The sequence below is a fragment of the Pavona decussata genome, unplaced genomic scaffold, assembly GCF_977016875.1.
Source record: "Pavona decussata unplaced genomic scaffold, jaPavDecu1.1 SCAFFOLD_138, whole genome shotgun sequence".
In the NCBI taxonomy this organism is placed as follows: domain Eukaryota; kingdom Metazoa; phylum Cnidaria; class Anthozoa; order Scleractinia; family Agariciidae; genus Pavona; species Pavona decussata.
The window spans coordinates 37,709-109,797 of NW_028145551.1; the positions used below are offsets into that span (position 1 = coordinate 37,709).

General features: G+C 37.6%; 4 protein-coding genes, 2 long non-coding RNA genes and 2 pseudogenes across 7 annotated transcripts in view; 6 read left to right on the forward strand and 2 right to left on the reverse strand.

The window, feature by feature from the left end:
• Positions 1–16,052: 16,052 nt before the first annotated feature.
• Positions 16,053–17,000, forward strand: LOC146467069 (melatonin receptor type 1A-like; annotated as a pseudogene).
• A 4,522-nt stretch (positions 17,001–21,522) lies between these two features.
• On the reverse strand, positions 21,523–24,132 carry LOC146467070 (uncharacterized). The gene is made up of 2 exons (XM_085126334.1): positions 24,002–24,132; positions 21,523–22,003 (listed from the first exon to the last, which is right to left on the reverse strand). Exons 1-2 carry the CDS (start codon positions 24,069–24,071, stop codon positions 21,639–21,641), a joined length of 435 nt encoding a protein of 144 aa, XP_084982460.1. The 5' UTR covers positions 24,072–24,132; the 3' UTR covers positions 21,523–21,638.
• Positions 24,133–38,689: 14,557 nt separating this feature from the next.
• LOC146467071 (uncharacterized) lies at positions 38,690–40,529 on the reverse strand. Its single transcript, XR_014867852.1, has 3 exons — positions 40,501–40,529; positions 39,767–40,233; positions 38,690–39,625 (listed from the first exon to the last, which is right to left on the reverse strand). It is a non-coding gene; the product is annotated as an uncharacterized LOC146467071 (long non-coding RNA).
• A 653-nt stretch (positions 40,530–41,182) lies between these two features.
• On the forward strand, positions 41,183–43,988 carry LOC146467072 (uncharacterized). 2 transcript variants are annotated; one of them, XR_014867860.1, is made up of 3 exons: positions 41,183–41,423; positions 41,941–42,689; positions 42,759–43,988. It is a non-coding gene; the product is annotated as an uncharacterized LOC146467072 (long non-coding RNA). The 2 variants fall into 2 exon arrangements; XR_014867859.1 differs by having other exon boundaries at positions 41,941–43,988.
• A 1-nt stretch (position 43,989) lies between these two features.
• On the forward strand, positions 43,990–45,932 carry LOC146467073 (uncharacterized). The gene is made up of 2 exons (XM_085126365.1): positions 43,990–44,275; positions 44,387–45,932. Exons 1-2 carry the CDS (start codon positions 44,083–44,085, stop codon positions 45,502–45,504), a joined length of 1,311 nt encoding a protein of 436 aa, XP_084982491.1. The 5' UTR covers positions 43,990–44,082; the 3' UTR covers positions 45,505–45,932.
• A 1,043-nt stretch (positions 45,933–46,975) lies between these two features.
• Positions 46,976–47,927, forward strand: LOC146467074 (melatonin receptor type 1A-like; annotated as a pseudogene).
• Positions 47,928–54,101: 6,174 nt separating this feature from the next.
• Positions 54,102–56,086, forward strand: LOC146467075 (uncharacterized). The gene is made up of 2 exons (XM_085126362.1): positions 54,102–54,225; positions 55,691–56,086. The coding sequence occupies exons 1-2, from the start codon at positions 54,156–54,158 to the stop codon at positions 56,044–56,046; spliced, it is 426 nt and encodes a 141-aa protein (XP_084982488.1). The 5' UTR covers positions 54,102–54,155; the 3' UTR covers positions 56,047–56,086.
• A 15,882-nt stretch (positions 56,087–71,968) lies between these two features.
• Positions 71,969–72,089, forward strand: part of LOC146467076 (uncharacterized) — a 9,926-nt gene continuing 9,805 nt past the window's right edge. The window contains exon 1 of the mRNA XM_085126345.1: positions 71,969–72,089. This exon is cut by the window's right edge and continues 23 nt beyond it. Coding sequence (XP_084982471.1) covers positions 72,043–72,089 — 47 coding nt within the window. The 5' untranslated portion in view covers positions 71,969–72,042.

A 72,089-nucleotide genomic window follows, 5' to 3' on the forward strand; every position in this document is an offset into this window, starting at 1 on the left:
TTTATAAGAACACGCCCGCAGACAGGCTGTTTAAACTGAAAACAAGGTATACCGTCAACTGTTTCAACTTAAACTCGATAGATTATTTGGAAAGTTTAAATTTGATTTTTAAGATGTTTGTTTATCCTGAGAAGTCCTGTGTTTTCAGGTTTCAAAACAAAGTCACCGAGTGGCTCTCAAAACAAGCGGCTAAGTTCGTAGGCGTACTGAATGTCTTGATGCAATACCGCTCAAGTTTTTGATAAAAACTCTACAAACAACACGCATTTATAGATATTTGTGTCAACTCAGAGGTGGCAGCTGGGCACTAGTTTAAACTAGCTGTATGTTGTCCATGTAAACTTGCATATTCTCTTGTTTCCGTTTCAAATGACGTTATGTAATAAATCCAGTTTTGATAACCTTTTCATGCGGCAGTGACAAAGTTGGCCCAAGAACAATTCAAGACGACTTTCTGACGCTCATTTTTGAAAAGCACAATCGAACCTGTGTTAACCTTCGTTGAATGACCAAGTGTTCGAATGACCACTGTTGACCGCTTAATACAGATTGCGTAGGGTACATCTCAAACACAATAACTTAGTGTACAGTTTACGCTCAAAAAGCGCCCACAAAATCACTTACTCGGTTAAAAAAACTTTAGCGATAAAATGATATAACAAAGGAGAAGATGGTATAGAAACGGAATAATAAAACATCAACGCCAAGATTGTATAGTCAGTATTGCAGATCATTAGAAATTCAAGTTGCCTGGCCCGCCATTTGTTACCACGTTTCAGTGCTTTCCTTTTACAAATCGATCCTTTAAAACGGATCAAGACAATAGAAATAGTTCGCGGGACTTTGACAACTGATGGCTCAATAGAGGTTGACCGTTTCAAACGATGCAGGTTGGACTATAGTTATATACAAGCTTACAGGGATTTCTTACGTAGGGTTAAGGATTATCAAAGAGACTTGCCATTCTGTCTGGTCTATAAAGAAGCTTTTTCGCCCCTTATTTGACAGGCTTCGGCCTATGCCTGACACCACGCCACCAATCTACCGAACATAATCGATCAATTAGTTTCGGGAAAAAAGCGTTGTCAGAATCAGATTGTTATTGTAGTTTTAATTTGATGTTGTAAACTTAGTTAAGTTTGACATGGTCTGCCGCATAAAGGGCGATTTTCACGGTACTACTTTGTCGCATGCGACAAACTTACGACAAGCCTACGACACGAATTGTTTCTTGTAAATCAAACCTACAACTCGCTTACGACTGTCGTGTACGTCACAAAAATGTCGTAGGATTTTAAAACATGCTTTTAAATCCTACTGACGACAATTGTAGGTATAGGCAATGTTGAATGACGAGAGTTGTGTGGGATTTTTTGCATGACGCGAGCAGCGCGCGCTCCAGAAATCGCATCCGACAGTTGTAAGCAAAAGTTTTACAGTCTAAATCGGCCTTAACGCGTAGAACGGGCGTTGTGCGTCGCTTCTCTCATGTGCCGAGCAAATTTTTCATTGCTCTGGTACGCTTGTGACTTTCCCCACGCCCAGTAGCGTGAAAAGTCATGCTAAAAGTTTTAGCCGTGAATTGCTTTGGCATAAATATGTTTAAACCCTGACACGAGATCTATGATCAGGTAAGAATTATTGGAAAATGTTATGCAAAATGGCCGATAATGCTTTATTAAGAATTGCATCTGCTGATAGTTGTTATTTTATTAGTGGATTCAAGTTTAAAACTCGTTTTAGTACAAAGAAGAAACTACGAATAACTAATTTCTGATTTAATTCTAAAGCTGAATTCTCTGGCACAGTTCTTGTCACGTCGAAATGAGAATCAAAATAATCAAAATGAAATTGTGCTATTGTGAACGACGAAATAAGAAGAGAAGACAGGAAAAGTGCTTAAGTGGAAAAAACACATATAGTGAGCGAGCAAGAAGTTCCTGCTTTACTTCCAACTACTCCAAGGCAGAATACAGGTTCTAGCTGCCTCATTTTAGTTCACACACATTCCTACATCTTTAGCATTGTGGTAGAGCTCTTATCAAACTCTTGAGCGACACAAGGAAAGCACACTTCCTACTGAGAATTTTAAATACTTTCTCTTTTTTTTTAGTAAGAACATTGTTTTTCCGGCCCAGGCTAAATATTCTTATTTTTTTCTGCCGATGTTAGACTGAAAATATTCTTGTTAATATTGTTAGATTATAGCATATCAGGATAGCCGTATGAGATTTCCGTTTTAGGATGTATTGGAAGATCTATCTGTTTGGTGCCCAGATCTGTATCGTGATACATTGTCCATGTCTTTTGGGCTATATAACAGTATGCATTACATGTACCGTTCATCGAACTGTCACTTAAGCATCGAACATTTGGCTAGTTCAGGGTTTAATCGTTTTATTGGCAAGTTTTGCCGTTTAGAGAAAGGAAGACAGTTTGGTTAAAAACACATTGCATTGTATTTAAAAAGTCTCAACACAAACAAATTATATTCTTTTCAACATCTCAGTCTCGGGTTTTTTCTAAAAATAATCTTAATATTTCGCAAATTTCAGTCTCGATATTCTTATGAAATAAATTCTTATATAAAATAAAAGAGTGTACTATAAGCCGAAAAGCCGAACACTACTCTGCATATAGCGCGGCCTATTGGGGTTTCCAGCAGAGGCACCAAACGAGAATATTTAGGCAAAACACTTAAAATGCTGTCTCTTGTGTTCCCAGACCATTTGGTGGCCTTTTATCGGTATATTTGTGTGATCTAATACACTCTGATCTACTTGAGATGAGAATTTAATTCGGAGATTGTTTTTTAGAAAAGAAACCGGATTCCCCTAACGTAACTTACAAACTGTTGTCGGCTTAACGAAAATGGTAACTGACCTTATGTCGCATTTTCATGGACAAATTTGTCACTCAGTTCCGCAAACGAAAGGAATTAGCAGACTGTTTTTGGAAAAGAAACAGGATTCCACTAATTTACGAACTGTTGTTGGCTTAACAAAAATGCTAGCTGACTTTATGTCGCATTTTAAAAGACATATTTGTCCCTCAGCTCCACAAACGAAGGCAATTTGCAGACTGTTTTTGGAAAAGAAACAGGATTCCCCCAGTTTACGAACTGTTGCTGGCTTAAAATTACCGTATACCTTTAGAGGTGTCTCGCGTCCAAGCAATGTAGCTCGAATCAATGTTTTCATTTGAAGGGGACACTTTAAGAGCTAAAACTCAGAAGGAATTTGTTCATTTGCCTTCAAATTTGGACAATAGTTGGTTTAACATATAGACAACAAAAACGTGTCTGCGACAATTTTCTTTCAAAATATTTTTTCTCCGAGAGCGATTTTTGTGCGATCACTCCACATTTTTTAAATCCTATTTCGAAAGTGTTCTGTAACTTTTTACTGCAATTGAATATGGCCAAACGCAGACACCATTTTTTAGCGCTTTAGGCCCGGAAACTGAGGAGCAAATTAAATTGGCGGAAAACAAAATTCGCCTTGAATTGTACCTTTCAAAAGGTGATTCGGACGCTTGCATTTAGAAATCGTGAAAATTTCGACAATTCATTTTATTTCAAAATTTTTGGTATAGTTTGATAGCCAGCTCAATAAGCTTTAATTTGATGTAGGGGTTAAGGTATCTACAGTTTAAACCGGACGCGCTACATTGCTTAAACGCGAGATACCTCAAAAGGTATACCGTAACCTTCACAAAAATACTAGCTGACTTTATGTCGCATTTTAAACGACATATTTGTCCCTTCGCAAACAAAAGGAGTTAGCAGAATGTTTCTGGAAAAGAAACAGGATTTATCGCATGCGACAAGCTTACGACAGGCCTACGACACGAATTGCTTGGTGTTAATTAAACCCACAACTCGCTTACGGTTACCCTATACCTCCAGAGGTGTCTAGCGTTTAAGCGATGAAGCGCGTCCAGTTTAAACTGTAGATACCTAAACCCCTATATCAAATTAAAGATGTCCTTTTGTACTTCCTTTTGATATGTCTCGTGTCCAAGCAATGTAGCGCGTCCGGTTTAAACTGCATATACTTAAACCACACATCCAATTAAGGCTTATAGAGCTGGCTATCAAGCTATACCAAAAATTTTGAAATAAAATAAAGAGTCGAAGTTTTAGCGCGATTTTCTCGAATCAATGTTTTCATTTGAAGGGGACACTTTAAAGAGCTAAAACTCAAAAGGGATTTGTCCGTTTGCCTTCAAATTTGGACAGTAGCTAGTTTAACATACAAGCAACAATAAGGCGTCTGTGAATTTTTTCTTTCCAAATATTTTTTCTCCAAGAGCGATTTTTGTACGATCACTCCAGATTTTTTTTGAAATCCTTTTTCGAAAGCGTTCTGTAACTTTTTACTACAATTGAATATGGCGAAACGCAGAAACCACTTTTTAGCGCTTTGGGCCCAGAAACTGAGGAGCAGATAAAATTTGCGAAAAACAAAATTTGCCTTGAATTGTACTCTTGAAAGGGTGATTCGGACGCTCGCATAATATGTTTAAGAGGTAGTGAAAAATTCGACAATTCATTTTATTTCAAAATTCTTGGTACAGTTTGATAGCCAGATCTATAAACTTTAAATTCATGTGGAGTTTAAATAACTACAGTTTAAACCGGATGCGCTACATCGTTTAGACGCGAGACAACTCAAAAGGTATGACGAACTCTCGTCATTTAACATTCCTTACGGTTGTCTAAAATTTAAAATCTTTTAAAATCCCACGACAATTTTGTGACGTACACGACGGTCGTAAGGTTATTCTATAACTCCAGAGGTGTCTTCAGAGGTGTCTAGCGTTTAAGCGATGAAGCGTGTCCAGTTTAAACTGTAGATACCTAAACCCCTATATCAAATTAAAGATTATAGAGCTGGCTATCAAACTCTACCAAGAAGTTTAAAATATATAGATTGTCGAATTTTTCACGACCTCAATGCGAGCGTCCAAGTCACCTTTTTAAAGCTACAAGTCAAATCAAAGCGCATTTTTTTTTCCGCTAATTTAATTTGCTCCTTTTTTTCCGGACACAAAGCGCTAAAAAAACGTGTCTGCATTTTTTCATATTCAATCGCAATATAAAGTTATAGAGCATTTTCGAAATAGGATAAAAAAAATGTGGAGTGATCGTACAAACATCCCTCTTGGAGAAAAAATATTTCAAAAGAAAAAATTCGCAGACACGTTTTTCTTGTTTATATGTTAACTAGCTGACTGTCCAAATTTGACGGCAAACGAATAAATTCCTTTTGAATTTTAGCTCTTTGAAGAGGCTCCTCCAAGTGAAAAAAAAAATTGATTCGAGAAAACAGCGCTAAAAATACGTCAATTCATTTTATTTCAAAATTTTTGGTTTGTCTGATAGCTAGCTCTATAAGCTTTAATTTGATATAAGTGTTCAGGTATCTACAGTTTAAACCGGACGCGCTACATCGCTTGGACGCGAGACACCTCTGGAGTTATAGAATAACCTTACGACTGTCGTGTTCGTCACAAAATTGTCGTGGGATTTTAAAAGATGTTTTTAAATCCTAGACAACCGTAAGCAATGTTACATGACGAGAGTTGTGTGGGAGTTTTTGCATGATGTGAGCAGCGCGCGCCTTAGAAATCGCATGCGAAAGTCGTAAGCAAAGGTCGGTACCAACTAAATCGGCCTTAACGCTTAGAACGGGGGTTGTACGTCGCTTCTCTCATGTGCCGAGCAAATTTTTTTATTGCTCTGGGACGCTTGTGACTTTCTCCAGTAGTATGAAAAGTAATGCTGAAAGTTTTAATCATGAATTGCTTTGGCAAAAATATTTTTAAACCCTGACACGAGATCTATAATCAGGTAAGAATTATTGGAAAATGTTATGCAAAATGGCCGATAAATTTTTAATAAGAATTGCATCTGCTGATAGTTATTATTTTATTAGTGGATTCAAGTTAAAAACTCGTTTTTGTATAAATAACAAAGAACGAATACCTAATTTCTAATTCTATTCTTAAGCTGTGTTCTAAACTTCTGACACAGTGCTTGTCACGTCGAAATGAAAATCAAAATAATCAAAAATGAAATTGTGCGATTGTTAACGACAAAGAAAACAGGAAAAGTGGAAAGAACACACATAGTGAGCGACAGGCAAGCAAGAAGTTCCTGTTTTACTTCCAACTACTCCAAGGCAGAATACCGGCTGTAGCTGCCTCATCTTGGTTCACAGACATTCTTACATCTTTAGCGTTTTGGTAGAGCTCTTATCAAACTCTTGAGGACACGAGGAAATTGTATAAAAGCACAGTTCCTACTCGGAATTCTAAATACACACACACTCTCTCTTTTTTAAAATAGGAATATTGTTTTTCTGGCCCAGGCTGAATATTCTTATTTTTCCGCCAACGTTTGGCTGAAAATGTTCTCGTAAATATTGTTAGATTATAACATATCAGGATGAGCGGATGAGATTTCCGTTTTAGGATGTATTGGGGTATCAATTACAAGTGCTTGGTATTCAAATCTCTATCGTGCTACATTGTTCAATTTTTTTTGGGCTGTATACCAGTACGTATTACATGTACCGTTCATCGAACTGTTACTAGCATCGAACATTTGGCTAGTGCAGGGTTTTATCGTTTTATCGGCAAGTTTTGTCGTCTAGAGAAAGGTACAATTTTATACGGTTTAGTTAAAAAAATATCGATTGTAATTACCAATTTTCAACACAAAAATTATATTCTTTTCAAGATCTTAGCGCCGGGTTTATTCTAGGAATAATCACAACATTTCGCAAATTGCAGCCTCGATGTTCTTATAAAATAAATTCTTATAAAAAATAAAAGAGTGCACCTTAAAGCCGAGAAGCCGAACACTATTCTGCATAAAGCTCGGCCTATTGGGCCTCCAGCAGAGACATCAAACGAGAATATTTAAGCAAAACATTTAAAATGTTGTCCCCTGTGTTCCCAGATCATTTGGTGGCCTTTTATATTTATATTTGTGTGATCCAATACACTCTGATCTACTTTAGATGAAAATTTACTTCGCAGATTGTTTTTTTGGAAAAGAAACCAGATTCCCCTAACTTACGAACTGTTGTCGGCTTAACGAAAATGCTAACTGACCTTATGTCGCATTTTCACCGACAAATTTGTCATTCACCTCCGCAAACGAAAAAAATTAACAGACTGTTTTTGGAAAAGAAACAGGATTCTCCTAATTTACGAACTGTCAATGGCTTAACGAAAATGCCTACTGACCTTATGTCGCATTTTCATCGACAACTGTTGTGGGCTTAACAAAAATGCTAGCTGACTTTATGTTGCATTTTAAAAGACATATTTGTCCCTCGGCTCCACAAACGAATCGAAAAGAATTAGCAGACCGTTTCTGTGAAAGAAACAGGATTCCCCTAATTTACGAACTGTCATTGGCTTAAAGTTACCGTTACGAACTGTCATTGGCTTAAAGTTACCGTATAGCTTTAGAGGTGTCTCGCGTCCAAGCAATGTAGTGCGTCCAGTTTAAACTGCACATATTTAAGCCCCTAAATGAAATTAAAGCTTATAGAGCTGGCTATCAAGCTATACCAAAAATTTTGAAATGAAATGAACTGTCGAAATTTTAGCGCTATTTTCTCGAATCAATCTTTTTCACTTGGAGGAGCCACTTTAAAGAGCTAAAACTCAAAAGAAATTTGTTGATTCGAGAAAACAGCGCTAAAAATTCGTTAATTTATTATATTTCAAAATTCTTGGTTTAATTTGATAGCCACATCTATAAGCTTTAATTAGATATAAGGCTTCAGGTATCTACAGTTAAAACCGGACGCGCTACATCGCTTGGACGCGAGACACCGCTGAAAACACCTCTGAAGGTATAGGGTAACCTTACGACTGTCGTGTACGTCCAAAATTGTCGTGGGATTTTAAAAGATGTTTTTAAATCCTACGACAACTGTAAGCAATGTTAAATGACGAGAGTAGTGTGGGAGTTTTTGCATGACGCGGGCTTCGTGAGCAAAGGTCGGTAGCAACTAAATCGGTCTTAACGCGTAGAACGCTTCTCTCGTGTGCCGAACAAATTTTTTTATTGCTCTGGGACGCTTGTGACTTTCTCAGCGCCCAGTAGTATGAAAAGTAATGCTGAAAATTTTAGCCATGAATTGCTTTGGCAAAAATATGCTTAACCCTGACACGAGATCTATAATCAGGTAAGAATTATTGGAAAATGTTGTGCAAAATGACCGACAAATTTTTATTAAGAATTGCATCTGCTGATAGTTATTATTTTATTAGTGGATTTAAGTTAAAAACTCGTTTTCGTACAAATAAGAAACAACGAATACCCAATTTCAATTTCTATTCTGAAGCTGTGTTCTAAACTTCTGACAAGTGCTTGCTACGTCGAAATGGAAATCAAAATAATCAAAATGAAGTTGTGCGATTGTTAACGACAAAGAAAACAGGAAAAGTGGAAAGAACACATATAGTGAGCAAGCAAGAAGTTCCTGTTTTACTTCTAACTACTCCAGACACAATACCGGCTGTAGCTGCCTCATCTTGGTTCACAGACATTCCTGCATCTTAAGCGTTTTGGTAGAGCTCTTATCAAACTCTTGAGGACACGAGGAAATTGTATAAAAGCACAGTTCCTACTCGGAATTCTAAATACGTACACACTCTCCCTCTTTATTTATAAGAATATTGTTTTTTCCGGCCCAGACTGAATATTCTTATTTTTTTCTGCCGATGTTAGACTGAAAATATTCTTGTCAATATTATTTGATTATAGCATATCAGGATGAGCGGATGAGATTTCCGTTTTAGGATGTATTGGGGTATCAATTACAAGTGTTTGGTGTTCAAATTTTTGGGGGCTGTATACCAGTATGTATTACATGTACCGTTCATCGAACTGTTACTAGCATCGAACATTTGGCTAGTGCAGGATTTTATCGTTTTATTGGCAAGTTTTGTCGTTTAGAGAAAGGAAGAATTTTATACGGTTTAGTTAAAAAAATGTTGCACTGTATTTACCGATTTTCAACACAAAAATTATATTCTTTTCAAGATCTTAGCCCCAGCCTCTATATTCTTATAAAATAAATTCTGATAAAATTAAAAGAGTTTACTATAAGCCGAAAAGCCGAACACTATTCTGCATAAAGCTCGGCCTATTGGGGTTTCCAGCAGAGGCGTCAAACGAGAATATTTAAGCAAAACACTTAAAATGCTGTCTCCTGTGTTCCTAGATCATTTGGTGACCTTTTATATGACAGTATATTTGTGTGATCTTATACACTCTGATCTACTTTAGACGAAAGTTTAATTCGGGGATTGTCTTTGTTTTGGAAAAGAAACCGGATTCCCCTAATTTACGAACTGTTGTCGGTTTAACCAAAACGCTAACTGACCTCATGTCGCATTTTCATCGACAAATTTGTCACTTACCTCCGCAAACGAAAGGAATTAACAAACTGTTTTTGGAAAAGAATCAGGATTCTCCTAATTTACGAACTGTCGATGGCTTAACAAAAATGCTAGCTGACTTTATGTCGCATTTTAAATGACATATTTGTCCCCCCGTAAACGAATCGAAAGGAATTTGCAGACTGTTTCTTGAAAAGAAACAGGATTTCTCTAATTTACGAACATTTGTTGGCTTAAAGTTACCGTATACCTTTACCTTTATGTTAAGGTTACCGTATACCTTTTGAGGTGTCTCGTGTCCAAGCAATGTAGCGCGTCCAGTTTAAACTGCATATACTTAAAGTGCCTATGAACCGAAAATTGTTTTCATTTAGTTTTAAAGTTTACCTTTAAAAATGCAGGTTTCCAAAGTTGGAGAACTGTAGACTAAAAAATGGCTATTTTACTCTCAAAAATGGTATTTGAATCGCGCGGCCAAGATACCACGTGATATCAACCTCTGACGTCACTTTGTTGCCAAATTCGTTCCCGCAATATGGAGGAAAAGAGGCAGCGAGGGCGGTATTGCGTTGCTGGTATGCCAAACCAGCAAAGCTGCCAAAACAGATCGTTTACCCCGGGTATACGAATGTACCAATTTCCCGCTGATCCGGCTGTGAGGGCCAAATGGGTCCAGTTTGTCCGTAGACATAGGCATGATTTCAAGAACCCGACGTCAAAATACACTTCACTCTGTTCGGGTCATTTCGAGGATTCGTGTTATGAGCGCAGTTTATCCGTTCTAAGCAGCACGGAGGCCACGGGGATGAAGGTAAAGCATTGCCTAAAAAAGGACGCGATCGCAACGAGGGATACTACTACTCCACCAGGTCAAGAAGAACTTAGCGAGCGAAGTAAGCGACAGGTGAGACAAGTTTCATGCTTCTGTTTTTACACCTCATGGTCATTGTTTCACGACCTTCTCTGCGATGACCGTCGCCGATATTGTTGCGAGAAAGGTTTTTGTTATGCACGACGTGCGTTTAATCGATCCATCGAAGAGCAGTTTCGCTGACGCATTGGCAATTTCCCTGCAGCAACGGTACTCTAGCGAACCTACTAAGTTCTCGACTTTGCATTCTGTACATTGGCACCTGAAAATATGAAGTCAACGTTAAAACAGATATGAGCTTACAGCAAAAACGTCAGGCCATTCAAAATGAAAAAAAAGATCTCATATTTTGATAGGTCTTTTGACGATCGAAAGATCAGACAGCCAGATTCGGGATGTAAGATCAACGAGTGTTCTCGTCAACGAGTGTTCCCGTGTTCTCGTCGTCAGCGTCAACTTGGGCCAGAGGTTCGTTTTGATATGGTGTAATTTCGCTATAAATTACATCGTAATCTTCATCGTTTCCCTCTTCGACATCTTCGTCCTCGGGGTTACCGGACATATCTGAAAATTCGCTCATTTCTGATTCACTAGACCTGTTTCCTTCCAAGCTCGCTCACTTCCCAACAAGGCACTTTGACAACGCAAACAAACCCGTGGCAACAAAGTGACGTCACGGTTTGGTGAATTTGGAAAAATCTCGGCCCATTCCCCTGACCATCTTTTAGGGTAAAATAGCACGACTTGACATTTTTAAGCCTGGAGTTCTCAAACTTTGGAAACCTGCATTTTTTAAGGTAACCTTTAAAACTAAATAAAAACAATTTTTGGTTCATAGGCACTTTAAATCCCACATCAAATTAAGGCTTATAGAGCTGGCTATCAAGCTATACCAAAAATTTTGAGATAAAATAAAGAGTCGAAGTGTTAGCGCGATTTTCTCGAATCAATGTTTTCATTTGATGGGGACACTTTAAAGAGCTAAAACTCAAAAGGGATTTGTCTGTTTGCCTTCAAATTTGGACAGTAGCTAGTTTAACATACAAGCAACAATATGGCGTCTGTGAATTTTTTCTTTCCAAATATTTTTTCTCTAAGAGCGATTTTTGTACGATCACTCCAGATTTTTTTTGAAATCCTTTTTCGAAAGTGTTCTGTAACTTTTTACTACAATTGAATATGGCGGAACGCAGAAACCACTTTTTAGCGCTTTGGGCCCAGAAACTGAGGAGCAGATAAAATTTGCGAAAAACAAAATTGGCCTTGAATTGTACTCTTGAAAGGGTGATTCGGACGCTCGCATAATATGTTTAAGAGGTAGTGAAAAATTCGACAATTCTTTTTATTTCAAAATTCTTGGTACAGTTTGATAGCAAGATCTATAAACTTTAAATTGATGTGGAGTTTAAGTAACTACAGTTTAAACCGGACGCGCTACATCGTTTAGACGCGAGACAACTCAAAAGGTATACGATAACCTTAAAAAAAAAATGCTACCTGACTTTGTGTCGCATTTTAAACGACGAATTTGTCCCTACGCAAACGAAAGTAACTTGTGAAGCTGTTTCTGGAAAAGAAACAGGATTCCCCTAATTTACGAACTGTTGCTGGCTTAACGAAAATTGCTAGCTGACTTTATGTCGCATTTTTAACGACATATTTGTCCCTCGGCAAACGAAAGCAATTAGTAGACTGTTTCTGGAAAAGAAACAGGATTTCCCTAATTTACGAAGTGTTGCTGGCTTAACAAAAGTTGCAATCTGACTTTATGTCGCATTTTCAACGACATATTTGTCCCTCAGCAAACGAAAGGAATTAGCAGACCATTTTTGGAAAAGAAACAGGATTCCTCTAATTTACGAACTGTTGTTGGCTTAACGAAAATGCTAGCTGATTTATGTCGCATTTTAAACGACATATTTGTCCTTCGGCAAACGAAAGCAATTTGCAAACTGTTTTTGGAAAAGAAACAGAATTCCTCTAATTTGCAAACTCTTGTTGGCTTAACAAAATTGCTAGCTGACTTTATTTCGCATTTTGAACGACATATTTGTGCCTTCGCAACGAAATCAATTTGCAGACTGTTTTTGGAAAAGAAACATGTTTCCCTTAATTCCAAACTGTTGTTGACCTAGTGAAAATGCTAGCTGACTTTATGTCGCATTTTAAACGACATATTTGTCCCTCTGCAAACGAAAGAGGTTAGCAGACTGTTTAATTTTGGAAAAGAAACAGGATTCCCGTAATTTACGAACTGTTGTTGGCTCAACGAAAATGCTAGCTAATTTTATGTCGCAGACGATAGACGAAAAGAGTTAGCCTTCCGTTGTTACGGAAATTGCAACTGACTCTTTGCCGAGGAAGACAATACATTTTCTTTAACCCTTTAAACTTTCTATTTATTTGCATATTCTTGAGTTATCCTGATTCTGGGTTGGTTTTGTAACATTATAGCTAAAGGAATTGCTACGACAACACATCATTTTTAAGAACGGCGAAAGACCTTTCTATTTCTGTTTCATTACATCGATAGGTGACCCCCATGGAGTTAGAAGTTTAAATATTCCACTTTCTTGGTCCTTAAACTAGGTGGAAATGCATTATGTTGGCAGGCTGTAGCTTGAGAATTTAAAAACTGGAAACCGTTTCTTGCCTTCCACATCTAAGGCACGATATTTCATTATAATTGGGTTGCATACAATGATTGATTTGTTTCACAGGCAGATAAGAACATGTTGCATTCTTAACCTATATTTTCTTGCATTAAACAACCTAAAGAGTACAAAGTTAACAACAACATTGCCACAGAACGTTAAAACTACTTCTTTTGACCGGTCACTGTCAGAAATGGTTTCTATCAAACTTTGAATCTGGTGTTGTTTCTTTTCTGATATACGCTATTCTCTTCTTGTACCGAGCAATTTGAATTATCTGTCGCCAGCGAACGATAAATTAAATCGAAAATTGTTAAAGAATTAAAACTAAATCCGAATTTCAGGTGGTTTAAGCCTCCCGAACAGATCTCCTCCAAAATCGAAATGACCCGTTGCAAGTGGGTGCTCCTGTACGTCGTCCTATCTTATTCCTTGAAATTATTACAATCGGAGTTGAATTCTAGCATTGGTCGATAGAGTCATAACTAAGACGTAACAAGCACCGTGTCAGAGGTTTAAAATACAACTTTAGTCTAGAATTTGGAACAAGCGGTTCCAGAATGGAAGTGAAGTGTTACCATACGCAGAAGCCGTAAGTGAATTGTATGCATACGGATGTTTTAGCTTCTTGTAGACGACGAGGTGTGGATTGTTTGAGTTATGGGGCGCTGTTCTCCTTATTTTTATGAAATATATATAGAGAGTAAGGCTGTTGGAGATTTTTGTAAAAATAGAACCTTGCGAAATAATTGCATTCTTCCAAGCTGTACAATTTTGTTCGATATAGAATAAATATGTTTCTTTTCTTCTGAAGCATTTCGGCGGGCCGGAATCCCAAACCCTCGAATGTGATTGGCTAATCGTGCGCTCGTAACCGTTCTAGCTTTTTACGATACGGACCACGGTCCGGAATCCCAAATCATCGAATCTGATTGACTAATCGCGCGCTCGTAACCGTTCTAGCTTTTACGATACAGACCACGGGCCGGAATCCCAAACCCTCGAATCCGATTGGCTAATCGCATGCTCGTAACCGTTCAAGCTTTGTATGATACGGACGACTGTCCAGATTTTTTTTCCACGCTATTCGCGGCAAATTGAAATTGTTGCGAACGTTTACAAACAAAGGTAACAGTTACTCATAAACAACTTCCCGTGGAAATGTGTAAGGAAAACATAGATTCTGAAGAAAATGAATTCAGACGAGAATGTACACAGCGAAAGTGAATTTTACTGTCCAGAGGAAGAAATCTACAAAGAAACGACGAAGAAGTTGAACAAGACAGGAAATTAAGCACAATGCAAGATTTTATTCACTCACTTCGACCTGATAACACTAAAATTTGACAACTTACGATCTGAGCACTTGGGGAAAATACTGTTCCTCCGTTGGAGAGACAAGAACCTTGGAAAACATTCCTCCTAAAGAGCTCAAAATTCTGCTGAATATATTTTTCATGGACGTCCCTACAAACGATTGCGGAGTGTACGAGCCAGGTTCCCATGGCGTCGCCCCAGAGAAGTGTAGAGACAAATAAGTATTAATTTTCTTCCACGCAAAGGAAATAAAAGGCTTCTAACAATTGCGGGAACTCATTGGGCTTTGACGTACAAACTTACAGTTATGACACGTTATTAGAGTGTGTATTTAGGAGTCCATTTAGTACATTTCAAAATTGTTAAGTATAAGTGTTTAATTATCTAACGTAACAATATATTTGGAGTTTCCTTTTAGCGCTTGAGGCAATTATTATTTACATTCAAAGACAGGTCTAACTTTGTTTCCGATTTTTGTCTTCAGTTCACGCATTTTGACATTTAACGAGTCTTGAGGCAAGCAAGTTATCGCGGTTGCTGCCTCGGGCTTCATTCTCCAATATACCAGCCGCCTGAAGGGGTTTATTTATCGCATTTATATCCCTCGCAAAAGCCTCCGTTGCAGGCTACATTGTGGATCCAAAACAATACTGAGAATGCAAATATCAGTGGTTTATTGAAACAGCTCTACACACTTTACAAGGCTTACACAGTCTTTCGATACTCGTGTTTTTGTGTCAAGAGAAATTTTTATGACAAGTGGGAATAAATACTAATCCTTTCTTTGCCATTCTGACTTTTCATTCAAACCGAAACGAAAGTTTTGAGAGTCGATTAAAAATCATTTGATAATGTAGCGCTTGTTGTTGATTGACTGTTGATGATTGATGTCCCTGTGAATGCAATTGTAAGGTACTGTTGGTCATTTCATGTAAATAGCAAATTTCCTTTTTATTAATATTATTACTGACATTAGTTTAACGCTTATTAACTGACTGTTTTGCGCCATAATAAACTATGATACGCTTAGCAATTATTTATAAATTATTTCTCAAGGTGAAACGATGTTTTGAAAAACGAATCTTAGTTTTGAAATGGAAATAATCTGACAAAATATCGATGAGTCGATATCACGAAACAATAATTGTAATTGTAATTTTTAAAAAATGTTATAGTATGCCAAAAAATTGAGCTACGAAAAATTAAAAATCATATAACGCCATTGTTATAATTTGTAACACTCCCGACGTTAAAGCGGTCTTTCTTTGGATACCACAATTCCCCCCTCCCCCCTTGCTTTAAGGAAGTTGTCCCCACTATTTTCCATTAAAACATCTTCGAATTATGTTTCCATTAAATAATACAATAACCATCTCCGGTTATTTTCGATAATAGGTACCAGTTTCGTCCTCGTAAAGGAAAAGAAAATCCACCTAAAAGCAATTGCGGGGATCCATCGAGCTTTGACGTACAAACTCACAGTAATGAAAGGTTATTAGAGTGTGTAGTAAGGAGTCAATTTAGCTCATTTCAATGTTGTTGAGTATAACTCCTTAATTATCTAACGTAACGATATATTTGGAGTTCCCTTTTAGTGCTTGAGGCAATTATCATTTACGTTGAGAGACAGGTGTAACTTTGTTTCCGATTTTGTCTTTAGTTCACGGATTTTGACATTCAACTTGTCTTGAGGCGAGCAGGTTATCGCTAGCCAGTCGTGTTTTACAATGAAGTAAGCGTCAAAATTTGAACCAAACCTTTGCCTATGGTCTGTAATAATCATGGAGGAATCAATTTCTCTTGAGCTTTCAACGAGGAGCGAATATCTTGTTTGGACTGAGACAGTTTTGCTCTCCGTCATCAACGTAGCTGCCTTCTTTGGAAATCCTTTCGTTTGTTACGCTGTGTACAGAAAACAGAGACTTCGCTCGCTGCCCAATATGTTCCTAGTAGCACTGCCTGTGAGCGATATTTTAATCTCTATCTGCTGCATGCCTTTTTCAGTTGCAATTCTGTACCACGACAGATGGATTTTCGGTGGCAGTTTTTTTGCCGATTTCACGGGTTCACATTTTTCACGTTTTCAATGACTTCTCTTCACATCATGGGAATAATCGCTGTCAGCCGATATTTCTGCATCGTCAAACGAGAAACGTACTGCGTGTTATTCAAAAAACGAAGGATTCTCGTGTACATTGCCGCTGTGTGTTGCGTGGCCCTTGTTGGATCTGTGCCTCCACTTTTTTTTTGCAAAAGGAGGATATAGACTAAAACCCAGACAAGCAGCATGCATGTACGCATTTGAAACCAGCATTGCTTACACAATCTTTATTGAATGCGTTTATATTTGAATACCCTTATCACCAATCACATTCTGCTATATCAAAGTGTTTTACTCTGTTTCTCGAACCAATCAAGTTTTCTCCCTTAAGAATAACCCTCAGCAGCTTCGATCAAACGTCGAAGAAGCGAAAGTGACTAAGACTCTAGCGACGGTGATGGCTGGTTTCGCGATTTGCTGGATTCCGATTTGTGTAATGGATTACATTGACGCCGTGCACGGGGAACTGAGTTTGCCACGAGAGGCCTACCTTTTATACGGGTTCTTGGGTTATTTGAGCAGTACCATTAACCCATTCATATATGGTAGTTTGAATAGATATTTCAAGCAAGAGTATAAAGTGATTTTGAGGAAGTTTTTTTGCTTCCAAAGCTGTAGTCGTTCATAACTGACTAGCATGCGGTGTTTTATTAGCGAAATACCTGTTGATAACAATATAAACAAATACGCATGCGTCTTATACACATTGCTCTAGCAAAGCGATTTTGAGGAAACTTTGACATGAATTTATAGTATCAGGTCACTCTCAAGACGTATGGTTCTTACATCGCGCTTTGAAGTCTTAACGTCGACAAGAGCCCAAGTTCCACGATCCGATAGTGACGTTGACCTTTTAAGAAGCGCGAAGGCACGGCGGAACGGTATTAAGACAGAGGTTTTTTTAGTCATCTGCACATTTTCCCCTCTCTCTCACCTTCCATAAAGCTATGAGAATAAACGGTTGTGGATTAATAGCACGTCCCGACATTTTTCTTTTGTGGTCCTTAAGGAAAAGTTGACCCGTTTTGTAACTTGGAAATTACGTCATGATTTCGAAACGGTGGCCATCTTGGATCCGCCATATTGAATTTTCCCAAAATTTCGAAAACCATCAAAATTAACTAATAAAAGTAATTAAAACAAATACAAGACACAAAATTATCTGAAGTCATTAAACGATTTTTCAAAAAGTTCATTTTTATCATTAAAAATGGGAATAGTCCTATTTGTAAAAAGACTGCCTCTCAAGAAAACTCAAGTCTACCTCATAAATTTGTTTTTGATCCTGTTACCGAAGACTTCGTTTTCTGTCAACTAAGACAGCTGAAACAAATAAAGATATCGGTCTTGATAACATCAGCGCGCGTTTGTTGAAAGATTCAGCCTCGGTCATTAGTGGCCGTCTGACTAGATTATTCAATCAATCTCTTGAATCGTGCACCTTCCCTTCTCTTTGGAAATTTGGAAAAGCGTCAGCGTTGTTTAAGAAAGGTGATCGCTTCGATGCAAACAACTACAGGCCCATTACTGCCTTGCCTACAGTAAGCAAGATCTGAGAAAAAGCTGTACGCATACAACTATACGCTTTTCTCATGAACAATGGAATCATTACGTGCCAGCAGTTTGGGTTCAGACCGAAGCTATCAACTGGGACAGCTTTGGCTCATTTCACAGACAATATCCTCCAGAATAAGGACGCTGGTAGGTTTACAGGTGCTGTTTTTCTGGACCTATCTAAGGCCTTCGACAAGGTGGATCATCAACTATTACTGCAGAAGCTGACGAACATTGGCCTTACCACCTCCACCACCCAGTGGTTTGAATCTTACCTCACAAATAGGACACAAATGACGACACTTTGAAATGCTCACTCAGTCAGCTACTAAAATGCTGTGTTCCTCCTCTCCCAACATACTGTAAAGACCAACTGAAGATACTGTTACATTTTGCGTTACTTTCTGGTGTTACATTTTGCGTCAAAAGTTATTACATTTTGCTTTAACAAAGTTAATACATTTTGCGTTACTATTACGTTTTGTGTCAGTTATTACATTTTGTGTTGTAACACCCGTTGGGGTACCCCAAGGCCGTATCCTCGGTCCGTTACGTTTTTGGACTTATGTGAATGATCTTCCGAATTGTCATTTAGCAAGTGATATACCATACCGTAATCTACTATTCATCTAAAAACCTTACTGATCTTCAACATTATATCAATGCAGACTAGAAAACAGTATCAGAATGGTTCTCCAGCAATCTTCTAACTCTTAACATATCTAAATGCAATTTTGTTATCCTCGGAATTCCGCAAAAACTAAAACGTATCCAACGTATTTCTCGTTGGCCAATCAGATTACATGATAGAATGAAACTCGAGTGGTCTACGCGACGGGACAAACGCCACAGAGCTAGCATATACAATGACATATCGAAATTTAATCCCAACGGCTCAGAATGATCAGTTTAAACCGTATAACACCTTGCAAATCTTGCGCATCTTTTGAACTTGATCCACAACTTTTGAGCGTTGATCCATGGCGAAAGACAAACTTCGCTCTCCTAAATATATTAGATTTTTGTTTGAGGATAGTATTGAAATACCGAATTGAGGTTTCAAAAGGTCTTAATTTGTTGACTTGATTTAAATTAATTTCTGTTTTACTTTTCCTGTAATGTTATTGATGAGAATCCGGCACAGACAATACCGAGTAAATCTCGGAGGAGGAAAACTACATGATTATCGTTTCAGTCCATTAAATATACTTTGCAGACCTTAACTTGCTTCAATTTCATCTTGTAATTTCAAAAATTATTTATGTACTGTCATCTGACATAGTTTAATCCTGTGCTTTTCGCGCGCTTGTGCATTACATTTCACTTGTCACGCAATGAAAGTTATTCGCGTTGTTCAAAACTTTAAATCTCTAATATGTGGAATTTGAGACAATTTTCAGCCTTGCCTCGGGGAGGTGATATCGCCAGATATAATGTGAGTAACGATTGCAGACAAGCAAGAGCATTTCTTTATATCTGTAGTTTTCAATGGTGTTATCCGGTTGTGATTGAGTGAGTCAAGTAGTCAGTAACAATGTTGCACTATTCTTCAGTATTTTCGACAAACACACAGAAAAGCAAGCCTGATTGGCCAGTGCATTTATACAGATGGGCATAGAGAACATTTTTTGTTTCTACTTTCTGATCATAAATGTATACAGAGGTAAAACAACAGACGCGTTTCATCCATATGGCAAGTTGAGAAACGGCTGATGTTTACATTTGCGTCGGTGCGCGATTTTTTCAGTTTTTTTCTTCGGTGGACTTTAATTACTCGTAATATTTTAGGCAAATTCTGTTTTAGGTCACGTAAAAAAGAAGCAGTTACACTTTCTAGCTTAAAAATAACGGTAGTTTGGAAGTGTAGCATGATATGAGAGAGAGAGTATTAATTTCACTGATTTCAAGTTATTTCCCTGCGAACGGCTCTTTCATCTAGCTGGAACGGCTAAAAATAAACTCGAAAATTTCACCTGAAAAGAATCATTTGATAACCTAATGCTAATATGGGGAGTACTCAAGTTTAAAGCTAGTTATTAACGTGTATAAAAGCATGAAATCTTCTCTTATCTTATCTAAAAGCTTCCGTGAACTGTATTGACTAGTGCGAAGTAACAGGAGGAACATAAAGTACTGAAATGGCGAATTGTGTCAAAGTGCATTCCACACATCTCGGCCTAGCGCACTCACTTTTTAAGGACCAAACTAAATATTTTAACATCATAAATAAGAACAATTGCCCGTTCAAAAAAGTTATTTCATTACCAGTTTATTCGTATACCCGCGATGATATGGTAATTTGAAATATGGCAAAAATCATTCTATCATAAGGAATAGCAAACATTGTATTCTTTACGTGGACAACTTCAAATGAACGAATGCTCAGGTCGAGATAACATATAATTTGGAAGCAAACACAAGGGATGTAAAAACGATTGTGAAAGTATTAACTCAAGAAAACTTTGCTTTGTCTTGAACGAGAGTTTTGAAAATGTACTAATTTGCATAATTTCAATCGGGCCATCGGGCACGTTGAGGCCGATTTCGAACTTTCCTAATTTTTGCCAAAATAAAAATTTGCTGAACTTTTGAATATTATTTTTGAAAATGGTTTACCAAAAGGGTCTTTTGGGGCAAATAAAAAAAAAAATTCGAATTTTTGCTTCTGTCGCCGGATTCTCGAAAGTTATTGACAATGGCTCTTGATAATGACACTTTTATGAGAATTTTTGTGCTAAATCACTTTAAATCTGGAAGGGTTCAATGGAAACGTTGATTCATATATCATGCGCTGGAGAAAAGCACGATCACTGACATCTGATAGGCGAGTGCTCAAAACTCTCTACGTGCCATTTCTTCTTTTTTATACTTTTCTTTTCCCTGTAGCACATTAGTCATAGTAGCACCATGTTTACAAAATATTTCAATGTCTGCGACTGACCCCGCGACCAAATGAAAAACGCGCAATTTTGCGCAAGTGTAACAAATTCTAAACTCTGCGAAAATACAAGGTATTTTAGCTTATCCAGAAATGTTGTTTCACCTTTACGTGACTTGAGTTCCTTTTGTTTCTTCCCTTTCCTTTTCTTTTCGTTTTCAATTTCTTTTTATGTTTCCTGCTTTGGGATTATCAGCTGAACACGCATGGACGAAACAATGAGCCATTGGAAGCTTCGATGTTATGCTAGCCTATCTATATATATCATGCACATTGTTACGTTTTGCCAAAGGCGAGCGATTGTTGGGTTAATGTGTTAGACTTTGGAAATGATGAGTGCAATGGTCATGGGATTTGTATTTTATCATCCGTTCCGCTGTCCGTAATTTGAGACAGATAATTCCATAAGTTTGGTATTTATTGACCCTCACAAGATCAGAGCTCCCTGCTCCTGTCACCACCTTCCAGTAAATGTTTATAGTGGATAGAACCTCGGGTGAAAACACAGAAAACATCACGTCAAGGTTAGAAGATCACAATTTCAGTAATATCATTCATGTGAATCACTACAATTCGATTCAATTTTCTTAAAATTTCACGTGAAAATGTCGGAATAAATAACTTTGAAGAAAGCAGAAAAACTGAAGAAACCAAAAAGTCGAGATAGATTCATTTTATTTTCAGCTTAGTCAAATCAGTCTACACCACTACGATTTACAGCCTTAAATTTTCAAATAGGGTTGTGATCACATTGTACTTCCACTGGGTTTTCTTTTACTTGCTGCAGCAGCCGAAATCCGGGCAGCATTTAAGGTGTGATGGGCAGCAGGTTGGACCAGAACATATTTTGTCATAACCTCGGGGGCAGCAGTAAGGGCCCAAGCAGACTGGATTATCATAGGAGCAACAACCGCCACCTTTCTTCCCTGGTGTACAGCATAAAGTATCCCCCTTGCAATACTCATGGTCGCAGAACCACAGGAAGCACTTCTTGTAGCAGATCGTACCTATCTGACCGCGTTGCTTCTTCTTAATCTTCTTACGTGTTTTCTTACAGGCCAACTTTTTCCCTGGTTTAACTCCCTTCGTCTTCATTCTGGTGTCTTCCTGGTCTTCCTCATGACGCGAAACAGACTGACCTTTAGGTGGAACAAATAAAAAATTCCTTTTTACACCCCATGGTCCCTACTGAATTTGTTGGTACACCGACTTAGCTGTTAAGCAGTGTTAGAGGTACTTATTTCAATTACTACTTTTCGCGATTTTAAAGAAATTGCGAAATTTAATACACGCTAATAAAAGATTTCGCGAAAGTTAATACCCATATCATATAACAAAACAATAGAACATTTTAAAAGTTCTGAGTTAAGCGGGCCTTGTGGTGAATTGTTCTGTTCTGACATCTTTCTGGTCTTGTTTCTGACTTGCATTTTTTCTCCTAAATTTTCCTGCGGGACTTCGTTCTGGACTTTTCTTTCTGGACTTTTTCCTGAAGTTTTTAAATTGTAATCTCTCATACAAGATAAACTCGATCTCCTTCATACTACATCATCATTTCAACATATGGTCAAAGTAAATTTCCTTATCGGTTTTCAAGCAGCGGCTATTACCATAGCAACAGAAACGCATCGCGGCTCATTTTAAACATTGTCGATTATCTCAAAATCGAGTCAGACACTTTATGACGAAACTTAAGAGATTTCAACTACTCAATCTAGACAGCTTGTAGCCGAAATAAGAAAAAAAATCTGTAAGAGCGTTTTCAAGTAAATAATGAATCAATTTTTACGGGGTGATTTTGTTTATTCCTGCATTTTTCACTAATTTCCCTGACAAAATAAAACTTGACACTTTGGCTTTTGTTTTAAAAGGTCTATCCTAATATAAAAACATTCTAAATGTATATTGAGCTTGATGGGTGTCTCTGATTTTAAGATATTTATGTTTGAAAACAGTTAAAATAAAACGCAGATGAATGAAACAGTTGTTACTTTGCATAAATCGAGATATCTTTAAAATGCTCCCACATATTTTTCTGTTATATTACAAGTGGTTAAAATAAGAAGTTGTCTAGATTGGGTAGTTTAAATCCCTAAAGTTTCGTCATTAAGTATCTGAGTGGATTTCGAGATAATTGACAATGTTTAAAATGAGAGGCTATAAATTTCCGTTGCTATGGTAATGGTTGCTGTTGCAAACCAATGAGAAAATTAACTTTTATCTTATGTTGAAATGATATTGCAGTTTGAAGGAGATCTAAGTTTATCTTGCTTGCGAGATTCTGATATTAAAACTTCTACCTTAAGTCCAGAAAAACTGCGTGGAGCCTCCTTAAGTACGGGGCGAAAATCAAAAAGAATAAGGTACAAGGAGTGGCCGGTAGAGGAAATAAAAATATAGGAAAGTCAAACAATATCGCTATAACTTAGTTGATTAATTCAAAATTAAAGTAATTGCTCCCTCGTAATCTCTAGGTTCAGTTACCTTCTGATTACCGTCCAATCACTATTGCAATCATTCAATTAAATTACGGCAATAAACCCTACTAACCAGTATGTACACTTTGTGAAGACAGGTACTTGTAGAAGAAGAATAGTTCTTATATTGTGGTAAATGGCTAAAAGAAATTACTCTTACCAAAAAAAAAAAAAAAAAGGAGAAACTTAGTAACTAATAAATAACAGAGCATTCCCCGCTATGCACGCAATGGGCCATGTCCCTCGGTCAGCTCTTTCGTTTGTATTGACCTGCAGAATTATGTTTTGAACAAGATTACATTCTACAGAAACAAAACTGTATTTTTTTTCTTAATCAGCACCACGGAAGCTCTATGAAATTAAATTTGTTGCGAAGAATCCAGAGCCGGAGTTGGAGGACAATTGAACGAATCCCACTTAAGCCTGCTTCAGAACTTAGTAAGCGTGATAAGAGAACTTTTCAGGAATAATTGAAAAAAAAAATGTTCAATTGTTAATGGAAACAGTCTGTTACTGTTTCTTTACGACAATCTTTCCATTTTTTACAGATCGCTGCTTGCTCCTTAGCAGTAAGCACTAACTCTATTACCTAAAAAATAGGGATACTCTGTTCTTCACAACCCGAAATGAAATTTATACAATTACAGACAAAAGAATTACCTTGATCAGCGGAGAGACACACCAAAACGGTCATTAAGGCAAGCAGGACGAGCATAAGTTTCGGATCCATCTTGCTCCAACTGAGGGAAGATGAAAACTGAGAAATTCACATTTCACAGAACCACATAAATCCTCTAGCTTGTTAAATCTAACGTATGCCATGCTCAACTGTATAAATAATATGAGTATCTTTTACCATTCTTAGAAAAACACAATTTTATTAGAACACGCCCGCAGGCAGGCTGTTTAAACTCAAAACAAAACATAACGTCAACTGTTTCAACTTAAACTGGATAGATTATTTGTAAAGTTAAAATTTGATTTTTAAGATGTTTGTTTATTCTGAGAAGTCCTGTGTTTTCAGGTTTCAAAACAAAGTCACCGAGTGGTTCTCAAAACAAGCGGCTAAGTTCGTAGGCGTACCGAATGTCTTGATACAATATAATATCGCTCATGTTTTTGATAAAAACTCTACAAACAACACGCATTTATAGATATTTGTGTCAACTCAGAGGTGGCAGCTGGGCACTAGTTTACACTAGCTGTATGTTGTTCATGTAAACTTGCATATTCTCTTGTTTCCGTTGAAAATGACGTTATGTAATAAATCCAGTTTTGATAACCTTTTCATGCGGCAGTGACAAAGTTGGCCCAAGAACAATTCAAGACGACCTTCTGACGCTCATTTTTGAAAAGCGCAGTCGAACCTGTATTAACCTTCGTTGAATGACCAAGTGATCGCATGGCCACTGTTGACCGCTTAATACAGATTGCGTAGGGTACATCTCAAACACAATAATTTAGTGTACAGTTTACGCTCAAAAAGCGCCCACAAAATCACTTACTCGGTTAAAAAACTTTAGCGATAAAATAATATAACAAAGGAGAAGATGGTATAGAAACGGAATAATAAAACATTAACGTCAAGATCGTATAGTCAGTATTGCAGATCATTAGAAATTCAAGTTGCCTGGCCCGCCATTTGTTACCACAATTCAGTGCTTTTCTTTTACAAATCGATCCTTTAAAACAGATCAAGACAATAGAAACAGTTCGTTGGGACGCTTAAGAGACCGTTTAATAGAGGTCTGAATTACAGCAATTAACGGAAGTAATTTTCGGGACTTTGACAACTGATGGCTCAAAAGAGGTTGACCGTTTCATACGATGCAGGTTGGACTGTAGTTATATACAAGCTTAGAGGGATTTCTTACGTAGGGTTAACGATTATCAAAGAGACTTGCCATTCTGTCTAGTCTAGAAAGAAGCTTTTTCGCCCCTTATTTGACAGGGTTCGGCCTATGCCTGACACCACGCCACCAATCTACCAAACATAATCGATGAATTAAGTCCGGGAAAAAAGCGTTGTCAGAATCAGATTGTTACTGTAGTTTAAATTTGATGTTGTAAACTTAGTTAAGTTCGACATGGTCTGCCGCATAAAAGGCGATTTTCAGGGTACTACTTTGCCGCATGCGACAAACTTACGACAAGCCTACGACACGAATCGTTTCTTGTAAATCTAACCTACAACTCGCTTACGAATGTCGTGTACGTCACAAAAATGTCGTAGGATTTTAAAACATGCTTTTAAATCCTACTGACGACAATCGTAGGTATAAGCAATGTTGAATGACGAGAGTTGTGTGGGATTTTTTTGCATGACGCGAGCAGTGCGCGCTCTAGAAATCGCATCTGACAGTTTGAAGCAAAAGTTTTACAGCCTAAATCGGTCTTAACGCGTAGAACGGGAGTTGTACGTCGCTTTTCACATGTGCCGAGCAAATTTTTCATTGCTCTGGTACGCTTGTGACTTTCTCAGCGCCCAGTAGCGTGAAAAGTCATGCTAAAAGTTTTAGCCGTGAATTGCTTTGGCATAAATATGTTTAAACCCTGACACGAGATCTATGATCAGGTAAGAATTATTGGAAAATGTTATGCAAAATGGCCGATAATACTTTATTAAGAATTGCATCTGCTGATAGTTGTTATTTTTTAGTGGATTCAAGTTTAAAACTCGTTTTAGTACAAACAAGAAACTACGAATAACTAATTTCTGATTTAATTCTAAAGCTGAATTCTCTGGCACAGTTCTTGTCACGTCAAAATGAGAATCACAATAATCAAAATGAAATTGTGCTATTGTGAACGACGAAATAAGAAGAGAAGACAGGAAAAGTGCTTAAGTGGAAAAAACACATATAGTGAGCGAGCAAGAAGTTCCTGTTTTACTTCCAACTACTCCAAGACAGAATATCAGTTCTAGCTGCCTCATTTTAGTTCACACACATTCCTACATCTTTAGCATTTTGGTAGAGCTCTTATCAAACTCTTGAGCGACATGAGGAAATTGTATAAAAGCACAATTTCTACTGAGAATTTTAAATACATTCTCTTTTTTTTTATAGTAAGAATATTGTTTTTCCGGCCCAGGCTACATATTCTTATTTTTTTCTCCCGATGTTAGACTGAAAATATCCTTGTCAATATTGTTAGATTATAGCATATCAGGATAGCCGTATGAGATTTCCGTTTTAGGATGTATTGGAAGATTTAGCTGTTTGGTGGCCAGATCTGTATCTTGATACATTGTTCATGTCTTTTGGGCTGTATAACAGTATGCATTACATGTACCTTTCATCGAACTGTCACTTAAGCATCGAACATTTGGCTAGTTCAGGGTTTAATCGTTTTATTGGCAAGTTTTGCCGTTTAGAGAAAGGAAGACGGTTTGGTTAAAAACATGTTGCATTGTATTTACAAAGTCTCAACACAAACAATTATATTCTTTTCAACATCTCAGTCTGGGTTTTTTTCTAAAAATAATCTTAAAATTTCGCAAATTTCAGCCTCGATATTCTTATAAAATAAATTCTTACATAAAATAAAAGAGTGTACTATAAGCCGAAAATCCAAACACTATTCTGCATATAGTGCGGCCTATTGGGGTTTCCAGCAGAGGCACCAAACGAGAATATTTAGGCAAAACACTTAAAATGCTGTCTCCTGTGTTCCCAGATCATTTGGTGGCCTTTTATATGTATATTTGTGTGATCTAATACACTCTGATCTACTTGAGATGAAAATTTAATTCGGAGATTATTTTTTGGAAAAGAAACCGGATTCCCCTAACGTAACTTACAAAATGTTGTCGGCTTAACGAAAATGATAACTGACCTTATGTCGCATTTTCATGGACAAATTTGTCACTCACCTCCGCAAAAAATGGAATTAGCAGACTGTTTTTGGAAAAGAAACAGGATTCCACTAATTTACGAACTGTTGTTGGCTTAACAAAAATGCTAGCTGACTTTATGTCGCATTTTAAAAGACTTATTTGTCCCTCAGCTACACAAACGAAGGCAATTTGCAGACTGTTTTTGGAAAAGACACAGGATTCCCCTAATTTACGAACTGTCGTTGGCTTAACGTTACCGTATACCTTTAGAGGTGTCTCGCGTCCAAGCAATGTAGCGCGTCCGGTTTAAACTGCAGATAATTAAGCCACTAAATGAAATTAAAGCTTAAAGAGCTGGCTATCAAGCTATAACCAAGAATTTTGAAATAAAGGAACTGTCGAATTTTTAGCGCTATTTTCTCGAATCAATTTTTTCACTTATAGGGGACACTTTAAGAGCTAAAACTCAGAAGGAATTTGTTCGTTTGCCTTCAAATTTGGACAGTAGTTGGTTTAACATATAAACAACAAAAACGTGTCTGCTACAATTTTCTTTCAAAATATTTTTTCTCCGAGAGCGATTTTTGTGCGATCACTCCACATTTTTTAAATCCTATTTCGAAAGTGTTCTGTAACGTTTCCCTGCAATTGAATAAGGCATAACGCAGACACCATTTTTTAGCGCTTTGGGCCCGGAAACTGAGGAGCAAATTGAATTAGCGGAAAACAAAATTCGCCTTGAATTGTACCTTTCAAAAGGTGATTCGGACGCTTGCATTTAGAAATCGTGAAAAATTCGACAATTCATTTTATTTCAAAATTTTTGGTATAGTTTGATAGCCAGCTCAATAAGCTTTAATTTGATGTAGGGGTTAAGGTATCTACAGTTTAATCGGACGCGCTACATTGCTTAAACGCGAGACACCTCAAAAGGTATACCGTAACCTTCACAAAAATACTAGCTGACTTTATGTCACATTTTAAACGACATATTTGTCCCTCCGCAAACGAAAGGAGTTAGCAGAATGTTTCTGGAAAAGAAACAGGATTTATCGCATGCGACAAGCTTACGACAGGCCTACGACACGATTTGCTTGGTGTAAATTAAACCCACAACTCGCTTACGGTTACCCTATACCTCCAGAGGTGTCTAGCGTTTAAGCGATGAAGCGCGTCCAGTTTAAACTGTAGATAGCTAAACCCCTATATCAAATTAAAAATTATAGAGCTGGCTATCAAACTATACCAAGAAGTTTAAAATAATATAGATTGTCGAATTTTTCACGACCTCTAAATGTGAGCGTCCGAGTCACCTTTTTAAAGCTACAAGTCAAAGCAAAGCGCATTTTGTTTTTTCGCTAATTTGCTCCTTTTTTTCCGGACCCAAAGCGCTAAAAAAACGTGTCTGCATTTTGCCATATTCAATTGCAATTAAAAGTTATAGAGCATTTTCGAAATAGGATAAAAAAAATGTGGAGTGATCGTACAAACATCCCTCTTGGAGAAAAAATATTTCAAAAGAAAAAATTCGCAGACACGTTTTTGTTATTTATATGTTAACTAGCTGACTGTCCAAATTTGACGGCAAACGAACAAATTCCTTTTGAGTTTTAGCTCTTTGAAGTGGCTCCTCCAAGTGAAAAAAATTGATTCGAGAAAACAGCGCTAAAAATACGTCAATTCATTTTATTTCAAAACTTTTGGTTTAGTCTGATAGCTAGCTCTATAAGCTTTAATTTGATATAAGTGTTCAGGTATCTACAGTTTAAACCGGACGCGCTACATCGCTTGGACGCGAGACACCTCTGAAGACACCTCTGGAGTTATAGAATAACCTTACGACTGTCGTGTACGTCACAAAATTGTCGTGGGATTTTAAAAGGTGTTTTTAAATCCTAGACAACCGTAAGCAATGTTAAATGACGAGAGTTGTGTGGGAGTTTTTGTATGATGTGAGCAGCGCGTGCTTTAGAAATCGTTTGCGAAAGTCGTAAGCAAAGGTCGGTACCAACTAAATCGGCATGTGCCGAACAAATTTTTTTATCACTCTGGGACGCTTGTGACTTTCTCAGCGCCCAGTAGTATGAAAAGTAATGCTGAAAGTTTTAGCCATGAATTGCTATGGCAAAAATATGTTTAAACCCTGACACGAGATCTATAATGAGGTTAGAATTATTGGAAAATGTTATGCAAAATGGCCGATAAATTTTTATTAAGAATTGCATCTGCTGATAGTTATTATTTTATTAGTGGATTCAAGTTAAAAACTCGTGTTTGTATAAATAACAAAGAACGAATACCTACTTTCTAATTCTATTCTTAAGCTGTTTTCAAAACTTTTGACACAGTGCTTGTCACGTGGAAATGAAAATCAAAATAATCAAAATGAAATTGTGCGATTGTTAACGACAAAGAAAACAGGAAAAGTGGAAAGAACACACATAATGAGCGAGCAAGAAGTTCCTGTTTTACTTCTAACTACTCCAAGACAGAATACCGGTTGTAGCTGCCTCAATTTGGTTCACAGACATTCCTACATCTTAAGCGTTTTGGTAGAGTTTTTATCAAACTCCCAAGAGACACGAGGAAATTGCATAAACGCACAGTTCCTACTGGGAATTCTAAATACACACACACACTCTCTGTTTTGTTTAAATAGGAATATTGATTTTCTGGCCCAGGCTGAATATTCCTATTTTTCCGCCGACGTTTGGCTGAAAATGTTCTCATAAAAATTGTTAGATTATAACATATCAGGATGAGCGGATGAGATTTCCGTGTTAGGATGTATTGGGGTATCAATTACAAGTGCTTGGTGTTCAAATCTCTAGCGTGCTACATTGTTCAATTTTTTGGGCTGTATACCAGTATGTATTACATGTACCGTTCATCGAACTGTCGCTAGCATCGAACATTTGGCTGGTGGAGGGTTTTATCGTTTTATTGGCAAGTTTTGTCGTTTAGAGAAAGGTAGAATGTTATACGGTTTAGTCAAAAAAATATTGCATTGTAATTACCAATTTTCAACACAAAAATTATATTCTTTTCAAGATCTTAGCCCCGGGTTTATTCTAAGAATAATCTCAACATTTCGCAAATTGCAGCCTCGATGTTCTTATAAAATAAATTCTTATAAAAAATAAACGAGTGCACTTTAAAGCCGAAAAGCCGAACACTATTCTGCATAAAGCTCGGCCTATTGGGCCTCCAGCAGAGACACCAAACGAGAATATTTAAGCAAAACATTTAAAATGTTGTCCCCTGTGTTCCCAGATCATTTGGTGGCCTTTTATATGTATATTTGTGTGCTCTAATACACTCTGATCTACTTTAGATGAAAATTTCATTCGGAGATTGTTTTTTTGGAAAAGAAACCGGTTTCCCCTAACTTACAAACTGTTATCGGCTTAACGAAAATGCAAGCTGACTTTATGTCGCATTTTAAACGACATATTTGACCCTCAGCTCCACAAACGAGAGGAATTAGAAGACTGTTTTTGGAAAAGAAAGAGGGTTCTCCTAATTTACGCACTGTCGATTGCTTAACAAAAATGCTAGCTGACCTTATGTCACATTTTCATCGACAACTGTTGTTGGCTTAACAAAAATGCTAGCTGACTTTATGTCGCTTCTCTCGTGTGCCGAACAAATTTTTTTTTATTGCTCTGGGACGCTTGTGACTTTTTCAGCTCCCAGTAGTATGAAAAGTAATGCTGAAAGTTTTAGCCATGAATTGCTTTGGCAAAAATATGTTTAAACCCTGACACGAGATCTATAATCAGGTAAGAATTATTGGAAAATGATATGCAAAATGGCCGATAAATTTTTATTAAGAATTGCATCTGCTGATAGTTATTATTTTATTAGTGGATTCAAGTTAAAAACTCGTTTTCGTATAAATTAGAAACAACGAATACCTAATTTCTAATTCTATTCTTAAGCTGTGTTCTAAACTTTTGACACAGTGCTTGTCACGTCGAAATGGAAATCAAAATAATCAAAATGAAATTGTGCGATTGTGAACGACAAAGAAAACAGGAAAAGTGGAAAGAACACACATAGTGAGCGAGCAAGAAGTTCCTGTTTTACTTCCAACTACTCCAAGGCAGAATACCGGTTATAGCTGCCTCATCTTGGTTCACAGACATTCCTACATCTTTAGCGTTTTGATAGAGCTCTTATCAAATTCTTGAGGACACGAGGAAATTGCATAAACGCACAGTTCCTACTGGGAATTCTAAATATACACACACACACACACACACACACTCTCTCTCTCTTTTTTTTTTTTTTTTTTTATGAGAATATTGTTTTTCCGGCCCATACTGAATATTCTTATTTTTCTGCCGATATTAGACAGAAAATATTCTTGTCAATATTGTTAGATTATAGCGTATCAGGATGAGTGTATGACATTCCGTTTTAGGATGTATTGGGGTATCAATTACAAGTGCTTGGTGTTCAAATCTCTATCGTGCTACATTGTTCAATTTTTTTGGGCTGTATACCAATATGTATTACATGTACCGTTCATTGAACTGTCACTAGCATCGAACATTTGGCTAGTGCAGGGTTTTATCGTTTTATTGGCAAGTTTTGGCGTTTAGAGAAACTGGTAGAATGTTATACGGTTTAGTTAAAAAAATATTGCATTGTATTTACCAATTTTAAACACAAAAATTATATTCTTTTCAAGATCTTAGCCCCGGGTTTATTCTAAGAATAATCTTAAAATTTCGCAAATTCCAGCCTCGATATTCTTATAAAATAAATTCTTATAAAAAATAAAAGAGTGCACTTTAAAGCCGAACACTATTCTGCATATAGCGCGGCCTATTGGGGTTTCCAGCAGAGACACCAAACGAGAATATTTAAGCAAAACATTTAAAATGTTGTCCCCTGTGTTCCCAGATCATTTGGTGGCCTTTTATATGTATATTTGTGTGCTCCAATACACTCTGATCTACTTAAGATGAAAATTTAAATCGGAGATTGCTTTTTTGGAAAAGAAACCGGATTCCCCTAACTTACGAACTGTTGTCGGCTTAACGAAAATGCTAACTGACCTTATGTCGCATTTTCATCGACAAATTTGTCACTCACCTCTGCAAACGAAAAAAATTAACAGACTGTTTTTGGAAAAGAAACAGGATTCTCCTAATTTACAAACTGTCAATGGCTTAACGAAAATGCTAACTGACATTATGTTGCATTTTCATCGACAACTGTTGTTGGCTTAACAAAAATGCTAGCTGACTTTATGTTGCATTTTAAAAGACATATTTGTCCCTCGGCTCCACAAACGAATTGAAAAGAATTAGCAGACCGTTTCTGTAAAAGAAACAGGATACCCCTGTCATTGGCTTTAAGTTACCGTATACCTTTAGAGGTGTCTCGCGTCCAAGCAATGTAGTGCGTCCAGTTTAAACTGCAGATATTTAAGCCCCTAAATGAAATTAAAGCTTATAGAGCTGGCTATCAAGCTATACCAAGAATTTTGAAATGAAATGAACTGTCGAATTTTTAGTGCTATTTTCTCGAATCAATTTTTTTCACTTGGAGGAGCCACTTCAAAGAGCTAAAACTCAAAAGGAATTTGTTGATTCGAGAAAACAACGCTAAAAATTCGTCAATTCATTTTTTTTCAAAATTCTTGGTGTAATTTGATAGCCACATCTATAAGCTTTAATTTGATATAAGGGTTCAGATATCTACAGTTTAAACCGGACGCGCTACATCGCTTGGACGCGAGACACCTCTGAAGACACCTCTGAAGGTATAGGGTAACCTTACGACTGTCGTGTACGTCACAAAATTGTCGTGGGATTTTAAAAGATGTTTTTAAATCCTACGACAACCGTAAGCAATGTTAAATGACGAGAGTTGTGTGGGAGTTTTTGCATGACGCGAGCAGCGCGCGCTCTAGAAATCGCATGCGAAAGTCGTAAGCAAAGGTCGGTACCAACTAAATCGGCCTTAACGCGTAGCCTGACGGTGGTTGTACGTCGCTTCGCTTCTCTCGTGTGCCGAACAAATTTTTTTTATTGCTCTGGGACGCTTGTGACTTTCTCAGCGCCCAGTAGTATGAAAAGTAATGCTGAACGTTTTAGCCATGAATTGCTTTGGCAAAAATATGTTTAAACCCTGACACGAGATCTATAATCAGGTAAGAATTATTGGAAAATGATATGCAAAATGGCCGATAAATTTTTATTAAGAATTGCATCTGCTTATAGTTGTTATTTTATTAGTGGATTCAAGTTAAAAACTCGTTTTCGTACAAATAAGAAACAACGAATACCTAATTTCTAATTCTATTCTTAAGCTGTGTTCTAAACTTCTGACAAGTGCTTGCTACGTCGAAATGGAAATCAAAATAATCAAAATGAAATTGTGCGATTGTAAACGACAAAGAAAACAGTTAAAGTGGAAAGAACACACAAAGTGAGCGAGCAAGAAGTTCCTGTTTTACTTCTAACTACTCCAAGGCAGAATACCGGTTGTAGCTGCCTCATCTTAGCTCACAGACATCCCTACATCTTTAGCGTTTTGGTAGAGCTCTTATCAAACTCTTGAGGACACGAGGAAATTGCATAAACGCACAGTTCCTACTGGGAATTCTAAATACGCACACTCTCTCTTTTTTTGTATAAAAATATTGTTTTTCCGGCCCAGACTGAATATTCTTATTTTTCTGCCGATATTAGACTAAAAATATTCTTGTCAATATTGTTAGATTATAGCGTATCAGGATGAGCGTATGACATTTCCGTTTCAGGATGTATTGGGGTATCAATTACAAGCATTAATGGTGGCTAGATCTGCATCGTATCACATTGTTCAATTTTTTGGGCTTTAAACCAGTATGTATTACATGTACTGTTCATCGACCTTTTACTAGCATCGAACATTTGGCTAGTGCAGGGTTTTATCGTTTTATTGGCAAGTTTTGTCGTTTAGAGAAAGGTGGAATTTTATACGGTTTGGTTAAAAAAATATTGCATTGTATTTACCAATTTTCAACTCAGAAATTATATTCTTTTCAAGATCTTAGCCCCGGGTTTATTTTAAGAATAATCTTAAAATTTTGCAAATTCCAGCCTCGATGTTCTCATAAAATAAATTCTTATAAAAAATAAAAGAGTATACCATAAAGCCGAACACTACTCTGCATAAAGCTCGGCCTATTGGGGTTTCCAGCAGAGGCACCAAACGAGAATATTTAAGCAAAACACTTAACATGTTGTCTCCTGTGTTCCCAGATCGCTTGGTGGCCTTTTATATGTATATTTGTGTGATCTAATACACTCTGATCTACTTTAGATGAAAATTTAATTCGGAGATTGTGTTTTGGAAAAGAAACCGGATTCCCCTAATTTACGAACTGTAGTTGGCTTAACGAAAATGCTAGCTGACTTTATGTCGCATTTTAAACGACATATTTGCTCCCATGTAAACGAATAAACAGTTTAAACCGGAGGCGCTACATCGCTTGGAAGCGAGACACCTCAAAAGGTATCCGGTAACCTTAACAAAAATGCCACCTAACTTTATGTCGCATTTTAAACGACATATTTGTCTTTCCGCAAACTAAAGGAATTAGCAGACTGTTTATGGAAAAGGAACAGGATTCCCCTAATTTAAGAACTGTTGTTGGCTTAACGAAAATACTGGCTGACTTTATGTCGCATTTTAAAGGACACATTTGTCCCTCAGCTCCGCAAACGAAAGCAATTAGCAGACTGTTTATGGAAAAGAAACAGGATTCCCCTAATTTACGAACTGTTGTTGGCTAACAAAAAAGCTAGCTAACTTTATGTCGCATTTTGAACGACATGTTTGTCCCCCTGTAAACGAATCGAAAGGAATTAGCAGACCGGTTTCTGGAAAGAAACCGGATTCCCCTAATTTACGAAATGTTGTTGGCTCAAAGTTACCGTATATATTAGAGGTGTCTCGCGTCCAAGCAATGTAGCGCGCCCGGTTTAAACTGCAGATACTTAAACGCCTACATCAAATTTAAGCTTATAGAGCTGGCTATCAAGCTATAGGAATAATTTTGAAATAAAATGAATTGTCGAATTTTAGCGCGATTTTCTCGAATCAATTTTTAACACTTGAAGGGGACACTTCAAAGAGCTAAAACGCAAAGAGGATTTTTTCGTTTGCCTTCAAATTTGGACAGTGCTTAGTTTAACATACAAACAACAAACTGGTATCTGCAAATTTTTTTTGTCGAAATATTTTTTTTCTCCGAGAGCGATTTTTGTACGATCAAAATTCTTGGTATAGTTTGATAGCCAGCTCTATAAACTTAATTTGATGCAGGGGTTTAGGTATCTACAGTTTAAACCGGACGCGCTACATCGCTTGGACGCGAGACACCCCAAAAGGTATACGATAACCTTCACAAAAATGCTAGCTGACTTTGTGTCGCATTTTAAACGACTAATTTGTCCCTCCGCAAACAAAAGGAATTAGCAGACTGTTTTTGGAAAAGAAACCGCATTCCCCTAATTTACAAACTGTTGTTGGCTTAACGAAAATGCTCGCTGATTTATGTCGCATTTTAAACGACATATTTGTCCCTTGGCAAGCGAAAGCAATTTGCAGATTGTTTTTGGAAAAGAAACATGATTGCCCTAATTTTAAACTGTTGTTGGCTTAACAAAAACTTCCTAGCTGATTTTGTGTCGCATTTTAAATGTATACAGGTATTCATTTTATTTCAAAATTCTTGGTATAGTTTGATAGCCAGCTATATAAGCTTTAATTTGATGCAGGGGTTTAGGTATCTACAGTTTAAACCGGACGCGCTACATCGCTTGGACGCGAGACACCCCAAAAGGTATACGGTAACCTTCACAAAAATGCTAGCTGACTTTGTGTCGCATTTTAAACTTAGACTTATTTGTCCCTCCGCAAACAAAAGGAATTAGCAGACTGTTTTTGGAAAAGAAACCGTATATTCCCTTAATTTACAAACTGTTGTTGGCTTAACGAAAATGCTCGCTGATTTATGTCGCATTTTAAACGACATATTTGTCCCTTGGCAAGCGAAAGCAATTTGCAGATTGTTTTTGGAAAAGAAACATGATTGCTGACTTTAGGTGGCATTTTAAAGGACGTATTTGTCCTTCTGCAAACGAAAGGAATTAGCCTTCCGTTGTTATGAAAATTCGAACTGATTCTTTGCCGAAGAAGACAATACATTTTCTTTAACCCTTTAAACTTTCTATTTATTTGCATGTTTTAGATTTCTTCCAGTTCTGGGTTGTTTTTGTAACATTACAGCGATAGGAATTGCTACAACAACACATCATTTTTAAGAACGGCGAAAGACTTTCTATTTCTGTTTCATTACATCAATAGGTGATCCCCCGTGGAATTATAAGGTCAAATATTCCACTTTTTTGGTCCTTAAACTGGGAGAAAATGCATTATGTTGGCAGGCTGTAGCTTGAGAATTTAAAAACTGTTAACCTTTTATTGCCCTCCACATCTAAGGCACGATATTTCATTATAATTGGGTTGCATACAATGATTGATTTGTTTCACAGGCAGATATGAACATGTTGCATTTTTAACCTATATTTTATTGCATTAAACTACCTTGAGAGTACAAAGTTAACAACAACATTGCCACAAAACGTTAAAACTACTTCTTTTGACCGGTCACTGTCAGAAGTGGCTTCTATCAAACGTTGAATCTGGCGTTGTTTCTTTTCTGATATAGGCTATTCTCTTCTTGTACCGAGGAAGTTGAATTATCGGTCGCCAGCGAACGATAAATTAAATCAAAAATTGTTAAAGGGTTAAAACTACATCCGAATTTCAGGTGGTTTAGGCCTCCCGAACAGATCACCTCCGAAATCGAAATGAGCCGTTGCCAGTTGGTGCTCCTGTACGTCGTCCTATCTTATTCCTTGGAAATTATTACAATCGGAGTTGAATTCTAGCATTGGTCGATAGAGTCATAACTAAGACGTAACAAGCACCGTGTCAGAGGTTTAGAATACAATTTTAGTCTAGAATTTGGAACAAACGGTTCCAGAATGGAAGTGAAGTGTTACCACACGCAGAAGCCGTAAGTGAATTGTATGCATACGAATGTTTTGGCTTCTTGTAGACAACGAGGTGTGACTTGTTTGAGTTATGGGGCGCTGTTCTCCTTATTTTTATGAAATGTATATAGAGAGTAAGGCTGTTGGAGATTTTTGTAAAAATAGAACCTTGCGAAATAGCTGCATTCTTCCAAGCTGTACAATGTTGTTCGATATAGAATAAATATGTTTATTTTCTTCTGAAGCATTTCGGCGGGCCAGAATCCCAAATCCTCGAATCTGATTGGCTAATCGGGCGCTCGTAACCGTTCTGGCTGTTACGATACGAACCACGGGCCGGAATCCCAAATCCTTGAATCTGATTTGCTAATCGCGCGCTCGTAACCGTTCAAGCTTTTTATGATACGGACGACTGTACAGATTTTTTTCCACGCTATTCGCGGCAAATTGAAATTGTTGCGAAAGTTTACAAACAAAGGTAACAGTTACTCATAAACAACTTCCCGTGGAAATGTGTAAGGAAAATATAGATTCTGAAGAAAATAGATTCAGACGAGAGTGTACGCAGCGAAAGTGAATTTTACTGTTCAGAGGAAGAAATTCCCAACGAAACGACGAAGAACTTGAACAAGACAGGCAATTAAGCACAATTCAAGATTTTATTCACTCACTTCGACCTGATAACACTAAAATTTGACAACTTACGATCTGAACATTTGGCGAAAATACTTTTCCTCCGTTGGAGAGACAAGAGCCTTGGAAAACATTCCTCCTAACGAGCTCAACATTCTGCTGTACAGATTTTTCATGGACGTCCGTACAAAAGATTGCGGAGTGTACGATCCAGGTACACTTGCGTCGCTCCAGAGAAGTGTAGAGACAATTAGGTATTAGTTTTCTTCCACGAAAAGGAAAATAAAACACTTCTAACAATTGCGGGAACTCTTTGGGCTTTGACGTACAAACTCACAGTTATGACACGTTATTAGAGTGTGTATTTAGGAGTCCATTTGGTACATTTCAAAATTGTTAAGTATAAGTGTTTAATTATCTAACGTAACAATATATTTGGAGTTTCCTTTTAGCGCTTGAGGCAATTATTATTTACATTCAAAGACAGGTGTAACTTTGTTTCCGATTTTTGTCTTCAGTTCACGCATTTTGACATTTCACGAGTCTTGAGGGGAGCAAGTTATCGCGGTTGCTGCCTCGGGCTTTATTCTCCAATATACCAGCCGCCTGAAGGGACTTTATTTTTTTACCACAATTGTTTCTAATCTCGCAATCTGATTGGCTAATTTTCCGTTGTCGATAAGAGTCCAGACAACGCTACTCGCGTCAACTTGTCACGCAATGCTTTTTTCGCCCTCAAACATGGACGACTCAGAATTTCTGATCCCCCCACCATTTAAAACTGAACAAAACCTGCTATTTACATTAGATTCTAAGGGACTCAGAATTTCTGATCCCCCCAACATTTAAAACTGAATGAAATCGGCCATTTTCACCGATCCTAAGGGACTCAGAATTTCTGATCCCCCCATCATTTAAAACTGAAAAAAACCTGCTATTTACACCAGATTCTAAGGGACTCAGAATTTCTGATCCCCCAACATTTAAAACTGAATAAAACTCGCTATTTACACCTATTCTGAGGGACTCAGAATTTCTGATCCCTCCATCATTTAAAACTGAACGAAATCGGCTATTTTTACCGATTCTAAGGGACTCAGAATTTCTGATCCCCCCATCATTTAAAACTGAAAAAAACCTGCTATTTACACCAGATTCTAAGGGACTCAGAATTTCTGATACCCCCAACATTATAAAACTGAATAAAACTCGCTATTTACACCTATTCTGAGGGACTCAGAATTTCTGATCCCCCCATCATTTAAAACTGAACGAAATCGGCTATTTTTACCGATTCTAAGGGACTCAGAATTTCTGATCCCCCCATCACTTAAAACTGAACAAAACCGGCTATTTTCACCGATTCTAAGGGACTCAGAATTTCTGATCCCCCCATCATTTAAAACTGAACGAAATCGGCTATTTTTACCGATTCTAAGGGACTCAGAATTTCTGATCCCCCCATCACTTAAAACTGAACAAAACCGGCTATTTTCACCGATTCTAAGGGACTCAGAATTTCTGATCCCCCAACATTTAAAACTGAATAAAACTCGCTATTTACACCTATTCTGAAGGACTCAGAATTTCTGATCCCCCCATCATTTAAAACTGAACGAAATCGGCTATTTTTACCGATCCTATGGGACTCAGAATTTCTGATCCCCCCATCACTTAAAACTGAACAAAACCGGCTATTTTCACCGATTCTAAGGGATTCAGAATTTCTGATCTCCCCATCATTTAAAACTGAATACTGAACTGGCTATTTACACCTATTCTGAGGGATACAGAATTTCTGATCCCCCCAACATTTAAAACTGAAAAAAAGCGGCTATTTTCACCGATTCTAAGGGATTCAGAATTTCTGATACCCCCATCATTTAAAACTGAATAAAACTGGCTATTTACACCGCTTCTGTGGGACTCAGAATTTCTGATCCCCCCATTACTTAAAACTGAACAAAAGCGGCTATTTTCACCGATTCTAAGGGACTCAGAATTTCTGATCCCCCCATCATTTAAAAGTGAATAAAACTGGACATTTACAACGATTCTGAAGGACTCAGAATTTCTGATCCCCCCATCACTTAGAACTGAACATAACCTGGTATTTTACACCAAATTTTAAGGGACTCAGATTTTCTGATTCCCTCATTACTTAAAACTTAAAATAATTGGCTATTTATACCATATTCTGACAATGTGTATATATTTTCTCCGACCTCTAAACAGCTTCTTTAAACTCTCTATATTGATAAGTTGAATCCACTTCCATTTACACTTGTCAAGAGCGGTTGTCTTATTTCACCACCTTCTCTGGATGCTAGTGCACTGAAACGTGTTATCCTTTATTTCTGAAGAAAAATAAATATAACGTGTAAAAAGCTTTATACGAAAGTGAAGTGTAACATGGACGAGGACAAATTCTCTTAAACCAAGTCGATAGCAGGAATAACAAGCACAAAACTGTTCAGTGTTCAGCGATAAAATTATTTCCGGTACAATATAATCCATTTTAACCTGGGATTTCATTCAAGTCTTTTGAGTCTGTTTGAAGCTATTTAAAGTATAGCAAACACAACTGAATATTCTTTCCAACTTGAAAAGCAAAATGTACATACCAAAGGATGCATAGCCACTTTTTGTCCGCTCGCAACACAAGCAGTCCAAGCTCGCGTCACCAGAGAGCGTGTAATAATAAACTACTAATGGGACGGTGACCTTTGAGTGCAAGCGGTATTGGGTTACAGACAGCCGTTGAGATTTTTTCTTTTTGTATGGGAAATAAAATAATGTCGATTCTGAAGCTTAAATAGCGCTACATTTAGCTTTCATACAATAAAATTAATAAAACCATGCTTCTACTCTAATCTGCCCGTCTAGCTTCAAATAATTGATGTCTTTCGCTTTTTCACTAAATTCCTCGCCATTGAAATACTTGACATGATGTTAATGCGGGTCAAAATGTAACGGCCACGCTACAAAAGTCAATGAATGACCTTTGTAACAGCAACGATCTGACCGCAAAGGTCTCTCCTCGTCACGTGCACGTCCCAGGGACGAGGTTGTGTTCATGAGTCACGCAAGGTTCTGTGACACTTTGTTCTCCAACTTAGTTTCAAATAAAAGGATGATATCTGTGTAAAACCGGAGAAGAGAACTAGAAATAGTAGAGTGAAATAACTGCTGAGCCCAAAGATCTCTGAGACAATTTGGAGAGTTTATTAGGAAGCTACGTGACTCGACTGATCGAGCACGTGCTATGACGCACTACCGGACTCTGGACCGGTTGCTGTCGCGTGGTTCAAAATAATCTTCTTGTATTTCAATCCAAATTATCCTAAGCGTCAAGTTGGTTTATTCTCCGTTTTGGTGTTAACTCCATTCGAAAAAACTGAAAGGTAGGAACGTTTCATATTGTTTTGTGGAGAAGTTGCTGAGCTAAAGTATTGCTTCGATGAGACTGGAGACAACTAACATTTTGGGCGGCATTTATGATGGCTGATGGCAAAGTGCTGTTATACTCAGCTCACGCTGACTCAAGGTAATTATAAAGTTTCTTTTCATTGTATAAATTTACTAAATCCCTTGCAAAGCTAGCAGTTGTAAATCGCACTTGATGCACCTAAACGATAAAGAACATGATTTCACACTTCAGTTTTTGTCAATTTGTGTTTTGCACGTTTACCGAGGCAGTTATTCCCATTCAAATCGCGCGCGTCAATTAAGGTTTTACATTTCCTGCTCCTGACGGCGCCGCTCCTGACATGGTTGTGACCGTGGTTGTGACATTTCTATGCCATCCTTTTTAAGGCGAGATAAACCTTTTTCGATGAACCTTTGTCATGAGTTCATTTTGTTTGAACGAAGCATATGTATATATATATATATATCGTCCGTGGACTAATTGCATGGCCAAACGTTTGTAAACGTGTTGTCATATGCAAGACATGAAAGCAAACTTCATAAATAGAGTCACTTTGTTTTTCATCTGCACAGAAGATTCAGCGGTTTAGATTTACCTATTTTCATTGATCAATTGCTGAATATTTCGTTTTCAGTCTTACCGTAGCTGTTCGCCGGTTCAGAGAACCTGTAAAAAGGCGAGAAGATATGCAAGACCATGGAAAGAAACCCATCTGGGAGAAGAAAATACACTTTATAACTGAATTCTGTGGACTCGTCGAAGCAACGGTCCGAATTCCGGACTCCTGGACTTAGAAGCGTCATGTTTTTGAAACTAGATTTTTGTAGACGCAGTAATCCAGAGCTCAGAATATCAGACGCCTTGCATTGATGAATCCGTTTGTGCTTGGGTTTGTGTGGATTTCCAGTATTCTTTAGGCTGCTTGAAAACATAAATTTGCGTGGACAATGAGAATTTCTCTGCTAAAATGACGATTTCTTCATCGATTGTTTTTCACTCCACCAAAATCCACATAAAATTGAATCAAATAGAACTCCACGAAAAAAAAAAAAGAAAAACAGTTTAATGTTAAAAGGATCAGAAATTCTGAGCCCTTTAGAATCTGGTGTAAGTATCCGGTTTTATTCAGTTATAAATGATGGGGGGATCAGAAATTCTGAGTCCCTCAGAATAGGTGAAAATGACCGATTTCGTTCAGTTTTAAATGTTGGGGGGATCAGAAATTCTGAGTCCCTCAGAATCGGTGTAAATAGCGAGTTTTATTCAGTTTTAAATGTTGCGGGGGATCAGAAATTCTGAGTCCCTCAGAATAGGTGTAAATAGCGAGTTTTATTCAGTTTTAAATGTTGGGGGGATCAGAAATTCTGAGTCCCTTAGAATCTGGTGTAAATAGCAGGTTTTTTTCAGTTTTAAATGATGGGGGATCAGAAATTCTGAGTCCCTTAGAATCAGTGTAAATAGCCAGTTTTATTCAGTTTTAAATGTTGGGGGGATCAGAAATTCTGAGTCCCTCAGAATAGGTGTAAATAGCGAGTTTTATCGAGTTTTAAATGATGGGGGATCAGAAATTCTGAGTCCCTTAAAAATCGACGTAAATAGCCAGTTTTATTCAGTTTTAAATGATGGGGGGATCAGAAATTCTGAGTCCTTTAAAATCGGTGTAAATAGCCAGTTCAGTATTCAGTTTTAAATGATGGGGGGATCAGAAATTCTGAGTCCCTCAGAATAGGTGTAAATAGCGAGTTTTATTCAGTTTTAAATGTTGGGGGGATCAGAAATTCTGAGTCCCTCATAATAGGTGTAAATAGCGAGTTTTATTCAGTTTTAAATGTTGGGGGGATCAGAAATTCTGAGTCCCTTAGAATCTGGTGTAAATAGCAGGTTTTGTTCAGTTTTAAATGTTGGGGGGATCAGAAATTCTGAATCCCTTAGAATCGGTGTAAATAGCCAGTTTTATCGAGTTTTAAATGATGGGGGATCAGAAATTCTGAGTCCCTTAAAAATCGACGTAAATAGCCAGTTTTATTCAGTTTTAAATGATGGGGGATCAGAAATTCTGAGTCCTTTAAAATCGGTGTAAATAGCCAGTTCAGTATTCAGTTTTAAATGATGGGGGGATCAGAAATTCTGAGTCCCTCAGAATAGGTGTAAATAGCGAGTTTTATTCAGTTTTAAATGTTGGGGGGATCAGAAATTCTGAGTCCCTCATAATAGGTGTAAATAGCGAGTTTTATTCAGTTTTAAATGTTGGGGGGATCAGAAATTCTGAGTCCCTTAGAATCTGGTGTAAATAGCAGGTTTTGTTCAGTTTTAAATGTTGGGGGATCAGAAATTCTGAATCCCTTAGAATCGGTGTAAATAGCCAGTTATATTCAGTTTTAAGTGATGGGGGGATCAGAAATTCTGAGTCCTTTTATAATGCTTTTACGTTGAATTATAAGCGCTACCAGGATCAGATTTTGTATCTCTAGGAAAAAAGAGGAACAGTGAAAGAATTTACAGATGTTGACGGAAACGGTAAATTTAATATATTACTTCCCCTGGTCTTGACGGAAGACCACTTTCTTTCCGTCCAATTTGCTATTTTCGCTCGGAGTGACAATTTTTTTCAGTGCGCACTAATAGTCTTGCACCGAATTTGTCTAAATCGTAACGCCACATTTTAGTTTGGAACGCGTTCTCTACAATTTTCCCAAATTTTAATCTTGAGATTTTTAGCGACTTTAAAACTGACGACGATGTAACTGATATTAGCGACGATATAACTGATGAAGAAATGGTACGTTGTGTGAAAACTATCGAGAAAGAGCAAGAGAGCGTTACAAACCCACCTGAATGTCGGCCTCAAAGAAAACCTGAAAATGCTTGTTTTGCATTGCTGACAGATGAGGACCTAACAACAATATTAAGTAACGCAGAAGCGAAGGGGTCAAAGAAAAATACAAAGTGGATTGTTGGCACAATCGAAGGTAAATACATCTTAAAAAAAGGAAAAGTTATAACATGTTTCCAGATGAGCGTACAGTTTGAAAATGTGCTTAAAATGTTGCTAATTTATATTGTTTACATTGCACTCGCAGAATGGTGCCGTGAACGAAGACTGCCCTCCAACTTGTTAACCATGACCTTTGAATCTTTGGATAACGTCCTCAGACGATTCTATGCGGAGGCCAGAACCAAAAAGGGAGAAGAATATAGTAGGTCGTCCCTTCTCGGTATACGGAATGCTATCGAGAGGCATCTCGCAGCCAACGGACGGGAGGTGAAGATCACGAAGAACCCCTTGTTTGCGAAGTCCAACAAAATGCTTGAGTGTAAGCTGAAGTTGAACCGTAGAGAAGGAAAAGAGAACGTAAAACATAAGCCCGTCATCCAAAAGGAAGACATGGAGAAGCTAAAACGCAGTCCATTCCTAAGTTTTAACGATCCTGCGGATCTTCTTCGCCGAGTCTGGTTTATCATAACCTTGTTTTGGTGCCGGCGAGGGTGCGAGAGTCAAAGGCAGCTCAGAAGGGATAGCTTCAGGTTTATGAGAGATGCAGAAGGGCAGGAGTATGCTGAAATGGTCCACAGTGTCCAGACTAAGAACCACCAAGGAGGAATTTCAGAAAAAAACAGCCACGAAAGCCTCACTCGACTGTACTCAACAGGAGAGATCGGCGATTCATACTGGTGCCTGTCCAAATATGTGCAGAAACTCAACCCGCAACAGCAAGCCTTTTTCCAACGACCGTCGTCGAAAGCCAAAGAATCCGATATGATCTGGTACGAAAACAGCCCTCTCGGAGTGAATGCACTTGCAACAATGATGAAAGAAATCTCCCTTGGCGCTGGACTGTCCCAGAAGTACACTAACCACTCGGTGCGAGCAACCGCCATCACACTATGGTCAAACGCCAACGTTCCTTCACGCCACATCATGTCCATCTCCGGTCATGCAAACGAGCAAAGCATTTCAAGTTATAACTCCAGACCATCTGTAAACCAGTTGAAGAACTGCTCCAACATCCTCTCAAATGCTCTAGTTAGTAAACAAGCGAGTACAGCAGTCGTTCCAGTGACGCCAGCATCGAGTTCGATTTCGTACTCTGCCACAAACGCCAGTGCTATGGCCTTCCCAAATGGCTTTTTCCATGGCTGTACCATTGCAAATGCCAATGTGTATGTTTTGCCGCAAAGTCATTATAATTCTGCTTGAATATTTGCAGTAAATGAACAGTAAAAGTTGTATTTTCATGAATGAACGTTGAGCTTCGTAGTCGTTTTGCTCGTCGCTCGATTCAGAATTTTTGTGGTAGTTTTCTCTTGTTGTAATTAGCCAATCAGAAACGCTCATTTTGGGAAATAAACCAATCAGATTGCGAGAAAGTTATAGACAACTCCTTTCCTTCCCTTGTGTCACGGTCTTGGTCACGCTCTGAAATAAACATTTCTTTGACGTTGGTATTGTGGTAAAAAACAAATCGAATGTGGTTTAACGTTGTCTGCACTCTTATCGACAACGATATTCGTCATCACAGTGGTCAAAATTTGTTGTGGACTCACGAGGCGCAACATTTTGACCACTGTGATGACGAATATCGTTGTCGATAAGAGTGCAGACAACGCTAAACCACATTCGATTTATTAAATCGCATTTATATCCCTCACAAAAGCCTCCGTTGCAGGCTACATTGTGGATCCAAAACAATACTGAGAATGCAAATATCAGTGGTCTACTGAAACAGCTGCACACACTTTACAAGGCTTGCATTACACAGTCTTTCGAGACTAGTGTTTTTGTGTCAAAAGAAATTTTTATGACAACTGGGAATAAGTATTAATCCTTCCTTTGCCATTCTGAATTTTCATTCAAACTGAAGCGAATTTTTTGAGAATCGATCAAAAATCATTTGAATACTGTAGCGCGTGTGGTTGATTGACTGTTGATTTTACATGTTTGATGTTGTGAACACCAATTTTAATTTTACTAATATCATTACTGACCTTAGTTTAAAGCTCATCAATTGACTGTTTGGTGCCATAAGATGACAGGCTTAGGAATTATTTATTTATTTAAGGTGAATCGATGTTTTGAATCGATGATTCGATATCACGAAACAATAATTATAATTGTAATTTTTTAAACTGTTGTAGTATGTCAAAAAATTGAGCTAAGGAAAATTAAAAATCGTATAACGCCATTTTTAAAAGTTATACTCGGCATTCCGGACGCCAAAGCGGTCTTTCTTTGGATACCACAATTCCTCCCCCCCCCCCCCCCCTTGTTTTTAGGAAGTTGTCCCCACTATTGTCCATTAAAACATCTTCGAATTATGTTCCCATTAAATAATACAATAACCATCTCCGGTTATTTTCCGAAAATACATATCAGTTTTTGTCCACGTAAAGGAAAATAAAATACACCTAAAAGCAATTGCGGGGACGTACAAACCCACAGTAATGAAACATTATTAGAGTGTGTAGTTAAGAGTCAATTTAGCACATTTTAAAGTTGCTAAGTATAAGTGTTTAATTACGTAACAATGTATTTGGAGTTTCCTTTTAGCTCACGCATTTTGACATTCAACTTGTCTTGAGGCGAGCAGATTATCGCTAGCCAGCCGTGTTTTACAACGAGGTAAGCGTCAAAATTTGAGCCAAACCTTTGCCTATGGTGTGCAATAATCATGGAGGAATCAATTTCTCTTGAGCTTCTAAAGAGGTGCAAAATATCTTGTTTGGACTGAGACAGTTTTGCTCTCCGTCATCAACGTAGCTGCCTTCTTTGGAAATCTTTTCGTTTGTTACGCTGTGTACAGAAAACAGAGACTTCGCTCGCTGCCAAATATGTTTGTAGTAGCACTGGCTGTGAGCGATATTTTAATCTCTATCTGCTGCATGCCTTTTTCAGTTGTAACTCTGTACCACAGCAGGTGGATTTTCGGTGCAAATTTTTGCCTATTTCACGGATTCTCATTTTTTACGTTTTCAATGAGTTCTCTGCACATCAAGGGAATAATCGCTGTCAGCCGATATTTCTGCATCGTCAAACAAGAAATGTACGGCGTGTTATTCAACAAACGAAGGATTCTCGTGTACATTGCCGCTGTGTGTTGCGTGCCCCTTGTTGGATCTGTGCCTCCACTTCTTTTCGCAAAAGGAGGATATAGACTAAAACCCGGACAAGCAGCATGCATGTAGGCATTTACAACCAGCATTGCTTACACAATCTTTATTGAATGCGTTTATATTGGAATACCCTTATCACTCATCACATTCTGCTACATCAAAGGGTTTTACTCTGTTTCTCGAACCAATCAAGTTTTCTCCCTTGAGAATAACCCTCAGCAGCTTCGAGCAAACGTCGAAGAAGCGAAAGTGACCAAGACTCTGGCGAAGGTGATAGCTGGTTTTGCGTTATGCTGGATTCCGATTTGTGTAATGGATTACATTGACGCTGTGCGCGGGGAACGGAGTCTGCCACGAGAGGCCTACCTTACATACGGGTTCTTGGGTTATTTGAGCGGTACCATCAACCCATTCATATATGGTAGCTTGAATAGATACTTCGGGCAAGAGTATAAAGTGATTTTGAGGAAGTTTTTTTTTGCTGCCAAAGCTGTAGTCGTTCATAGCTGACCTGCATGCAGTGTTTTATTAGCGAAATACCTATTGATAGTAATATAAACAAATACGCATGCGTCTTATACACATTGCTCTAGCAAAGCGATTTTGAGGAAACTTTGACATGACTTTGTATTATCAAGTCACTCTCAAGACGTATGGTTCTTACATTGCGCTTTGCAGTCTTAACGTCGACTAGAGCCCAAGTTCCACGATCCGATAGTGACATTGACCTTTTAAAAAGTGCGAAGGCACGGCGGAACGGTATTAAGACAGAGATTTTTTTAGTCATCTGCACATTCTCCCCTCCCTCTCATCTTCCATAAAGATATGAGAATAAAACGGTTGTGGATTTATAGCACGTCCCGACATGTTTCTTTTGTGGTCCTTAAGGAAAAGTTATTCTATTTCGTGACGTGGAAATTACGTCATGATTTCAAAACGGCGGCCATCTTGGATCCGCCATATTGAATTTCCCCAACATTTCGAAAACCATCAAAATTATCAAAAAGTAATTAAAACAAATACAAGACACAAAATTATCTGAGGTCATTAAACGATTTTTCAAAAAGTTCATTTTTATCCTTAAAAATGGGAATAGTCCTATTTGTAAAAAGACTGCCTCTCAAAGTGTGGTTGCCATGGTATTAAAAAGTTTAGTGAGCGCTGACAAAGCAGACCAAATTTTCTTCGATACATTTCTGAAAAAGCCAGGAATGAGCCATCTCCGAGTTACTTTGAACTTCGTTTTGAAAGCTAGGCTAAGTCTAAAGTTTTTATTATGAAAATTAGTTTTCATTGACGTACTAGCGAAGCTAATTTTCATCTGAAAAATCTTCCAGTTAGCCCCGATTTTGTAATGAGGTTCACAGTAACTCGGAAATTGCCCATTTTAGTGCCGTTTTAGCAAATATCAAAAAAGGTATTGACGTTCAAAGTTTGCGCGGGTAGAATTCCCTCCCGCTCTAGATAGGGTGAAAAGCATATGAAAGTGGTATCGGATTGTTGGTTTGTTTTATTATTTTAACGAACAATTTATTAGTAGCGTCAAGGGTGCAAGGTTTTGCTTACGTTTTCAGTATTCGTATTCTGGCTGACAGTTCCCCGCCATTATTTGACACACACCTATAGCTAAGCTGACTAATTTGGAAACGAATGTTAGTTTTCTCTTTTTTCAGTTTTAAATGACTGTATGTAATAAATCGAGTTGTGATCACCTTTTAAGGCGGCAGTAAAAAAGTTGAAATGAAATAGACGAGCTAGTAGGTTTGAACTTTTTACTAGCAAATTTTATTGAAAATTTGTTACCGCCGAGATATAAACAACAACATAAAAACAGTGATGAATAAACCTCACAACCAGAAGTAAGAATAAAAAGAGCAACCATACTAGTACCCAAAAACGAAAACAGAGCACTGTTACCCTAGCTTAGATGCCGTGGAGATTTAGAAATTTAAAAGAGACCAAGCGGCGAAGAATACTGAAAAAATTACCGGGTCTGTCGTTCGGCGCTACTACAAGAAGATCAAAGTGACAGACCTGAGCCATGAAAGAGAACGCAGCAGAGCTCTTGGAGCAATTTTTCTAAAGATAAGAGACATCAGAAAAGAAACAGATCCTTTTGCTTTGAAAATGCCATAATTTATTGAAATTTAAGCTCATTGTTATTTACCATGGCCGCTTTCACACTCGAGAAAGTCTTTTAAGTAAATTTCTCTTCATCGAATTTCTCTTACCTTCAAGAAAAAAGTTTTATCCGCTGTATCATTGTACATGTTCACCACAAAAATAATATATAAGTGGTCCTTGAACAGTGTCAGAAGCTTTGTAAACGCAAATGAAAAGAAATAAACAACACCATCCAACGTCGCATGTTCATTCACAGAAGTAAAATTTTGATCTGGGCGCGCCGAACCCATTTAAGTGCCGTGCTCTCATGTTTACGTGACAGTCTTTGAGCCAATCAGAAACCGTCATTTTCAGACGGCAATACGACTTTATATTGACGTCTCAGCGCAATGGGAAGATCCCTCAGGATCGCGATAACTAGTTATATAAATTAAACTTACGCCCCAGCAAGGGTATACAGCTCCAAAGATCAATGATCGCCAATACGTTTCAAGATGAAGCTGCTAATTTATTCAATGACCTTCCCCTTTCTTTAAGAAACTGCATGGATCCAATTTTATTTTTTAAGGAGACGAAGAAATTGCTACAAAGTAAAGCCAGGTCCAGACTGTGATTGATTTTCAATTAGCGTTTGGAACACATAATTCATTCTAACACCGTTTTTTCTTAAGTTTGTCTTAGTTGTAATTAATTTTAGTTAGATATTAAAGGATGAAGAGCCACTTTGTGGAAATGCTGTTAATAAAGTCTTTATAATTATTATTATTATTATTATTATTATTATTATTATTATTTATTATAACACAATCTAATGGTATAAGAGCAGTTTTTTTGCAGAGGGTTAAGTGTTTTCAAAGAGTCTTCCCACCTTGAATTGTCCAAATGTTATTTAGTATGTTGTTGGCTTTGTGTGGCGGAAGGAATCTTAATCACCCTTTCTTTCAGAAGGTTGGGCCTAAGCAGACACCGCTCCACTAATCTTCTGAAGATAAGGAATGAATTAAGTCCGGAAAAAGAGCGGCGTCAGAATCAGCTTGTTACGGCAGTTTTAGCAGCGTTCGTTTGGTACCTAATTCTAGTCTAAAGCTGTATTCTAAACCTTGGACACGGTGCTTGTTACCCTTAGTTACGATTCTATCGACCAATGGTGGAATTCAACTCCGATTGCAACAATTCCCAAGGAGTAAGATAGGACGATAGGAGCACCCACCCGCAACAGCTCACTTCGATTTCGGAGGTGATCTGTTTTTGTATTGTTAAGCTCGACAGGGTCCGTCGCGTTATGCGCCGGTTGTACGACGTCGCTTGTCTCACGTCCCGAGCTAAACGCATAAATGTCTCATTGTTTTGGGACGTTTGTGAACGGCTAAGTGCCCAGTAGCGTGACATACCACGCAGTAGGTTTTACCCATGAATGGGCCTTATCACGGTTTTCGACGCGATTTTGACGAGTAGGCAAACACGCCTGAAATAATGATGTTTGTATAGAAATCCGATGTCAAATAATTTTCATAAAACATCGCTTCTGATAAATTCATGAATTGGAAACCTTTGGCAATACGTAAAGGATTTTAAGAAAAAAAAAATGAGGGATGTAGCTGTGCCAGAGAGCATCCAGTCGTGTTTTGCACTTTCCATACATTTGTCTGTATAGCGAACCAGCCATGTACTGCTACTAAAAATAGTTCTCGGGAAAAGAATACAGACAAATGTATGGAAAGTTCAAAACTTGGTGCCTCTGCTGGAAACCCCGATAGGTCGAGCTTTATGTAGAGTAATGTTCGGCTTTTTGTAAACTCTTTTTTTTTCCTTGATACGAATTTTTTTTTAAGATTATTGAGGCTGGACATTGCAAATTTTTAAGAATATTTTAAGAATAAACCAGAGGCTGAGATATTGAAAAGAATATAATTTTGTGTGTTCAAAATTTGTAAATACAATGCAATATGTTTTTGACTAAACCGTGTAAAATTCTTCCTTTCTCTAAACGACAAAACTAGCCAATAAAATAAAACCCTAAACTAGCCAAATGTTCGATGCTAATGACAGTTCGATGAATGGTACAGGTAATTCATATGTATGGTATACAGCACAAAAAACATGAAAAATGTCATACGATGCAGATCGGGCCACCAAACACTTGTAATTGATACCCCAATGCATCCTAAAACCGAATTGTCATACGCTCATCCTGATACGCTATAATCTAACAATATTTACGAGGATATTTTCAGCCAAACGTCGGCGGAAAAATAAGAATATTCAGCCTGGGCCGGAAAAACAATATTCTTTCAAAAAAGAGAGTGTACTAAGAATTCCCAGGAGGAACAGTGCATTTATACAATTTCCTCGTGTCCTCAAGAGTTTGATAAGAGCTCTACCAAAACTCTAAAGATGTAGGAATGTCTCGGTGAACTAAGATGAGGCAGCTAGAACCTGTTTTCTGCCTTGGAGTAGTTGGAAGTAAAACAGGAACTTCTTGGTCGCTCACCATGTGTGTTCTTTCCACTTAAGCACTTTTCCTGTTTTCTCTATCCTATCTTCTCTTCTTATTTTTCCGTTCACATTCGCACAATTTCATTTTGATTATTTTGATTTTCATTTAGACGTGACAAGCACTGCCTCAGAAGTTTAGAACACAGCTTTAGAATAAAATTAGAAATTAGTTATTCGTTGTTTCTAATTTGCACTAAAACGCAGTTTAAACTTGAATCCGATAATAAAATAATAACTATCAGCAGATGCAATTCTAAATAAAATTTATCGGCCATTTTGCATAAAATTTTCCAATAATTCTTACCTGATTATAGTTTTCGTGTCAGGCTTGAAAAAATATTTATGCCAAAGCAATCCATGGCTAAACTTTTTGCATGACTTTTCACACTACTGGGCACTAAGAAAGTCACAAGCGTCCCAGAGCAATAAAAAATTTGTTCGGCACCCGAGAGAAGCGACGTACAACCGCCGTTCTACGCGTTAAGGCCGATTTAGAAGGTACAACTTTTGCTTACGACCGTCGGAAGCGATTTCTGGAGCGCGCGCTGCTCACGTCATGCAAAAAATCCCACACAACTCTCGTCATTCAACATTGCCTATATCTACGATTGTCGTAGGATTTAAAAACATGTTTTAAAATCCCACGACATTTTCTGTGACGTACACGACAGTCGTAAGGAAGTTGTGGGTTTCATTTACACGAAACAATCTGTGTCGTAGCCCTGTCGTGAGCTTGTCGCATGCGACAAAAGTCTTACCGTGTAAATCGCCTTTTATGCGGCAGACCATATCGCACATAACTAAGTTTACAACTTCAAATTAAACTACAGTAACAAGCTGACTCTGACAACGCTTTATTCCCAGACTTAATTTATCGATTATGTTCCGCAGGTTGGTGGCGTGGTGTGATGAATAGGCCAAAGCCTGTGAAATAATGGGCAAAAAAGCTTCGTTCTAGACTAGACAAAATTGCAAGTCTCTTTAATAATCCTTAACCCTGCGTAAGAAATCGAAACGGCCAACCTCTATTGAGCCGTCAGTTGTCAAAGTCCCGAAAATTGCTTCCGTTAATTGCTGTAATTCTGACCTCTATTAAACGGTCTCCTCTATTAAGCGCTCGCGGTCACCCTTTACTATGGCCCAACGAACTGTTTCTATTGTCTTGATCGGTTTTAAAGGATCAATTTGTAAAAGGAAAGCACTGAAATGTAGTAACAAATGGTGGGCCAGGCAAATTGAATATCTAATGGTCTGCAATACTGACTATGCGATCTTGACGTTAATGTTTTATTATTCCATTTCTATACCATCTTCTCCTTTGTTATACCATTTTATCGCTGAAGTTTCTTAAGCAAGTAAGTGATTTTGTGGGCGCTTTTTGTGCGTAAACTGTACACTAAGTTATTAAATATTATATAAAATGTCACTCTTATTGTGTTTGGCATGAATCCTACGCAATTAAGCAGTCAACAGTGGTCACCTGGTGATTCAACGAAGGTTAATACCAGTTCGACTTTGCTTTTCAGAAATGAGCATTACAAAGTCGTTCTGAATTGTTTTTGGGCTAACTTTGTCCCTGCCGTATGAAAAGGTGATCAAAACTGGATTTATTACATAACGTCATTTTTAACGAAAACAAGAAAATTTGCAAGTTTATATGGACAACATACAGCCGGTGTAAACTAGTGCCCAGCTACCACCTCAGAGTTGACACAAATATCTATAAATGCGTGTTGTTTGTAGAGTTTTTATCAAAACCTTAAGCGATATTGTATCAAGACATTCAGTACGCCCACGAACTTGGCCGCTTGTTTTAAGAACCACTCGTTGACTTTGTTTTGAAACCTGAAAACACAGGACTTCTCAGGTTTAACAAACATCTTAAAAATCAAATTTTAACTTTACAAATAATCTATCGAGATTAAGTTGAAACAGTTGACGGTTTACCTTGTTTATAGTTTAAACAGCAGGCCTGCTGCTTGAAGAATGGTAAGAGATACTCGTGTTATTTAAACAGTTGAACATAGCATAATTTAGATTTAACAAGATATAGAGTATTTATGTGGTTCGTTGAATTGTGAATTTCTCAGTTTTCATCTTAACCTCTGTTAAGGCGAAATGGATCTCAAACTTATGTTCGCCCTGCTTGTCTTAATGACCGTTTTGGTGTGTCTGTCTGCTGATCAAGGTATTTTTTGGTCTGTTATTGTATAAATTTATTCCAACAAAGTTGTCTGTTATTCTCGCTTCTGGGAAATCTGCTAGTAACAGTGTTTTCAACAAAGCTCGCGCTTTAACTGCACCTTTTGTTTAATGAGAACATGCGTCGATATAAATATCATTTCGGGTTGTAAACAACAGAGTATCCCTATTTTTGAGGTGATAGATTTAGTGCTTACCGTAACGAGCAAGCAGCGATCTGTAAAAAAAATGAAAGATTCTCGTAAAGCAACAGTCACAGACTGTATTCATTAACAATTGAACAGTTTTTTTAATTATTCCGGAACAGTTCACTTATCACGCTTACTTAGTTTTGCAGCAGGCTGCTGAGATTCATTCAACTGTCCTCTAACTCTGGCTCTGAATTTCTCGCAAAAAATTCAATTGCATAGAGGTCCGAGATTAAAAGAAAGGCACTTTTGCTTCTATAGAGTGTAACTTTATTTAAAACGTGATTCGGTGGGCCGATACAAACGAGAGAGCTGACGGAGGGAAATGGCCCATTGCGCACATAGCGGAGAATGCAGCCTTCTTTATAAGTCACTAAATTTCTTTTTTTTTTTTTTTTGATAAGAGTAATATTTTTAGCCATTCACTACAATAAAAGAACTATTCCTCCTCTACAAGTACCCGTCATCGCATAGTGTACATATTGGTTAGTAGGGTTGTAGGGTTTATGGCCATAATTTAATTAAATGATTGCAATAGTGATTGGATGGTAATCAGAAGGTGACTGAAACTAGAGATTATGAGGGCGTAATTACTTTAACTTTGAATTATTTTTATTTCCTCTACCGGTCTCTTCTTGTACCTTATTCTTACCAATTTTCGCGCGTACTTAATTTCGCAAAAAAATTGGGAGCCGAATTTAGCGAAATTTCCAAAAAAAAAAATTGGAACAAGAGTGTACTTTTATTTCACGATTTTGACTGTGTTTTATTTTTAAAATTCAAAGCCTGAGCTAAATGCACTTGTTACAAATTAATTAAACAGAAAAAAAGAAATTCTGGAAAGAGACAAAGGTCTGGTTCAATCTAACAACAAGGAACCTAGAAATGGAAACTTAGATGACTGCACCAAAGAGGTTTTGTCCGAATTACAAGCTGAAGAAGCTGGTGAATAGGCGGAAGAATTCCGGTCAATTCTCTGCAAGGCCCGGTCAACTCAAAACATTTAAAATTCTTATTTATTATTTCTTTTTTGCTATATGATATGGTATTACATTTTGCGAAATCTTTTTCCTTTTTTTGGGCGTATTTAATTTCGCCATCTATTTTTTTGAAATCGTAAAAATCGCAAAAATTAGTAACAATAAGGTAGTTGAAATAATTACCTTTAGAAGTGCTCAACAGCTCAGTTGGTGAACCAAAAAATTCAGTGAGAACCATAAGGTGTGAAAAATAACGCGCATTTTTTATTTGTTCCATCTAAAGGTCAGTCTGTTTCGCGTCATGAGGAAGACCAGGAAGACACCAGAATGAAGAAGAAGGGAAGTAAAGCAATGAAAAAGTTGGCCTGTAAGAAAACACGTAAGAAGAAGCAACGCGGTCAGATAGGTACCATCTGCTACAAGAAGTGCTTTCTGTGGTTCTGCGACTGGTCGTATTGTAAAGGAGATTATGTATGCTGTACACCAGGGAAAAAAGGTGGCGGTTGTTGCCCCTTTGATTATCCAGTGTGCTTGGGCCCTCACTGCTGCCGCCGAGGTAATGACAAAATATGTTCTGGTGACATCTGCTGCCCACCATACCTTAAATGCTGCAGCAATACTATCGGCTGCTGCCGGTAGATAACCCAGTGGAGGTACAGTGTGATCACAAGAATATGTGAAAATTTAAGGCCGTAAATCGTGGTGGTGTAGACTGATTTGATTAATCTGAAAATAAAATGAATCTATCTCGGCTTTATGGCGTCTTCAGTTTTTCTGCTCTTTTCAGAAATTTTAATAATTCCGACATTTTCTCGTGAAATTTTAAGAGGATTGAACAATTTTAGTGATTCACATGAATGATATTACTGAGATTGTAATTTTCTTACCTTAACTTGGTATTTTCCTTTTCGCTCGAGGTTCTATCCACTACAAAACCTTTTTACTGGTAGAGAAAGGTAGAATTTTATACGGTTTGGGTAAAAAAATATTGCATTGTATTTACCAATTTTAAACACAAATATTATATTCTTTTCAAGATCTTAGCCCCGGGTTTATTCTAAGAATAATCTTAAAATTTCGCAAATTCCAGCCTCGATATTCTTTAAAATAAATTCTTATAAAAAAATAAAAGAGTGCACTTTAAAGCCGAAAAGCCGAACACTATTCTGCATAAAGCTCGGGGCCAATCGGGGTTTCCAGCAGAGGCACCAAACGAGAATATTTAAGCAAAACATTTAAAATGCTGTCTCCTGTGTTCCCAGATCATTTGGTTTTAAAAAGACGCTCACGTCCCCTTGTATGGTGTTGGATACTTAATCCACAGGGACCTCCAATATACAATGAATAACCACAGGTGGCCATGGCCAGGAATTCTTCACAGACCATCGGATTAATTAAATCAAGTGAATTCATTTTTAGGCGTGCCACGAAAAGAATGTACATCTTAAAATTAGAAACAATACGTTTTGATTGACACATTATATTTCTATGGTTCTCTTTTGCGACCCAAACATGAATAAAAATGAAAATTAGCCACATGTATAAAAATTTAATTTGATGGAGTCATTATATAAATCCACTAGGACCGGCTTCGCGTTTCTGCAGCCCAATTCAGTGAAAGCATTTTGAACTCGTTAGATCGTTGGAAAAGGTGCCCATCTAAAAGGAGAGCATAAATATATTTACAGAGGTTATTTCCTACTATGCCCAACGCCAGAAAAATTTTTACCGACATAAATTTCTCTACGTTCCCCAAAGTCACTAGTCATGTTCCATTATTCCGCGAGACAGGGGTTTAATTTATAGCCCCCTACGGGCGAAGAATGGCTAACGCTTTCACAACACCTTACAAGGCCAGTGACATTTTCATTTTTTTCCCCATCCCACCTGTCCCGATGTGCCCGCGTTTCTGTAACGCAATCTCATTGTTTAATCATGGCGAAAGGTCAGCAGAACTTAAACGATTTGTGGATGAGAATCTCCGGTTCAAAGCAGGATTTTAATGGTTGCTAAAATAATAGGCCTTATCACGGTTTTCGACGCCATTTTGACGAGTAGGCAAACATGCTTGAAATAACAGTGTTTGTATGGAAATCCGATGTCAAATAACTTTCATAAAACATCGCTTCTGAAAAATTCATGAATTGGAAACTTTTGGCATTAGGAAAAGGATTTCAAGAAAAAAACTGGAGGGATGTAGCAGTGCCTGAAAGCGTCCAGTCGTGTTTTGAACTTTCCATACATTTCCCTGCATTTTTTTCCCGCGAACTATTTTTAGTAGCAGTTCACGGCTGGTTCGCTTTACAGACAAATGTATGGAAAGTTAAAAACACGACTGGACGTTTCCTGGCACAGCTACATGCCTCCAATTTGTTTTCTTAAAGTCCTTTTCCTAGTGCCAAAAGTTTCCAATTCATGAATTTTTCAGAAGCGATGTTTTATGAAAATTATTTGACATCGGATTTCCATACAAACACTGTTATTTCAAGCATGTTTGCCTACTCGTCAAAATGGCGTCGAAAACCGTGCTAAGGCCTATTTTTGGTCATTAAGGATAACAAAGCTACAAATATTTGACTCCTTGGAGGCGAAAGACAATTTTTTCGGTTGATGGTCGTCCTGACGGACTTTTTTTTAATTTATTTTATTTATTTACAACAGCGGCGGTGTATCACATTGATTTCGCATAACAAATCATCAAAATTGCGGCTGTGACCTACTGAAACTATAACTTGATATATTTTGAAATATCCAGTTCTTGATATTTCACGAGGTAAGAGGAATTTATCATTATTTTCTTAGCAAATCGTTGTTTTCATGTTGTTATGCTAATAACGAAGGCGGTGTTTGTTGACAAAAGTACAGTTAAAATTTCTTCTTCTACAATTTTGTCCTTTTAACTGCCCAAAAGTTTTATTGTATATTCTTACAGATGAGCCATTGCTCTTTAACTGACATGCAGTTTTAGGATACCAACTAATGTATGTTTAGCGAAATTTGGCTTAAAAGTCCCCATTTTTTGGCACTTGAAGAGTAGTTCAAAAGAGAAGAAATTAAAAATGTTGTAAAAAAAAAAAAAAAAAACGGGTTTCGATCAAATTTCCAAGAAAGCTTCACAACCTAACAACAATATGCTTGTCTCGGATAACATTTTTTTTTTTTTTAGGATTTGTAACGTCTTCTTTGTAAGGCAAATTGTTAAAAGTTTGCACTAAAATGGCCGCTGAAAGCCCTCTCAGAGCGGCAAAACCAAGATGTTCGTACTACAGCTAAAATACGAATCGCACTGAGCTGAAAGTTATATTTATGTGAATCACTTACATAGACCTTTTTTCTCTGAGAATGTTTGACGGTACTTAACGGAGAATCAACAACAGGATATTAAATTTGAATTAGGGAGAAACGAAGACTCGGAAAAAATCCGAGTCCCTTTTGGGGATCGGATTTTTCCGAGTCTACGTTTCTTCCTAATTCAAATTTAATTTAATGTTTGACGGGTTTCATTTTTTCTCCTCCAAACGGCGATAGTCGATATTTATGGAGGACGGCTCTTAAGAGATGGATTTATCAGAAATTTAATCATTACGCACTATTTTTTTTTTAACACAAGGCCGTTTCAGTTTTTTAACGTTTTACTGGCGAACCGACGGGTTCACTTATTATGTCAAAATGCGGGAAATCCGCTTTTATAGCCTTTTTCTTATTTGCCATAGGAATAAAATAAGTCGGCCCCGCAGAACATTTTACAGATTTAGTTTATTACAATGTCTACTGTAAACTAGCAATATGGTGTCATTTCTAGAACTGGTGTATTTTTAGAGAAATTCAAGAAAATATGTTGCCTGTTTTATCCATCAACTGAATTAAAATGGCCGAAACACAGTCTACTTCATTGACTGTTTAATTTATTAACAGATAATTAAACAAAAAGCCACATTTATTTTTGTAGTGTTAAATAAATGTTTTAACTTTGGTGTAAGTCCTAAGTTGTAGTGTAAGAAATGGTGTACATTTGGCACTTTTCACATCAGGTTCTGAGTTCTAAACTGGGTTTTGTGGTGCCAACAAACAGCTGATGTTACCATGGCAACAAGTAAGAACGTTAATAAAGGGCGTTTTGGAACTTCCCCCCTAAAGATCTCTTTGCATGCCAAATTTAAGACGGGGTCGAAAATTTTCATTTCCCACTTTGTTTAATTTTTACGGAGAAGTGTTCTTAACATTACATGGTATCAGAAGTGATTTTGATCGATGGCTTTTCTACACTCGCTGCCGGAACCGCTCTCTTTGGAAATCAATGACTCCAACCTCGCTGAAAAATGGAGCAAATGGAAGGACTATTCCGTTCTAAGGGTGTTAGAGTTTACTGAAAGTAGGAAAAACGATGTACTCAAGAAATTGGCTATGCCCAATAGCCTTAAGAAAAAAAAAGGAATTTTCATGTGAATTCTTTTTCTAACTCAATTTGAATCTGCAAGGGTTCGAGGGAAACGTTGGTTCATATCTCGTGCATTGGACAAAAGCACGAACACTAACACCCGATAGGTGAATCCTTTTTTTCACATTTTTCTTTTCCCTGTTAATGGTAGCACCATGTTTTAATACAAAATAGTGCAATGTATGCGACCCTGACCTCATCACTAAACGTAAAAAAGCGCAATTTTGCGCAAGTGTAACAGATTCTAAACCCTGAAAAAATACAAGGTATTTTACCTTATCCAGAAATGTTGTTTCACCTTCACGTTACTTGAGTTCATTCCCTTTCCTTTTCTTTACGTTTTCATTTTCTTTTTTATGTCTCCTGCTTTGGGAGTATCAGCTGAACACGTATGGTCGAAACCGTGAGCCCTTGGAAGTTTCGCTGTAATGCTAGCCTATCTATATATATCATGCACATTGTTACGTATTGTCAAAGACAAGCGATTGTCGGGTTATTACATAAGAAATTGGAAGTGATAAGTGCAATGGTCATGGGATTTATATTTTATCCTCCGTTCCGCTGTTCGTAATTTGAGGCAGTCCATTAGTTGGGACTTTTCCAACCCTCACACGATGAGAGCTCACCGCGCCTGTCACCACCTTCCAGTAAATGTTTTATAGTGGACAGAACCTCGGGTGAAAAGAAAAAAAAGTTACCGAGCACAGAAAACACAAGTTAAGGTACGAAGATCACAATCTCAGTAATATCATTCATATGAATCCCTACAATTCTATCAATCTTCTAAAATCTTCACGTGCGAATGTCGGAATAAATAACTCCGAAGAAAGCAAAACAACTGAAGAAACCATAAAGTCGAGTTAGATTCATTTTATTTTCATCTACATCAAATCAGTCTACACCAACACGATTTACAGCCTCAAATTTTTAAATAGCCTTGTGATCACATTGTACTTCCACTGGGTTTTCTTTTACTTCTTGCAGCGGCTGTAACTATAGCAGCATTTAAGGTGTGGTGGGCAGCAGGTTCGACCAGAACATATTTTGTCATTACCTCGGGGGCAGCAGTAAGGGCCCAGGCACACTGGATAATCATAGGGGCAACAACCGCCACCTTTTTTCCCTGGTGTACAGCATACATAATCTCCTTTACAATACGATTGGTCGCAGAACCAAGGTTTTGATGAGCCGTTTCAGCTGATAATCCTTTAATTCACCCACTCCAGTAAGCAAACACAATGTCCACAGAATTCCTTTCACTTGTGATTGAGTACGCCTTAGACAAGTTTGATGATCCAACCCTTAACACGTTCAGTTTTTTCAGCTGTATCCTTTCCGATCAGAGCTTTACTAAGGCCTTCAACAACAGTAAACTCATCCACACACGTTTCTCCAGACTTATCACAATAAATTTCACTTTGAAATGTTCCAACTACTTACATTGCTTTGGTTTGGCCATATGCAAACAGCTTCCTTTCACATTTTCAGGATTGGTACTGCACCCCTTTTCGCTTCAAAATCTCCCATATAGCACGATTCACAATGTTAAATGTTCCACCAGAATCAATAAGATCATTCTTCACCTGCACACCTCCAACGCAAAGATCAACAACTCCACTTGAGTCATTGCCACCCTTCAAAACAAATGCATGATAATCTTCTTCTGGTTTGTCTGTAACTTGATAGGCCCCATCAGCACGTTGCTTTTTGCTTGAACGCTTCTTAGGCACCTTGGACTTAAAACAAACAGCAAAATTCCAGAGAAAACCGCTCTTACTACAGGTTTTTCCAAGTGCTGGACAACTCTTGTATCTCCCAGTGTGACCAGTTCCATCGCACATGTAACATTTCTTTTCTCCACGTTTCTTATTAGCATACTTCTTTCCATTCTTTCCTTTTCCTTGATGCTTCATAGCATTCACCCGCTGATCTGGCTCACAGCTTACCATAGACTGCATCTGACTGCCGACGGCTTCGTGAATCCTTGCAGTTTCCTGCAAAACAGTCAAGGTTGCACCACTTGCTTTCTCGAGACATTTCCGTCGAAGTCTTGGATCTCTTCCTTTTTTCAATGATTTGATCCCGAATTGCTTCATCCGTATTAGTAAATTCACATGATATAGTCTTCTGACGCAAACGGCAAACAAACTGATCGATAGTCTCGCCATCCAGTTGTTGCATTTGACGAAAATCATGACGCTCAAAAGGAACATTGACTTTAGGCGTGACATAACCATTAAGGGCTGTTAAACAATCGTTGAAAGTGGTTTCATGTGATTATAAGAACCTTTCTTCAAGTACATTTTTTTCGAACAATCATGATACGAATGTTTGTCTATACAGATACATGTCTAATAAAGTCAAGGAAATACCTCTCTACAAATATCTGTCAAAAACGGATATAAATGCTGAAAGTTGGAAACTTGAAAATGAAAGAGTGAAAAAAAATTTAATATAATTTTTTTGCAATATCAGCCCATTCTCCAATCAAGAATTTACTCAAACTCGAAGCAAAGTGAATTATGCCCTATGTACTGAACGTTCTATGGATAGTGTTCAAAACTCGACCCTTTCCACCTAATGTTGACTGCAGGATAAAGATTTGAAAAAAAAACTAACAATATTACCTCAATATTTCATTTACAGCAAGATGAAAGAAGGAGGGAACATTGTACAAACGCGCAGTTGTCGTTTATGTTTGCGATCATAAGAAGTATATGCAATGCATCAAGCACACCACCGAATGCTTGATCAGGATGAAGTGTTTACGACTTCCATTCACAAATGAAATCCATTTTCGTCTCCTTTTCACGGCTACCGATCTTGTATCACCGTAGAAGAGAATTTGGTGGATGTAAATCCCCTTTTTCCCTTCTTTCTTGTCGCTACAGCCGTACACATCACACCTCAGCACCATGACTTCTTCCTTCGCACAACAAAAAAACTAAAACCCGCGAAAGCAGCGTTTTTGTATTGACGTCACAGGCCCACTATCCCCACTTTCCCGCCTTGTGCGATTTTGTTACCAACCGGATGTGAAATTACACGTATTTGTCCGCCTCAAACGAGGGAAAGAAAAATCGATTGCGAATTAAATTTTCATCATACAAGAACCACATGAAGATTCTATCAAGCAAATAAAAAAAATCTGTCATTTGCAATTTAAAATTAAATTCAATGTCGATTACACCATTTACGTTATACTACGGTCTCATCAGAGCTATTCAGATCAGATGGAAAAATTTAATACGAAATGCAGCCACTCTAATTGCATATAATGCTTTTTTTTCAAAAAGTTTCGCTGCCCCAACAAACGAAAATAGAATCCTGAACTACGGGTTTACTAAAGAAAATGTTCATAATGTTTACCTACTCCCTCTCCTTGTGTCAAAAGAAGCAAAGCTAATCGCTTTCCAGTTCAAAATAGTTCATAACATTCTACCAACCAGCGCCAGCTTATTTCGCACTCGCCTAGTAGACGACGACTCCCGCCCGCTGTGCAATTCCGAGAAACAATCGCATGCACATATGTTTTATAATGACAGGGAATCGTCACTCTTTTTGAAACAGTTGACTTAATGGTGGCTCGAAAAATGTTTTGAAAAAATAATATTATCCGAAGAAGTGATCTTATTCGGCTTGCACCAAAACACCAAATAATAACGGAGTGCTCAGTTATATTCTTCTTATCGCCGAATATAATATTTTCTCTGAGCTTTGAACGCTTTCTTTTATGCCTGAAAAACAAACTAGACGTTCTACGTATAATAGCTACAGCGAGCAAATAACTTCGTTATTTTGAAATCCCTTGGGCACCCTTACTATAGACTTTGATAGCTTAGTTTCTACGTAGACGCTTGTATTCCTTATTTAAGCCTTTTATTTAAGTGCTTTGTATTGCTACCTAGTGTTGTAAATAATGTAAGCGTAGTTATTATTGTTAGTACAGTAAACATTGTAACTATTGTAAATAGTATGTTATGTAAGTCAAGTAAAAATTGATAAAAAACAAAAACAAAAACAAAAACTGACCGTCAGACAACTGTTGGTAGGCTGTCGGTAGATTGTTGGCTATTGACTGTGCCACGCCAATGCACATGTGAATGCATATGACCCTTGTAAATTATCTGTCCAATTGGTAACTTGACTTTGTTTTTTTCTGTATTTTTTCTTATGTACCTGGCCGGGTTGTTCGAAAGCCGATTAACGCTAATCCACGATTCGATTTTAATCGAGGCTTTCAGCTCGCTCTTTCAAATTGGTTTTTAAGGCAAATTCCGAGCAAAAGGTAAAGAAAGGTCTCAGTAAAAAAGCACGGCCAAAAATCTTTTGGAAGAATCTTTATTGATTAGCGATTAAACTCGAGTCAAAGTTTGCGTTAATTCATGATTCGCTAAATCGCTCTTTGAACAACTGGGCCCTGTGCCTACTGTCCTTTAATCAGTTCTTAAACAAGTTAAAGAAAGAAAACAGAAGAAACAAGTACTTAAGACAGTGTTTAGTATTTGTTTCATTTACTTCATTTCGTTTAAATAATCATAGTCATTGGTATTTTATTTTTTATAACCTTTGCTATGTTTTACAATAGTTAGGAATAAAAACATAGAAAAACAATAAATTTTGATAGGTTGACAGCAAAAAAGGTATGTCCAGTCGATTAACCTACCACTGACAAGCTGTTATACGGGCTTGCACAAGCTGTTTAGTTGAGTTATTTTTTTTCAAGTTTTGGTGAACAGACTAGCATTAGTAAGAAAAGTAAGAAAACAATTAAGGCCCAAAAAGCTGTTAGTATCTAAGAATAGTGCTAGCCTTCAACCAGTATTTAATTCATACTAGAGTTTACCAAAGATGATGCAAGGAAGGAAAGACTAAATTCCTTAAATTAAGCGGTTTTTTTTTAATTTTGCAGTTTTCAAAGCTAGAGCATGTACTAGTACCGAGTCCAGCCTTTAAGCATTTTAACCATCGCTCACTCCCGTAAAGTGCCCATGACGTAGTACGACGAACAAACAGATGCTTTCAATGCATTATATTTTTGGTTTCATACGAGGGTGGAATGAATTGGCAAAAGGACGTACTGATCTTCATCAGTAAGCAGTGATGCTGTTTTGTAAAATCTTATACCCCCCCCTCTCTCTCTCTCTCTCTCTCTCAATATTTTTCGTAGGGGTGCGTTGTTTCATTGCTATTTATCAGCCATTTACTCCGGAAATGTGAATTTTGTGGTCATTAAGTTGCGCGATGAACAACAACAACAACAACAACAACAAAAAAACACTACACCTGACTTTCTCTTTGTTTTTGGTTTCATGTTGCCAGTTTTATTAAAACTTGTAAGATCTAGCTTAAGGTTACCGTGTACCTTCAGGGGTGGCTTCAGTTAAACGGATATGAGCGCCCCTCAGTTACATCACAGATACCCAAAACCCATATCAAATTAAAGCTTATAGAACTGGGTATTCAAATATTTCATTGTCATTCCAAAACAATAAATTCCCAGGTTTTCCGTAAAGTCGGAACTTGAAGGTCCAGGTCATCGTTTAAGAGTTCCAACTTAACGCGATTTTTATATTTTGGAATTTTGTTTTATTTCTCCAGGTCAGGATCCCAAAAGCTTAAAAAAGGTGTCGGGGTTTTTCTTAATTCGATTTCGTTCAAAGGTTACAAAACATTTTCAAAACTGCGAGAATACCATGCGGAGTGAACGCACGGAAATGGCTTTCAAGGAAAGAATTTTTAGAATTATCGAATTCCCCGACAAGTTTTTGTTGGTTATATATTTTTCTAGCATCTGGCCAAATTTGACTGAAATCGGCCAAATCGTTGTTGAGTTGTAACTCTTGAAAGTGTCCCCTGCAAGCGAAAATTAAAATTTGAGAAAACAACGCTTGAAAAAAAATTCTCGCTACACAAACAAGTACTGCCCCCTAACACCTTTATGAAAAATTAGCCAATGATTTTGCAAGCTACTTTTTCTTCCGGTCACCTCCTGTGAAAATTTTCTCGCAGTTTTGCACGTACTCGCGTTCCAGAGTAATCAACTTCACCATTTTGTTGGATATCTGCGGTGTTTGTTGTACGCGCACGTCGATTTTGTAATCTGCAATGATTATGGGAAAAACAAAATGGGGACTGAAGCCGACCTCGTCAAGCAAAGCTGTTGGGCCGAATCGAAGCAGAAGCGGCTGAGGAGGGTAAAATTATCAGCGCCACGGAATTATCGGGGAACTACCATAACCGCATGTATTGTCTCAGTCAAAACGAAAATTCTTGCTGCTCTTCAGTCGAAAAGCCGGCAGATAAATCTATTCGAGCAAAATATTGTTGAGAATAGCGAAGTTTCGAAAATGCTTAGCGAAACTTTGGGTGAAAATTCGCTCTTGGATAAACGTCCCAAATTGTTAATGCTGCAAATAGGAAACAAGTGTCCGTTTGACGCTTGAAAGAAAACGTTTAAAAGAGCTGACTCCGTTTAACGCTTTGGAAATTACTGTAATACGGTAAGTCTTTGTGAAAACGCTACAGGCAAAAGCGGCGGATTTCCCTTTACTAGTTATCTTATAGCGACGGGAGACATGAGAAAAGATCGAGACATAGGACATGATTCTTAGCGTTATTTTAGACTTGCTTTTTTGTTTTGTTTCCGCTTGCCGAGACCTGTAACTTTTACGCACCCGAACACAAGTGATCTGATAACGTTCAGGCGCAAATAAAAAAAGGAAGCTCATGAAGCGCGATTCACGGACTCGCGAATTGAAACATTAACAAGCGCGTCTCCAGATATTCGCTTCGCTGGGAGATTTTAAGACCTTTACCTACTTTAAAGTGTAGCGATACTTTTCTTCACGCTCAACGTGATAATTGCATGGCGTTTTGTTCAGTGGACTCCAAATAATAGCGGAGCTCCCGCGCGCGCCGCAAGACGCGCGCGAGCGGAGCCCCATAGCTAAGAGATTTTGGTAAACCCATCAGTGCGAGAAATTTTGGTTTGGTTATGACGTCACTTCCGTCCGACCGACCGTACAACGTACGTACGTACGCTCCTCCATGTAAGCAATTTGAAATGAGACACTCAAACCTTGTGCTGCAAATCAGGTTTTTTTCGGCGGGAAAATGCATGGCCAACTGCGCTGCCGGCCGGGTTTGTTTGGCAGGAAATTGCATCGCCAACTGCGTTCGAGAAAAAAAAATTTTTTTGAAGACGACGTGTACGACAAAACACAAACTCAATTTATGAATAAGTCTACAAACATGTAAAGCAAAGAAAGGGAGATAGAAAGAGATCGAGAAAACAGGCGACGGAGAAGCGAAGTTCCACGTCAAAGAGAGCGATTGAGAGCGGTAGCAAACAGGCGAAACATGAGTGACGAACAAAGAGAGAAAGAACAGGAAAGGGTGCCGAAAAAACCTTGTGTTGCGGCACAGGGTTTTAGTGTCTCATTTCACATTGGCTTACATAAATGAGCGTATGTGCTGTAACCCAGGTTGTTTTTCGGCGGGAAAATGTATGGCCAACTGCGCTGCCGCCCGCGTTTGTTTGGCGGGAAGTTGCATCGCCAACTGCGTTTGAGAAAAAAACAAAACAAAAAAAATAATTTTGAAGACGACAAGATACAAAGTCAATTTTTATACGTGACCAATAGCAGGAGAAAGAGCAAGGCAACTAGCGGCGGGAGAAACAAATCGACTGGCACATCATCAGAATCTGGAAGTGAAATCATTTTACTCCGATCCGGCGCCACGAAACGTTGGATTTTTCCTCTTGAAGTGAAACTTTTCCTTCACTTAACGTTGTAAAACGAACGGAAAAATCAGCAATGGAATAAAGGGACTGGTTACTCTCAGAAGAGGCGAGTACATTCATGCAATTTTGTTGACAAAACTTTGCTAGTTTGCTGGTTTGCAAGATATTGTTTTCTTGCAGTTTTGACACGCCGTTTAACTTAAGCTTAAGCTAATACTGCTAACTTCAGAACAGTATTTTGAGCTCATTTTTTCGGTTCATGTTAATTATTTTCCTTGGAGTTTTATTTGCTGATCTCGTCCAATTTTGCCGTCAAAAGCGGGAGAAAGAGCAAGGCGGATCGCTGCGGGAGAAACAAATCGATTCTTTTAGCAGCTTTTAGAGGCGGCACTTCATAAACAGCGGCCGAATCTTGAAGATAAATTATTTTACTCTAATTAGTGTCTAATCCGGCGCGATGACATGAAATTAAGATTCGATGGATTTTTCCTCTTGAAGTGAAACTCAACGTTGTAAACGAACGAAAAAATCAGCAATCGAATAAAAGGACTGGTTATTCTCCAAAGAGGCGAGTATATTGATGTGATTTTGTTGACAAAACTTTGCTGTTTTTGCAAGATATTTTTTTCTTGTAGTGTTGACACTGCAACTTGTTTAACCTCAGAGCAGCCTTTTGAGCTCATTTTCCGGTCCATGTTCGTTATTTCCCTTGGAGTTTTATTTTCTAATCTCATTCCATTTTGCTTCATTTAAAAAAAATTGATCCTGAGCCAAAATAGTCAGTCAAACAAACGTCTCCCAACATTGTCTCGTTGGCATAAACTACTGACAAGTTTTTCTCGCATATATTTCTGACAATCTTGACAGAGAACAAACAAAAATACTTAAAACAGTAGGATATAACCGCAAAGATTAAGATGTGTGAGTAATTTTCACTGAAAGTCTTTTCAAAGGACGTTAAAAGCGAATGTAAAATTAAAGTGTGATTTCATTTTCATCAAAACAAAGTTTACGCAAAACATTAATGCATTCGCTTGTTTTTTGTGAATTTTTCAAAGATCGTTGTTTAGTTTATTTCTGTACTTATTGCTATGAATTATCACAGTACTTTTTTCATTTATTACTCAAAGATATATTTGAAGTGTGTTTTTTGGTTAGTATATCCATTTTCTCTGAGGTTTATAGCGTACGGCCTTCTTGATAAGCAAAATTTACTAGGCAGTGACAGTGCCGGTAGTGCGCGTTGGCTGTTCACAATCCGTTTTGCCTCGATCATCTTAAAAACTAAAAACAATAATAAAAACAGAAAATATCATTTTGAGCCATTTACTGAATTCCGCTTTAATAACACAGAGGGCAAAATGTTGCTAAAACTATCAAGGAACTTCGTAAAACAGTCAGTAACTGACACTCATCGAAGGCGCAAGCAAACCAATGAACAAATTATTTAATTTTTTCGTAGGGTACAAAACAAACAAAACCGACGAGAACAGTTCTCATTAAACACATGTAATTAAGATAGAATACAAGTTTAATCCAGAAGCAAACTAACAACGATAAATCAAATGTTAGGCATCAATTAATTGTTCACCTGCGCTGTGAAGCTTCCTACCCCTTGGAAATCACACGAACATAGAGCGATAATAAAATAGCAAACGATGGATCCAAAGAAGGAACTTGCGGAGTAATTTCTTCCTGCTCCTTCCTCCCATCAAAAGGACACTTTCATGCTCGGTTATCGTTCGTTGACAGCACTTGGACGCCATGACTGATTTCAGTTTCTCAACCAAACAAAATAAAATCAATCCGATCCAAGTCTTTAGTTTTTGACACAAATAATCTTTTGCTGTTTCTTGTGAGAAACACCAAAATTAACCTTTAGGAATTTCCCTCCGAGCTGCAGCACTTGATTTCCATCTATTTTTGGTACAAAGAACCCGGCTTAAAGAGTCGAACTTCGAAAGAACCTCAAAGAACTGGTTTTTTTTTTTTTTTTGGACACAAAATGCAGAAACCAACAAAATGTAAAACTGTCGTGCTCAGCCAATCAGGAGCGAGTATTTTCGCCGCTTGACCAATCAGGAGTAAGTAATTTTGCCCTCGGTGAAAGGAAAATTACGAAAAACTGCCCTCTGTTACAACAAATCAGCATTCAGTAATTTTGCCCTCTGTTTTACATTGTTATTGTTGATGAGCAGTTAGCTGCATATGCATTAAAAAATGTACTATATAGCTGCAAAATTGATGAGGAACTCATAAGGTTATTACGTTCATACAATAAGCAGACTTCTATTGTGGAGCTCCGCTTTTAGGCTTGGCTAAATATATATATTATTTGTATTTCATGTTGTTATGAATACTTTTCATTTTTTGAGGTGATCCAGGCGAACCGGTTTGTGAACAGAATGCGCGCTTCGTAGCTCTGTAACTGTCTAGTAAATTTTGCTTATCAAGAAAGCCTTACGTAAACCTCAGCGAAAAAGGCTACGCTAACCATGAAACAGACTTCTAATATATCTTGGGAAAAAAAAAACAGGCTGTAATAATTCATAGCTATTAGAAAAGATATAAACTAAACAGGGGTCTTCGAAAACATCGCACAAACCGTAAGCGAATAAATGTTTTGCGTAAGTTTTGTTTCGATGAAAATAGACTCACACTTTACATTTCGCTTTTAACGCTCTTTGAAAAGACTTTCACTGAAAAAAGCTCACACGTCTTAATCTTTGCTGTTATGTCCTATTGTTTTAAGTATTTGTGTTTGTTCTCTGTCAAAATTGTCACAAATAAATGCTAAAATTAGGAATATATGCGAGAAAAACTTGTCAGTAGTTTATGCCAGCGAGAGTGTTGCTGTGAGGCATTTGTTTGATTTAGTATTTTAGCTAAGAATCAAATTTTCTTAAATAAAGGAAAATGGGATGAGATTAAAGAACAAAACTTCGAGGGAAATAACGAACATGAACCCAAAAAATTAAGTCAAAAGGCAGCTCTGAAGTTAGCAGTATTAAGCTTAAGTTAAACAAAATGCAGTGTCACCACTGCAAGAAAAACAATATCTTACAAAACAGTACAGTTTTGTGCACAAAATCACATCACTATACTTGCCTCCATGGAGAATAACCAGTCCTTTTATTCGATTGCTGATTTTTTCGTTCGTTTTACAACGTTACGTGATTGAAAAGTTTCACTGAAAGGGGAAAATCAACGTACGTTTCGTCGTTCCGGATCAGAGTTAAATAATTTCTCTTCAAGAATCGGCCGCTGTTATGATGCGTCGCCTCTGAAAAGAGTCCATTCGTTTCTTCCACCGCTAGTGGTCTTGCTTTTTCCTGTAGCTGCTGAAAGGCAAAATTGAGACGAGATTAGAAAATAAAATTCCAAGGGAAGTAATGCACATGGATTGAAAAAGTGAGCTCAAAAGAATGCTGTGAAGTTTAGCAGTATTTAGCTAAAGCTTAGTTAAAATGCGTGTTAACACTGCAAGAAATCAACATTTGCAAACTCAGCAAATAACCAGCAAAGTTTTGTCAACAATATCAGATGAATATCCTTTCCTATTCTGAGAATAACTAGTCCTTTTATTCCATTAAAGAATTGAAAAATAGTCAAATACTTGTGAATTGTTCGTGGCTAGTCTGACGCGGCGTTTTGTCTCGGCCAAGAGACTCTTCCATTGCCGATTTTTTTCGCTCGTTTTACAACGTTAAGTAAGCATAACGCTTCACTTAAACGATTTCACTTCAAGATTCTGATGATGTGCCAGTCGATTTGTTTCTCCCGCCGTTAAGTCGCCGTGCTCTTTCCCCCGCTGTTGGCCACAAAAATTGACTTTGTATTTTATCGTCTTCAAAATTAAACACAGGGCGAAGCAACTTCCCTCCAAAAAAAAAATAAATAAATAAATAAATAAAAAACCGATGGTTGCCACACAGGTTGAGTGTGGCATTTCCTGACAATGGCGGACATAGAGGGGCGGATCAACGTACGTTTGTAGCACGCACTGTATTTTTGTAAAACCGTGTACCATGAACCATGAACGACTGCTTGTCCACTGACATGTTCAAATTACAACAGTCATGTATTTATTTTGTTAGCAGAGTTTGCATGAAACACTTAAACGATGTCATATCCCGGCACTCAACAAAGCCACGTCCTGAGCACCACTCTGTGACTTTGAAACCTGAAAACACAGAGATTTTCTGTATAAAATGAGTTTAAAATGAAGCTTTGAACAGCGTGTTGATTCTAGTTTAAACAGCCTGCCCGCGAGCATGTTGTAAAATTAGTTATTGAAAAATGCCAAGCGATTCTCATCTCTATTTAGACAACAATGCAGGTGCATGAAGCGTGGCATAAATTACGATTAACAAGGCACAGTATTTAAGTGGCTTGCTGAATTGTGAATTTTTCAAATATATCTTTTTTATTCATCGTCCACGCTCGAAAGATGATTCCCAAACTGATGTTCGTCCTGCTTGCCGCAGTAAGCGTTTT

Coding starts and splice junctions, on each gene's coding strand:
- LOC146467073 (XM_085126365.1), top strand. CDS start 44,083: ATGGTACGTTGTGTGAAAACTATCGAGAAAGAGCAAGAGAGCGTTACA. Junction 44,276..44,386: donor GATTGTTGGCACAATCGAAG/GTAAATACATCT, acceptor TTGCACTCGCAG/AATGGTGCCGTGAACGAAGA.
- LOC146467070 (XM_085126334.1), bottom strand. CDS start 24,071: ATGGATCCGAAACTTATGCTCGTCCTGCTTGCCTTAATGACCGTTTTG. Junction 22,004..24,001: donor GTGTCTCTCCGCTGATCAAG/GTAATTCTTTTG, acceptor TTCCACCTAAAG/GTCAGTCTGTTTCGCGTCAT.
- LOC146467075 (XM_085126362.1), top strand. CDS start 54,156: ATGGATCTCAAACTTATGTTCGCCCTGCTTGTCTTAATGACCGTTTTG. Junction 54,226..55,690: donor GTGTCTGTCTGCTGATCAAG/GTATTTTTTGGT, acceptor TTCCATCTAAAG/GTCAGTCTGTTTCGCGTCAT.